This window comes from Urtica dioica, chromosome 10 (assembly GCF_054948205.1).
Source record: "Urtica dioica subsp. dioica isolate 48M chromosome 10, U.dioica_male_clone48M_v1_H2, whole genome shotgun sequence".
Classification (NCBI taxonomy): Eukaryota; Viridiplantae; Streptophyta; class Magnoliopsida; order Rosales; family Urticaceae; genus Urtica; species Urtica dioica.
In genome coordinates this window covers 4,762,797-4,830,125 of record NC_142765.1, presented here as the reverse complement: position 1 = coordinate 4,830,125, position 67,329 = coordinate 4,762,797, and the positions used below count along the sequence as shown (strand labels likewise).

The following is a 67,329-nucleotide window of genomic DNA, read 5'->3' as shown; positions in this document are numbered from 1 at the left end:
TCGACCTAGATCCATCACTCTATGTGTGTATTGTCAAAAACAATAACCTGTTAAAATGCTAAAGTATCCGTTGGTAATGAGAGGTTAGTTTTTCTTACAAATTAATATTATTAAATAAATTGGAGGTCACTTTAAATATGGTTTGATATACTTTTTGTTTCAGCTCTGGCCAATAAATTTTACCAGTTGTGGCAATTTATCTTGATTAGACCCTGTTTTGTTTTGCACGAGTAGTTCTTGAACTTTAAATATTTGTCACCCGTGGCACTTAGGCCTAACTTCTGTGAATTTTCGAAAAAATCTAAAGTACGAGGCCTCAATGACCTAATTTGTTTAAAGGTAAAATGATCAGCTCACGTAAAAAAATGACAACAAAACCATCTATATTCTGTTTTGAGTGAATTTTTCCGCTAATCATATACTTAGATCTCGTCTGAAAGATGTCTCAGTGAATGATTTACACACGATAGTAAATAAATAGTTTATTCAACATTTCTATGAATAGCGATAAACTTGTTACTATTAGTGACATATTTGTCACCAAACACTGTTAGATCTGTTTTTTTATATTATTTTTTTATTAAAGAATCCGAAAAAAATCTTTAGAAATATTATTAGTGTTCTCCAAACCCCCTTTACACACGTCATTAATCTACAAACCATAACTTAGCTGAATCTAAATTCTAGATGAAAAAGTCTCACTTGACCTAGTCCCTATAAAAAGGCACTTATCAAATAACAAAAAGTCTTAAGCCATGACCAAGTGAAATAATCTTAAAAAGTCCCTTTATAACTCAAGCTCTTGAATGAAAACATGTACTCTTGACTTGGGCAATAGACTTTTACTATTCTAGATACACAAGAGTTCACAGCCATGTCTTAGTTCATGGTGGTAATTTCGTCTTGTATTTTCTCGGCGACAAGCCCTTAATGTTTAAAACGACCAGGGATAGATAATAATAATAATAATAATAATTATAATAATAATAATTATAATAATAATAATAATTTAAAACGACCAGGGATAGATAATAATAATAATAATAATAATAATAATAATAATAGTACTTATATATAAATATATATAATAAGAAAGATAAATTACCTTTAAGTTCTTGGTATTATGTCTTACTATATTATGTAGAAGTACAAATGAGTTTTACCCTTTAACAATATTGAGTTTTAAATTTTTTGATAATTATAAAATTTGGATGAAACACATACACAAATAGACATATACATATATACATATATATATATATATCGCAATAGATGCATTACATAAGCGTGCTCTCTTCATCATATAAACCGATTATTCAAGTTTTAGCATGACGGCGGTAATGCTGCTAGTTTGACTATGGAATTACATGATGAAGAATTATAAACATATTATATGTGAAATAATTCTTATACACATTGTTTCAATACCTCAAGAATAAGATAACACACGCGCATATTGTTTGATAATTATTTTTATTTAGGTGAGATCTAAGGTGACGCATGATGCTCAGAAAATAAAAACAAGGAAAAACAATAATATTAATAATTTTCGTTGAACTAACATTTTATCGCAGACAAATTAGTAATGTGTTTACGTGATCCTCACGTAAATTCGATTAATTCTGTTGGACAACAATTATGTTTGAAAAAGTGTACTAAGTAGTGTGTTACATTTACGTATCGAAATTATGTTGATAAATCCTAAAAAAAATTAGTATTAGTATGCTAAATTTTGAGTACAACAGAGCTTTAATTTGATCAAGACATTCCGTGACATAAGTTAATAATGGCCAATTTTTTCAGAATATGGTTTCCTTTTCAACACGACTTCATAAATTTGGCAAGTGGCATTGGAATCACAAGATACGTCTTGATTCAAAAGACAGTTCAAATCAAAATCTCAATACATTATTATTTGCCAAATTAACTTTGTAATTTTTACATTTTCCAAAAATACTCAGGTAATGTGATATGTACATGACTTTTTTCATCCCAGCAATAGATGGAAGTCAGCTGCCTGGTGTCAAAATATATACAGAGAATAATGTGTTACAACTCTTAAAATTCAGAGCCACGGTAAAAAAAAAATATTAATAACACAAATAATCAACTCATAATTAATTATGCAATGCCCTTAATGTTGCGTTTTTGTGCTCTAATTTGACACATAATAACCAACTCATAGCCTTTGATATTTCATGACAAAAGAAAGCGTAACAACCTAAAAGTGATACATACAACTCCATTGAAAGTCCTAGCTAACTTGAATATATACATATATATGTGTGACTTTTTCTCTAGCCCTTACTGACTCAAACTCTTTTTTTTTTTTTTTTTTTTCTTTTACTTTTTTCTTTTCTTCCTCACATTGATCTATAACATCTCAATATAAACAAGTCAATAAAAAGAAAAAGATCTCAAAAGTTATGGTTATTGATCTTGAGCAAACGTGAAGGACTAAGATGCTTGTAACCTTTATTGCATCGCAATGGGCTGCAAAGAAACAAGCCATCTTGGAATTGGTCATCATGATCATCACAACTCTCCATCTCCGCGAGTACCTTGTAGAACAAGTCAACCTCGCACGGGAGAGAAATCGGGCCTTGGGTGTTGTAGCCGTACTCGCTCTCCGCGTCTTCTAGAAGCACCTGGAACAAAGGGTGGTTTGCGAACTCCGTTCTCACCACGAAGCGCCTCCTCTCGGGCCCCACGTAGACCGTGAAACACCCGTCTGGCGTCACCTGGCTCGCGCTCTTCTTCTTGTTCTTCATCTTCTTCGGCTCTTGATCGTCGTCTAATGACATTATTGACCTTGTGTTGGAATAAGAAGTGCTTGTCCCAATTGTGAAGCTCTTCTTCAAGTACTGCTTGAAAGAAGGGCTTCTTGTTGTGCTTGAAGAAGACTTGCTCTTTGAGAGACTCTTAATTGACTTTATGAAATCCTTCTTCAATTTTGCAAGCTTCACAACATCCATCTTTGATTTGGGTTTTGTCTTTTTCTTTTTTCTTTTTTTGTTGAACTTTTCTTGAAGAAACTAAGCAAACTGTGGAGAGAGATATAAGAGAGATTTTTGTTATAAGACTATATGAGAGAGAGGGAGGGAGATTATTTTAGCTCAAGAATCTAAGACTTTGAATGAATGATGAGGGTATATATAATATTTTTTGGGATAGATATGATTAGATATAGCTAGTTGATATACTTGCTAGATAGAACCGCAGTCACAATAGAAAGGTTTATGTATATATAAACAGACACTCAAACACCCCTGCTTGAAATTTAAAAATAACATTGACAAAGTGTAATGCAATGAAAGTGCATTTGTCAACGGATTCCTTATAGCTGATATATTTTGAATATGAATATTCATTCTCTTATTTATTTATTTATGTCTTTTGCTCAATGGAATTCTCACATGTGTGTAGACAAGAGAGGACCGAGCCACTTCTTTGTGTCTTCAAAATAAAATTAAGTGGAAAACAAGAAAAAAAAAGACAATTCAATATCAACTTGCATATCTTGTGTTCAGGTTTTCTTATGATTAATTAATGGGTTGGTTAATTAGGGAGTGAATGAGTGATGACGTACACAATGCCATCGTCACATTCATAAACTACGGCACATTAAGAAGAAAAAAAAAAACTCATCAAGTATGTATGTGAGGTTATGACACTATTTCATTATCAAATATACACATGCTTAATCACATTGGGAATTATAATCAATGTTTATGTTTATTTATCGTAATAAAAGACGTGTATATATATGCAATTCAAAGGTGATCATGTAGTTGGAAACAAATAGAAAACTACTAATAATAATTATGTACCCTAGTGATCGTAAGGTATCTCTACCACCAATATAATATATTTTAATAAAGGCGACACATGCATAAGAGTTTATTAGTTTTGTGCAACTAAAAGGAGAGAAATATGATATGGTTGGAAGTGGACGAATTTGTATGGAAACAACCCATGAATTATTATAGTACGTAGGATAAAGGCCACATTTTTTTGAAGTAGGAGTTGGTACTTGGTACTAATTACTTTGATTATAGTCTTGTCTCTTTGTTCAATTAATTTAATCCCACTTTTTATTTTTATTTTTCGCAAAAAAAACACAGGTGTAGATCATGGATCAAGGGAGGTAGGGCTCAGTGGGGGCTATAACCCGCCCTCAAGGCCGGCCTATATTTTTAGTAAAATATTTAGAGATATATTTTTATTTTTGTATAAATTTAATCTACTAAAATAAGTTTTGACACAAGCTCACACCATAAAACTAAAAATTGATACGAATGAATGAAGGCATTCAAATAAAATATTGTGTCTTTTGTTAAGTCTTATATATTATTTTAACGTAAAATATACAACACACAAATTCTTATATCTTATGGTTATTTTACTATGTATGGGCAATAAAAATACTCATCTTAAATTCTTAATGACACTTTACAAAGTTATACTAATTGTTATCTCTCATTAACATCGAAGTCGGAATATTTATATTTATTATTAAGTTTGATCTTAATTAAAATAAAATATCAATCTTAGTTTTATAAAATAAAAATATCAAAAACACCCTTGAAAAAATAAATTTTGAATATAAATTTAGTTTTTGTTTCATTAAAAATAATTTTTTTTATACCAATCAGGTTATTTTTAACATTTTTGTGTGGTGATAATCGATTAAACTAGTTAAAGATAGTCACGTTGAAATGCTCATGTTTGGCCCCCTGAATTAAGTTTCTGCCTTAGGGTCCCTGGTGTCAATAATGTATATAAGAAGAATATTTAAAATCCCTTTTAAATAAGAATAATATTAAAAAAATTCAATTTCATGCGACACAGTAATATATATATATATATATATATATATATATATATATATATATATGTGTGTGTGTGTGTGTGGTATAGAACTGATTTAATCCTTCTCTCAAAGTCGATAATAATGAGTTTTTTTTTTAATTAATCTTTTTTAAACTCAATCCCGTTGTAATATTTATACAATTTTCTTCTCATGCATGTATGTACCTGCGATTTGGCTCATTCAGCCCAGGATCTGATTGTGGTTTATGACTGAACAGCTTATTATTTAATCTAGAGCAAAAATTTAAATATTAATTAATCAAGCATAGCTCCATATTTTGCACAAGGGGCAAAATTTGTTTTTAATTAAGATTTCATCACCCCCTTGAAAAAGGGCAAAAAGAAAAGATAAAAAGGGTCACATTTGAAGAGGTCGTGGATATGTTTTTTTTATTTTTTTTTTATTTTTTAATAAGACTTCAAATTCAAGGTTTCTTTTCTTCCTTTCTTTCTTGTCTTAAATACACGCACATTGGCTGGCTAAATGATTATCATAATCCATTAACTTGAATTAATTGACCACAGAAACATCCTCATTTTCTTCTAGGTGGTATCACTATGTGTGTATATAACTGTTGTTTTCTTCTTTATTTTCGCTAGGAAAATGCGCAAAATAAGAAACGCCTATGAAGTTGAAGCTTCCCCACAAACGACAAAATTTCATCAGATTGATGTTAAATTAAAATTCCATAGGTCACTTGACAGAAACTTGTTGATATACTTAAATATTGGCTGCGGAAGAATTGAGATTTGGAGGGCTTGAAATAATATGTGTTTTCATGATCAGTTAATTAGTAATATAGTTGACTTTCTAGGTATAGTTTTTTTTTTTTTTTTTTTTTTTTTTTTTAAAGATCAGTCAAGATTGAATCTACGACTTCTATTTTCGATGTAGGTACCAAAACTTTCTAGGTGTAGTTGATAATTAGCTTTGCTATTAGATTAGCAACAATATGTTGTTAAAAATACAAGAACGACAACATTGCTAAAAATGATATTTAACAAAAAAAATGTTGGTTTTATTAAAAAAGAAAATTAGAAAAATAGTCAATTTAAATGTTTGACATTGCTAAATGGTCAACGTTTGATAAATCTTAACTAAATAGCCGTAAATAATGACGTGACCTAATATATGGAGGTGACTATTTATCTAAGATTTACGTATGTAAATACATATAAATGGCTATTTACCTAAGATTTACCAAACGTTAGCTATTTAGTAATGTCAAACGTTTAATTCGACTATTTTCCTAATGGACCCTTATTAAAATAACCCTTAAAAATTGGAGGCCAAATCAGTCATCAAAGCGTCAAAGAGGCGGATCAAACAGTCAAGTAGAAGAAAAATTGGAATTTAAATTACAATGAGCAATAATACGAGCTACTTTATTTCCTTCTCTTTTGATGAAGCTGAACTTGCAACTGAATTTTCTGCTGCCTCCACAATGTCGTCGATCAGGAAGCGCTCTTCAGTCGCCACCAAGTTTGGAGCTTGCAGGAGTTTTATCGCAGCTTTAGAGTCTGATTCAATCTCACAAGGGAATAGGCCCCATCCTTTTGCGAAGCAGACACCGTCACGAATAGCAGAAAGCTCTACTCCTAAAGCTGATGTTAAGAATGACAACGAGTACGAGTTTGAACGGATGCACTTAAATCGGTACTCGACCCGTTAGAAAAAAAAATACTTGTTGACCTGTACCCGTTAACTCGTTTTCTCAAACGGGTCGGGTAACAGGTAATACCTTTCGGGTAGCGAGTGTGAAACTTCAATACCTGTTACTCGTTAACCCGGTTCACAAATAAATAAAAACTAACAATTCAATAAATTTAAATATAAATTATAAACTATAATTTAGAGTCAAAATATAATTTAAAGAAGAAACACTAAAGCAAGTAAGAATTTATAGTTACAAAACAAACAATTTAGCAATAAAAATGTATCTAACTTAAAAAAAATAAAAATTATAACGGGCCGGGTTAATGAGTTAGCGGGTCGGGTAAATACTATACTGGTACCCGTACCCGTTTAAATGTTAACGGGTATTATCTGTTAACCGTTTCAAACGAGTATTACCCGCCCCATTTAGACCGGGTAACAGGCGTGTTAGGACTGAAACGGCTAAAAGAAGTGATGAAAACTCCTTCTATATCTCGTATACAACTCCTGATCCCAAAATCTCGCCGTTCTTGGTACCGCAACATCCACGTTGATCTTCCAAGGAACATCTTTAGGCGGAGACCATTTCATCTTGTCTAGTTTGTGTGGTCGTTGTTATGGCGGAGGATTGAACAACTCAAAATCCTCCAGCAAGGCGACAACTTTGGGGAATGTTTAATGGAAGTCACAATGGACACAATGAATATACTTATTTCTCCGGTTCAATACCTCCCACATCAAAATGACCAGTAGGACCGTGCTTCGAGGAATAAGCTCCGTTGCAGCTTCCATAAAACATCGAGAAAATGGCGAAGGTGATGAGCTTCTCTTAGGTCCGTGAAAGGAGAATTCGCCCAGGCCTTCTCCACTACCAGACACAACAGCAGAGTATGAGAAAAAGATTCAAACTGATAGCCATAAGCTTGGCAGCCAGACTCGTCGGTGATGTATCGCTTTGTCAGGTTCCCTCGAGTAGGGATAATGTCATGGCAAACTCTCCACAGAAAAACCTTCATTTTAGGCGGATTTTAAGGGACTAAATTAATTTCCACAACGCCGATGGGTGATGGTTGGAAGAGCTTGCCTTAGAAGAATACAATAATTTTTTTTTATCATAGTGCCAGAGAACTGTATCCTCTAGAATCTTCACTATTAACCACAAAACATCCTTCCAGACCGAGAATTGCTTTCCAATTAAAACAATGATGAGAATGCAACCTTGTTTTGAAAAGGAAGATGATATCAGGTGATTCGTCCTGAACAAGCTTTTAGAGATCTAGGAACGCAACAAGGCTGCCAATACCTTGAGCGTTCCAACATATGAGATTCATTATGATTGATGGGACTGGCTCCCCTCGACATGTCCTGCCGATCCCAGAAAGTGAGTACCATCCACCAAAGCTTGTACCTCCATAGGCTCATCTTATGCCATCTGGGAATTTGGATTAGTGTTAGCCTCATCTCCAGAGATTCCCGCGCAATGGATGGGCTCTTGTCTTCTTCCCTGGACTAAATTTTTTAATCAGAACCTCCCGGTCAGCCATAATTCATTCGTTACTGCTTTTCTTTTTTCAGTGTTAATTCTCCGCCGCTCCGAGCAATTTTCTCTGTTGGTTGAGTGTTGGCGATGAGTTGCTGATCTGAAGAAACTCCAACACGAGTTGTCGCATCTTTGAATGGTGGAACTTATTTAAGTTTAGATCGGTGGTCCCAATAGGGAGGGACTGTGGGCTTATAACTTATTTTGGCCCAATATAATTAAATATTTGGCTATAAATATTATGTACTATAGCCTTCTTAGAATGCACATAAGTCTTATGTGGCTCTCCTTGGATTTGAGAAGAATCCTCGTGCAACTTATCTCCTTGAATATGCCTCTGATTGGTATCGATCTTTGAAGCCTCATTATTGTGTTTTCCTGAGTTATTGGGCAAGTCATTATTCTTCATGATTCTCAAGGAACTCTTTCGCGAGACATCGATTCATTATTTCAAGGCGACATCGGGGAGGCTTCACTGTTGAAGCATGAAGGGCTATTATCTTTTGCTCAGAGCCAAGGACCCAGCGGGAATCGGAGAGTTCCATTGCAATCCTTGATCGAAAGAGGAGACGCTTCACATCCCAACTTATTGTGTCCTATAGGGCCGCAATTGAAGCAGGTGCATGAGGGGCAGTTTTTTGTATTTGAATGCTATCAAGTATGTCTTTCCAGCGACCGAGATGTATCGACCTGAGCAAATAGGCTTATTTAGATCGATTTCCACCTTGCATATGAAGAAGTCATTGAGAATCGAACAGAAACTTACCATCCCATGAGAAACCGATAAGATTCCCCGCCGTGGCCACCAACCGATGTGTATTCTTCTCATTCCTAGCCTGGAGTGGCACTCCATAGATTCTCACCCATAGTTTAACCGGCGAAAAAACACATTCCTCCCATCTTTTTGAGGCCGACTAATGCTCTAGCAACAGAAAACCTCAATTGAAGCACCACGGCCCATGTTCAACCATCCTTCTGCACGCGTCTGGAGAGGAAAATTATATCCCAACAAAAAAGGAGCCATCTTTTTGTCAAGGAGTTTAACTCTCCATCCTTTTCCGTTCCACCATAACTTGTTCAGGATGGAGAGTGCCAACTTTTGGCGCAATGATTTCACCCACCGCAACAGTAACAAGGTTCATCGTCGGTGAGTCATTGGCCTCCCCATCCCTACATGAGCCCCAGTCCTCGTCTCCCATGTTGAGGGCTTCGGTCAGATCCGTGAGGGAACTCGCGTCCATCGCCTCCATAGAGCAAGGGTTAGCGTTGGCGGACAATGAAGTGATATAAAGACTGGTTTGATCTTTTTGAAATCTTTCTAAGAAGATGAGTACTCTTTCCTTGGAAAAGCGACAAAGGTCGATGAAAGAGAATATGAAAAAAAGACCAAAGAGATAAAAGGAGAGAGACTAATTGATAAAGACAACTACAAGTTTCTCAAAGGAATGTTCAACCGAAGGAATGGCCCATCTAAAAGCTAGAGAGCCTTTCATTTGTTAAATACTTATTATAATTGAAACATTGAGTTTACCATACTAAAAATTTCAGTTCCTCTCTTTTCAACTCTTTCTATTAAACATAGTATACATTATTTTCAATCTTTCTAATTAAACATGGTATATATTATTTTCGATCTTTCTAAAAACGACATTATGTGATGAAAATTTAGTTTAAACAACAAAATTTGACTAGCCAAGGCTGAGGTCAAAATTAAATTGGGACTCGGACATGGTTGTCCATTTCTTTTTCAAATAATTAGAAAAATAGCCATCTTAAACGTTTGACCTTGCTAAATAGCTACCGTTTCGTAAATCTTAGGTAAATAACCATTGTCTTTTATTTACAGGCGCAATTTTACAAGAATACCCATATATATCATTCCCGCCCAAAATAGATTTTGTTTTGATTTTAAATTAAAAAAAAATTATCAATTAAATCGATAAAGATTGCGCAAATCGAAGAGCTCACTCGGAAGCCAAATCTCGTCGATCGTGAACACCGCCATTATGATCTTTATTTGAATTCTGTAAACTTATTATTTGAAAATAACTGTTAATATGTGTAAATAATTGTAAATTTTTTGTAAATATATATTAATATATATGTAAATTTGAACTACGATCATATGAGCACAAAATAATAAAAATAACTGTTGCGTTTATTTTTGGGCACTAATATGATTAAGCAATTCACGTAATTATGTAGAAAATTATCATTTGCTATATTTTTTGAAGTAATGACTCTTAAAACGATTAAGTCAACTAAATAATTAATTTTCAAATTTAAACACATAACACAGTTCAAATTTTAATGAATAATTGCCAAAAATATTCAAATAAAAACATAGAATAAATGTGTTAATATCTGTTAATATGTGTCAATAACTGTAAATGCTTGTAAATATCTGTTAATACGTATAAATGTGAACTACGATTTTAAAGAACATAAAATAAAAAAATAGTTGTTGCGTATATTTTGGGCATTGATATGTTATTAGGAATCCACGAAATAATGTAGAAATAACTGCTTGCTATTTTTTTGAAAATATAAGAGAGAATTTAAAATTCAAATTTTAAAAAAATTGCCTTACATAAAATGTCGAATTAATAATCAAAATTTCAATGAAAATTTAGAAATAAAAAGAAGGGACAAACCTGGAAAGCATAAATTTTATGATCAGACCACGTCATCTTTGTGGTTATTTGCCTAAAATTTAAGAAAAGAACATATTAAAAAATTTAAATTAATTTTTGTATTTCATTATTCACAAAACATGAAATTTCGAAATAACAAAACAATTTTTTTTTGTGTGTGTGGGTTTTTTTTTTCTTTAAATGTTCATATTTTACGAAGATATTTCCGTAAAATTTTCCTATTTGAAGATCACGATATAGTCATAAAATTAGAATTTCCAAACATTTTTTCTTCTTCCTAAAGTAGTATAGTTGTTGGGCGAGACATTATGATCATAAATAAAAAAATGTTATTTCTATTTTCATCGATGATCTTTTTCTTTCTTGGTTTTATGATGCAGAAACACTGATTATTCTTTTATTCGTAAGGATCAACCTTAATCCTGAGGTATTCATAGACTTCGAGGTTGTGTACCCGACCTTTAAAAGCATTTGATCACATCTACAAATTTGCCTAAACACTTATGCTTTTGGAGACTGAGATATGATCGATAAAGAAAGAGAAATGCCAACAGTGTAATCTGATTTTCGTAAAAAGAAAAAGAGAGTTAATGTTTGCTCACGTGATAGCTAAATCCAGAATCAAACGATTGCCAACACTTTTGCGTTGTGAGTAGTAAAGATATCTTTCGATGAGAAATCAATGAAACTCAACGCTCATATATAGCTATCAAGGTATAATGACAATATACTTCCTTCAAACTATGGACTGAACCCGGAGGGTAGATACTCATAGACGTCGAGGTAGTATACCCTACCTTTAGAAGCATTTGATCACATCTACAAATATGCTTAAAAACTTATGCTTTTGGAGACTGAGATATGATCGATAAATAAAGGAAAACGCCAACAATGTAATCTAACTCTCGTAAAAAAAAGAGTTAATGTCTGCTCACGTGATAGCTAAATCCAGAATCAAATGATTGCCAACACTTTTGCGTTGTGAGTCATAAAGATATCTTTCGATAGGGAATCAATGAACCTCAACTCTCATATATATAGCTGTCAAGGTATAATGACAATATACTTCCTTCAAGCTATGGACTGAACTCGGAGGGTAGGTGCTCATATACAGACTATATAAATGGACACTCTTTCACGATCGAGTAAATATGCAAAACCTCGGAATCAAATCTAGCCAAAATTTTTAAGTTTAATTGTGATTTTTGGAATATTAAATATAATGAATAAATTTATATTTCGTAGGTGAAATTTTTTTAAGTGTTAAGAACAAGTCTTATAATTTTTCTCTTGAAATTTCCTCACTTTTTTAGTATAAATAATAAATATACATATATAGTGTATATATATAGGCAGATAATAGAATAAGTGTAAAGTATATATATATATACATATATATATATACTAGTCTGAAACACGTGCTTCGCATGTGGTGTTTGTAGTTGTAATGCACGTGGTGTTTGTAATTGTAATCAGTAAATAATTAATATATGTATGATTTAATTTATCAAGTTTTTCTTCAAAGCATGAGGTTATAAATGAATACTAAGTTATGAAATATTTCAACAATACATAATACTTAAGGGAGTAAAATTTTTTAGAGACTCTCATAATCAGTACAAACATTTCAAGGAAATATATATTCAGTGGCATACTTAAAAAAAAAATTGACATAAGTAAATAAAAATCAGAGTAGTCGTAATAATAAATCCAGTTCTTAAGTTCTCAAACCTAGCATTTTATCATTCCCGTCCTTCGATTCCCAGACCAAGCACGTTAAATTTAATAATAACAATTCAAAATCGATTCCACAAACCTTATCGTTAATCATGAGAATCATCTACACCACGTGCTGGAACGTTCTCCAAGTACTGGTTGACCTCAAGAACCATAACACTATGCAAAGGCACAGGCTTCCTTTGTCCCTTTACGAACAAAGAAACCAACATTAGAGTCTAATAAAATTTAAATGATAAGGGAGAGTCATAGCATGTATATAACTTATCAGACAAATTGAAAAATAATAAATGAATAATTTACCTTTAATAAGATTCAGATGTTGCTTTACTGGAACTTGATTTCAAGGATGTGGGCAATCTTATGCCAATCTTGCCATTTATCTTTCTCACACCGTTGCTTCAACAAAGGATGGCATATGTGGATTGATAAAATAGAGAGAGAAGCGGGTCCTACAACCACCTGGTCATCATTAAAGATAAAGAGTGATTAACAGAATTAAAGATTGGAAAAATATATTTTACATTAAGATCAAATCATTAAATTGTTGAGAAATTTGATTGCTTTTCCCCACCTATGAATAGCATTCCAAGACCGTTCTTGCTCCAGATGATACAGTGATATTGCTGCTCTGAATGGCTGGGAATATATAGAGTGAACTCCTTGGCTACGAATTACGGCCTAAAATTTGTCTGAAGAGAGATCGAATCGGGGATGATTGAAGATGAGCCAGATTGTATGATAAAAAAAAGCTTTGTTTTGCAACAATGACGGGAAAGCATACCCATTCTCACGAATCTGTTTGTTCATAAAGAAAGCATACCGTGACCTTCTTGTCCGTGTGAGTTCAGTCTCGTCGCCGGAGTTAGGGTGAGAACGGTCTAATGACCGACGAGTTGCAGCAGAGTGATGAATCGGGTCACAGATTGAGTCCGCTGAGAGCACGGGTAGGAAAAAAAACGCGGGGAGAGACGCCAAATCAAAAAACCAAGAAGAATAAAAAAGCAGTTAATCAAGGGAAAACAGTCCAAAGTCGGTGTGGGTAAATCTGCAATTAGCAAGAGGAATTTTTCCAAAAAAAAAGTAAATCATCTCTAGATGGTTCAAGGCATCTTAAGGTTCAAGACAATCCACAAATCTTAAATACTCCAATAATCTATAAAGTACAAATGACTAATTTCCCAGCCACACGATTCAAAAATTCAGAGTTGATGGATCACTGAGACTCATGGCTAACCCCAATTTCATCAATCTAATCAACAAAGATTGTCTCAAATCCATGTCCAACGATGAAAACCTTCCTTGATGATCAACGATCTAAATAAGGTGTGGAAATTCATATATGTTATTTATCTAAATGGTACTCTATGTTATTGATCATACTTTCATAAATTGTTCCCAAATTTACAAAATTTAGATCCCCTTCTGCTGTTTAATTTCTTCTACGACATCCTCGAATATAAAAAGACCAATGCACTACTCGACTAAGTCTCTTACAGCATGTATTTGCAAAAAAGAAAAAGAAGAATAGTTATAGTAATAATAAAATAAAATAAAAACATTATCCAATCATCCGATCCAATGAAATGCACACAAATCAGAGAAAAACAACGTCACCAAACATTCACACATACTGATTTGTGCAAATCTACAATTATCCAAGAATCTATGTCAAACATTACAAAACTAAAGCACAGAATTCCCGTTATAGAAACAATCATCGTAAGAGAAAAAAGATTACTGAAACGAGTGAATTGTAACCCAGAAAAAGAATCAACCAAGGGCCAAAAGAAATTCATAAAAATCAATCACTGGTGAACCAAAATTCAATCATTGACCAAAAAGTTCTAACCTCGCACGTAATCTGATGAAATCAAATCTGGATCTAAATAAAAGTTGGTTGGAGAGACCAAAGCGCATCTGTAATGAAATCAAACAGAACATGAAAACGCAATTAAGAGATAGAGCTATTATATAAACTTCTAACAAAAAATCAATGCCTAGTTTGAGGAATCACGTTATATCGCAGTTAGTTATTCAATAAATAATAACAATGAGGAATAAGGCTCCGCACATGGCCTTCGTTTTTTCAACACAACGACGGATCTACAGATCTTTTTTATCCGAATTTTTGGTACGTGATGATATTTTTCCGGCATTTAATCATTAGGGAAATTATTTTGATAAAGATATGGGAGACAAATAAAAAATATTAAAAAAAAACTATTAATGCATAGAAAAAAATGGTCAAAACATTGATGTCTTATAGATTCAATAGCCTATCTAAGATAGCATATGAATATTACATATCTGGTAAGACTTGTTGAAGATAATCCAACTTAAATTATCTACCTGGTAACGCTTGTTAAACTCAAACTTCAATTCAGCAATAATGGGAAAAATAGCCAAAAGAAGTAATACGATACAAGTTAAATTGCCATATTTTAAGGCCGCATCTGAAAGTAGACATATGGGAAAATGGGAAATTCAGAATTTACAAGATATAATTTCTACGAGAAATAGGAACTACCATTACTCGGGAAAATCTATTTAAAAAACTGTACAACCTTATTTAATTGAAGCTAAAAAAAATGCAGACTTTCACAATGTTCAGCATTCAAAAATCAAAGTATATACCTATAGGCTAAATCATCGATGACCGTTTTACCAATGCACGTAGCTCCTCCATCAACGAGAGTGAAAACCACTGGACATGTTCCCGAAGCTGCTTCATGTGTTCTCACTCACTTTGGATGACCAAACCCAGTGACATACCCATCAATATCAAATCTGAAAAATTATAAATTTAGAAATTCTCAACCCAAATCAAAACATTTATCACAGCCCATATTTGAGCAAAACAAAGACGCATTTACATTCAATTAATATAGGGATTTAACACAATAAAAATTCAAAATCAAGAGGTTTGTAATGCAATACTCTCCCCATAAATTACAATAAACCATAATAAAACCAACACCAAAGACTTTAAATATTCGCCATCTCAGGGTAACCTTATTTTTACATGTCTAAGTCGTTTCAGCAATCCAAAAATATGAAACCTAAATCTTGTTCCCGTTTCATCTTCAGTACCCAAGGTATTTCAAGCGTCACACTAAGATTCCAACCGAAATTCATAAATTCCTCAAGCCTTTAACGAAATAATTAAATCAGTAAACACGAAAATTATAAAAATAAATCTTGACGAAAAGTTTAATCAGACAATTTTGAGAAACAGAGGGTTGATGAATTTTTTTTTAATCAATGAAAGTGGATTATGATAGTTACCAAGGCAATAGAAAAAATAAGAGTCAAAATAGATAAATTAGACAAATACATAATAGGCAAGGCAAGGCTAGGCTAAAAGAATGGCAGGGATTCGGAAGCTACAACTCAGATTTTCTCAGGAATTGGGGAAGAAAAAAAGACTAAACCGAAAATTGCAGTGAGACTGAGATAGAACATCAAACATTTTTCTTCACGCGGCAATGAGATATGCATATAAGATGCAAACAACTAAAAAAACCCCAATTTGAGTAATATAGCACAAATTCGTCCGTTTCCTTACAAATATTATCTTCCAATTCACTTAAAACACTTCCCAAAATCACTCGATACAAATCGAGAAGCCAGGAAACCCAAAAAACCACATACATTTTCAAAGACAAGGATAATAACAAAACGCTTAATTGAAGGGAAATTAAGATCGGCAACGAACCTAGAGGAGCGCGAATCTTGAACCTGCGGAGTCCGACCAGTAAATCTAATAATCGCGAGACGAGAACAGGAAACTGTAACGCGAAACACAGAGAAGTTTTAGGGATGCGGAGAACAGGAAACTGTAACGCGAGACGAGAGACTGAGATAGAGCGCGCGCGAAGTTTTAGGGAAGGAATAGGAATAGGAGTGACAGAGTGGGACTTTGTGATTCCGCTAATTACTCTTTAAAACCGTTTTCGATATAACTGATATCATGCACGCGAGTTTGAAAGGGCGCGTGAGATCTTGCGTGAGTGTAATAAAAATCCGGTTTGAAGATGATGTGTTGTGTTCTTATTGATTGAAAATGAAGTGTCATGATTTAATTGGACAATGAATAGGATGAATAGTCTATGAATAATAATTTTACATTCTGACTTATTATATTATATAGATATGTATACATATATATATATATATATATATATATATATATATATGTACGTGTGGAAGTTATGTTTCATCAATTCCACTTTCACGAATATCAAAAGAAAATAAAAGAGATATATTAGGAATATATATACTGATATGGACATATATGTAAATATAAAAAAATATTGATTTGAATCATATCTAAATATGGTCTCTTTCTAGATCTGGTTTCCTTCTAATAATATGAAGTCTCATTGTTTTTCTCCAGTTGTGATTAATTTTAGGTTTTATAAATACACCATTCAAAAGTAATAGAATAAAGAAGTTTACCACATAATATTCTTTCTAAGAATAATATTTCTCTCATTCAAACTCTCTTTGGATTTTTACAATTACAATATTTTTAGATATAAATAGCATCAATTGAGGTAGACTTTTTTCCTCTTTCTTTCTCTCTCTCTCTCTCTCTCTATATATATATATATATATATATATCTCCATATCTTTCCTCTTCTACGGGAATAAAACCGTAGACACCATATATCTTCATTCCTCTAAGTTTTGACTTTTCTAAGAAGCTAAGAATCTTTTTATTTTTCTTCATCTCTATCAAGGTTTCGAGTCAAGTAGAGCTTCTGATTCCTTTTTCAACCAAAAAGCTTTAATTACTTCCAAATCTTCAAGGTGGGAATAATTTCAGTGTAACACAGATTAGTTTATATTAAAAAAAATTACAAGTATGCAGTTTATCTATCTTTGTTTGATATGTTTAGTTCATTGTTCGTTACTTGATGTAAGGGTAATACGTGAAGCTTGTGGATGTTGTTATAGATAGTAACCTCGTCTCTTTTGTCGTGATTGAGTAATATAGATTTGTCGATGTTGATGATTTATATTTTTTTATACATTAATGTCATCTTTACAAAAAAGCCAATATGAACGTGAAAAGATAAAGATAAGTAATAGAGTCGTACCGCCTCGAGAGGTCTTTGAGAGAATTTCTCGGGCCGAGGCCGATGCGAGAATTCCTCAATAGTTCAAACTTCAAAAGATGCGGCAAGCTATACGAGTTTGCAGCTCTGTAGTTCAATCCCAAAGTGTACACTAAATTAGGAACGATTATCCTAGGGGCACCCCGATCTAAAATAAATTAGAAGATAAATCTAAAGTCACGCTAAAGTTTAAAAATACTAATACAAGGTCATGCATTGCATTTCTCTTTTTATTTTGTGGGCTTTATATTATTCTTATTGAGCGTAAGTTTCTTTAAAAAAAATTACGTATGTGTTGTAGGTAAATAACCTACAAAGAATTGAGCATGGTGGACTAGCGGTGTCAATAGCAAGATGGTTGAGTTGTAGTTGTCATTCATGAAATAAGTCTTTCGCTGTGAATCATTAAGAAATAAAGTTTTTAAGGTTTTTATTTTCCATTATTCAAAGTTATGAAGTTTCAAAAAGATTTTATAGTTTGTTGAAATTTATATTCTCGATCATGTCTTATTATTTTGCTACTGTGTTTGATTTTAAATTGATATTTCATATTTACAGTTTCGGTGAAGTACTTCTCGTAAATTCTTTGGAATGCAATCTTCATATTTCTTTCATGTTTCCTTTTAAATTGTTAATTTTTTAATCATTTTGCTATGAAATAAGTCTCCAAAATTTTCAAAAGTGTAAAAAGTAAGATAATTAAGTAAGACGGTCCGGAAAACTGGGGCGTCACAACATATTAGTTTGATAACTTCGAGAGTGCTGTCTTGGGATTTTAGTAGAATACCATAATGATTTGATGAAACAAAAGTGAAAGAGGAAACCTTGTATTTGCTCTAACTATTGTTAGTCACAACTTTAAGTAGTTAGATCTATAGTCAGCGAATCAGCATAGGTAAAATAAGTTAGAATATTTTTATTGTAAATATATATGTATACGAGGTCAATCGTGATTGAGTTCATAAACTGACTAAATCAATGGATGCTCATAAACATCGAGTAGAATATAAATCTACTAATAAGAAGAGTGAAATCTCGATTCATCTTGTGGAATATGCCCACAATCATGGTTTAACTGTTAGGAATATTGCTCACTGAAGATAATTAAATAAAAATGAATGATTACTGAATATAATAAAAAGTTGACCTTATTAGCATTATTGATTAGTGAGTTGTTTTTTTTTACATAAAATCAATAACAATTATCATCCATAGCCTCTGTATTAAGCTGAATTACATGTTGGATATCTAAGTTCGGGCGGTGAGCTAAAACATGGTCCGTGATTAATCTAAGTTTTGGTAATTGGATTGAAAATCACATATGTGGAACACTGGTGGAAGGCTGATCACTTAGTGGGAGCATTTTACACATTTGATGTGTGTACAACCTAGACAGACTTAGGTTCTTGATGTGTCTTTTAAGGAACCATTACAACACACCAACCGGGGTCGCTATGATGGTCACTGTGAGACTTGATCTAAATCCTGAAGTGATCATGAACTTCTAGGTTGTGTTACCAGGTTCTTTGACTCATTCGTGAATGGTTAGATACAAATGCCTAAATACTTGTGTCTTGGGAGCTCGGGATATGATCTAAGCGGAAAGTGTTTCAAATATATGAAATCCATCTTTCCTGAAAGAAGGTCAATGTTCACTCACCTAAGGGTTGATTTCAGAACCGATTGATTGAACGTAATTTCGTAGTAAGTGCGTACAAAAGAATCTTTCGTTGGGAAAGCAATGGTGCTTAGGGCTCATATGTATCAAGAAAAGTATAACATAATAATTGACTTTTCTCGTTACGAGTTGAACATGGATCATTGAGTTCATAAACTGACTAAATCAATGGACCTCATAAACATTGAGTAGAATATAATTCTACTAATAAGAAGAGTGTAGTCTCGGTTCATCTTGTGGTGTGTGACACCGAGATTGACGAATTGAATGAATAAGAGAATATAGAGATTCCGTCTATTCATACGGATTATGGGAGCTTCAGTTACTAAGTTCATAGTCCCCGATGTGGCCTTGATAAGATGAATAGAGATACTCGTAATAATTAGTTAACCGATTACAAATTCACTACTACAACTTGATTGCAATATCTTTCGCATTCGTAATAAAGTACTTTACGGATAAGATATTAATTGTTAAGCGGAATATCACTGATATTTGAATTAGTTTGTAAAAGAGCAATTTAAATCAGCCCACAAGACTCAATATAGCTTGTGGTAAGTGTGTACAATGAAGTACAATAGTATTGGATTTGTTTGATCAAAGCCCAATAAGATTGGAAATTTTCTCAAATTAGAAATAAATATAATATATTAAATATGATCTGATTTTTTGAGTATTTAATATAGTGATTATTTATGAGAGTATTATGCAGCTATTCTCTACTATTCTATTTATAAAATAGTATAATTTATTGTGAGAAACAAATAATATAATAATTATGTTATTGATTGAGAATATCACATAGATATTCTAATATGAGAAGTAAATAAATATTAGATATGATTTAAATATTTTTTTTATTAAAGTATCTTGAATATATTTGATTTGTTCTATTCATAGAATAAATATCTCATATTAAATAGAAGAAGATCAATTGAAATAAAGTACATGCGTATTCTATTTGAGGTAAGCTTGAACCTATAAATAGGGGCTTGATGTAGTGGAAAAATCGCCCATCATAGTGTCTTCCACTCTTGGAATTTGCATCCCTCCATCTCCTTCGTGTTGTCGAATTTTTCCTCTTTCTCGGAATTGAGAAATTCGTCCATACCATTTATCAAAGAAAGAAAGAATTATTCTGACATCTTGTCGGAATAATTAGCGAGTAAAGAGTTCGTCCACACCTTGGTGTTGTCGAATTTTTCCTCTCTCTCCTTGGTGTTGTCGAATTTACCTCTTTCTCGGAATTGAGAAATTCGTCCATACCATTTCTCAAAGAAAGAAAGAATTATTCTGACGCCTTATTGGAATAATTTGTGAGTAAAGAGTTTGCCCACACGTTGGTCTCTATCCTTCCGGAGATTACATCTTGGAAGATTATAGTATCGATCAACCTGAGCAACCGAAAAATCGACGATCTAAGAACGAAGAGCAATCGAGGAATCCGAGAAGTAATGATATCCAAAAGCTAGGAGCGCGGAGGATCTGTAGCTGAGCCTAAAAGTATGTCACTAAAATCCTCTTATGGTATTGTGTTTACTATGATTGCTCAAATATTAGATCTGTTGTTGAATGATTTTAGTATCCTGATAATTATTGTTGAAGTTAAAGATTAGCGATTGTTCGCGTTTTCTTCTATTTCGCATTTGTAAACATATTGTAGGGTTAAAAGATTGGTTAATCAATAAAAATTCTTGAAATGATCGTCCGTGTTCAATACATGTGAACCGTAACTAACCATTTGTGAAAGTAATTTATCCATCCACTGGTTTTGGAGCGTTTGTTCGTGTCTGATACCACACCAATTTTCGAATATGTAAAAAAAAATTACGAAAAAATTATTAATGGTTAAATAACTTTAAAAAATATCATTTAGATTTCAGTGGACTTATGGAGAGCATTCCCACAAAGTCCAAATGATCTATGTGGTATGGTATGTACCATATGGTACATTAAGTCTTAAATTTTGTTTGATTTAGCAAGTTAAGTTGGTATTTACCGAATTGAATAAAAATAAGATTTCAAGTTAAGTCTTATATTCTTTAAGTCTTATATTCTTCTTAGAATACTATATCTTATATTTATTATGATATCAAAATAAGATCAAATCAAATCAAATCAAATCAAATTAAATTAAGTGAATATTTGATTATATTTTATTTTATGCAATTGAAAAAGTATAAATAAAGTGCTAGGGTTAGATGAAAAATTGATCAAATTCAACTTGGATGTGCTAAGGCTCGAATTTTCTCTCTTTGACCATCATTCTTTTTGAAAAGAGAATTACTCCGAGCAAAAGAGTTGACTCATACATTCATTCTAGTTCATCTGCAGAACAATTTGAAGACTAAGGCGTCGATTGTCACACATAGTACGAAGAACACGAAAAACGTTCACATCTGAGATTTAAAATCGTCACGAGCAAGAGGGAGCGTAGGAGATTCGTAATTATTTTCTCGTATTTCTAATTAATTGTCATATAATCGTTTTAATATTACTTTTATTTCGCAGTCAAATCAAAAGTAGAGAATTTAAACCTTGGATTAATCGTATTTTTTTGAATGGTAAAAATGACTAATTCATCTAATTCGAAGTTGTTTCATGTTTTTACTAGATTTCATTCAGTAATATAGAAATCTCAACATATTTAACCATCTGAAACGTGAATTTTCGAACTTGTGTTTCGCAGTCTTGTGTAGCCCCGGTCATTAATCCAAACGTTGCTTCTCATAAGTAAATAGATTAGAAATATAAATATTTTTGAAAAGGAATATTTAAGAGACATTCGGTTCTTTTCCACATGCAAAAATCGGTTCCCAAAAGGAAAATTTCAAAATATTTTCGAGACATTTCGTAACGAAAATTGATAGCTCAACTTCAAGTCTTCAACGTATTGCCGGTTTCAGCAATGGCGACTCTGGTGAAGAAAGAACCCGAAGAGGCTTCATCGAGCCAAGTTAGGGCACGAAACGACGGCGAACAGTCGCAACAACACAAGGTTGAGTTTCCATCGGTAATCGATATCTGTAGCAGCAGCGACGATTCGGCTTCCGATTCCGATCCCGACCAAGACGATGCCGTTTCCGGCGGAGCGAGCAAGAAGCGGAAGCTGAGCGACGCCGGTGCCGAAGCTGTTTTGCCGCTCGGAGTTTTCGTTCCTCCGGCGCCGTTGATGACGGTTGCGCCGGTGACGCAAGGAAGCAAGCAGTTTTGGAAGGCCGGAGATTACGAAGGCGCTCCGTGTGGAAATTGGGAGCCTTCTTCAGGTAATGTCGATTGTTCTGTTTAATTGCCGATAATGTGTAGTGGAATTAGGAAAGAAAGTTCGATCATTGTTAATTATGTTTGTTGTTAGTTCACGAAAGAACTATAGATGCTTTTATTGGTTGATTCTTGAGAAAATTAATTCAGATTTTTATTGAGCAATGCTTATATTTTGGAAGAGAAGTTATGGTTGTAGTGAGTTTGGGATTGAAATAGTTGATGTTCAAGAGAGTTTATCAAGTGTTTTGACTCATGAAGTAAATTGGCAGTTGAAGAATTGATTTAGTAAGAAGTTATAGATTTTAATTACATTGCATGCTTGATTTCCAAGTAATGTTGAGGAACTGAGATAAGAAGCTAGAAAAGGAAATTTGCAGTTCAGAGTATTTCTAAGAGATAGTCATTGATAGATTCTTTGAACTTGGATGCTTAAAAATGAAATTGATTTTTACTAATTAATTTTTTTTTCCCTTTATGATATGTTTAGATTGCATCGAATCAAAGAATCTTTGAAGCAAAAAGAAAAAAGTAAAAAAAAAGAAAAGAAAAAAAGAATGAAAGAACGTACCTGACATTTGACCATGCTGGGTAGTTCTTAAAACTGACAGTACTGTAATGGTGTGTAGTTTGCCAATTATAGACATCTGTACTAATGAAAATCATCTGGTCTCCACATGAAATCAGCAGATTCACAATTTGAAGAGCTATATTGCGTGCTTTGCAGATTTAATATACATAGAATGAATTAATTTTTTTTTACCCTTAAATCAGGTTTCTTTGGCTACAGTTGGAGTATTTGACTGAGATTATGAGTCATAAAACTGTTGGCTTTATGTTTCTTTAGCTTTGTGGCTGTTGGCTTTGTTTTTCCCATGGCTTTCGCATTTATTTGTTTATTCCTTGTAAAGCTATATGAAATGAAACTTTAGCTTTCCTGAAGATGAAGTGTGTGCAAAATATACCATTTTTCTGGGGTGCTGCTTATATCTCATTGCCTATTTGGTGGTTTCCATTTAAAATTGTAGGTGGGATCGATCATGTTAGGGTTCATCCAAAGTTTCTCCATTCAAACGCAACCAGTCATAAATGGGCTCTTGGAGGCAAGTTAAATAATACGGAAATATGAAGTAGTCGGACTCGGATAAGATATGCCTCTTATGCTAATTTCTCGTTCGATTTATTTTATGCAGCTTTTGCTGAGCTACTGGACAACGCATTGGACGAGGTATTCATGAAATATGCACAGAGCTTTGTTGTACTAGTAGATCTCCATTTTTGGAGTTCTTGTAATGATACTAAAGTGTTTTTTGAAATCAGGTCTGCAACGGCGCTACGTTTGTTAATTTAGATATGGCTGTAAATAAGAAGGATGCAAGCAAAATGTTGCTGATTGAAGGTGGGTTTACCTGTGACTTAGAATCCTTGTTGCGTGCTTTATCTTCAAAATTATGCTTTTATCTTCACGGCTTTTGACGGATATTGTGTATTTCGATTTTATAATGCAGATGATGGTGGTGGGATGGATCCTGATAAGATGCGCCATTGCATGTCTCTTGGGTATTCTGCAAAAAGCAAAATGGCACACACCATTGGCCAATGTATACTTTTTTTTATGCCAAGCAGTTGTTATTTTATATCATAATTACTTTTCCCTCGCAGTTGATTAATTTATTTTTCTTATGGTATATGCAGATGGAAATGGTTTTAAAACTAGTACCATGAGGCTTGGAGCAGATGTTATTGTGTTTTCACGTTGTGAGGGACGGGATGGAAAAGGGTTTGTACTTATACAATATTCTTTTTTTAATTCACCGTTTACTTGTGAACTTAAGTTATTGTACCTTCATCCGTGGTCATGCTTACGATTTATTTTCCAGTACTAAAACTATTGTTTTCCACTCTTGCCTGATCTTGTAAATGAAAGCGTGATGGACTCAGATTATTACTTTTGCTAAATGAGTATGTGCGATCAAAATATGGATTAGTATAGCTAGACTTTCATCAGCGAACCTTATTTTGAGACGTTTTAAGTATCTTTGCTTGTCCGGTTTAATATTCAAGACTAATCTTGACATATCTATATTTTTTCAGCCCAACTCAGAGCATTGGACTACTATCCTATACATTTTTGAGGAGCACCGGGAAGGAAGATATTGTAGTTCCCATGGTAATGAAACTAATATATCATAGTTTCTGAATTGGCAATAACGCCGATTCTTGATTTCTTTAGAATTGGACATAACAGATTTTGGATTATGATTTCTGTTTACTGTTAAAAGATGTCTTTATTGATTATTATAATTGTATTTCTTGCATGATTTAAACCGTTAGCTTGACTATGAAAGTGGAGGAGGAGAATGGAGAAAGATAATTCGAACTTCTCTGGGTGATTGGAACAAAAACTTGGAAACTGTAGTTCAATGGTCTCCATTCGCCAGTGAAGCGGAGCTTCTTCTCCAGGTGATTGCAACTTTGATTTGTGATGAAGCATATTTTCTGTGGATTTGAAAAACGAACTAAGATTCTTGTTGTTGTCTAGTAATCCCAGTTCCTTGATCTCATTGTTTTATCTACTTGCAGTTTAGCATGATGAAAGATCATGGAACACGGATAATAATATACAATCTGTGGGAAGATGATCAGGGACTTTTGGAGCTTGATTTTGATAGTGATCCTGAGGTACAGTAGAACAACAATTCTCGTAGTTTAAATTTTTTTTTTTTTTTAACAATTATGCCTGGTTTATCATATTTCAGGATATTCAAATTAGAGGGGTCAATCGAGATGAGAAAAATATACAAATGGCTAAAAAGTACCCCAATTCTCGACACTTCTTGACTTACAGACACTCAATGAGGGTATATCAATTTATAATCCACTTTCCTTGTATTATTGCCCGATGCATCATCATCTAAATCTTATTATTCTATTTTACGTTCCTCATTCCAGAGTTATGCATCAATACTCTATCTGAGACTTCCTCCGGGCTTCCGAGTTATTCTTCGAGGAAAGGATGTTCAGCACCACAACATAGTTAATGATATGATGCATTCTGAGATGGTTAAATATAGACCACAACCTGGTGCTGACGGGATACCTAAAGACATAAGTGTACTCTTCTGCATTTTTTCTTTTATTTAAAAAAATTCCTTCGCATTTGGCGTGATTCTAATTTAACATTTCATTTTTATTCAGATGAGCGCTGAAGTTACCATTGGGTTTGTGAAAGATGCAAAATTTCATATCGATGTTCAAGGATTCAATGTTTATCATAAGAACCGGCTGATTAAGGTATGTTTATCTCTAATACCTCATTGTCAAGTGTAATGGTAGTGTGATTATTATTATTATTATTATTATTTTACGTACACTACCGAAACTTAATGGGACAACAAACCTTGCTTCATATTCATTTATAATTTTTACAGCCATTTTGGAGACTTTGGAATGCTGCTGGAAGTGATGGTCGTGGAGTTATAGGTGGTTTTTCGGATTCAACGCGCGTGGATTCCGATTATTAATTGAATATCAATTCCAGATGCTCATAATTTTCCTATGCAGGTGTATTGGAAGCCAACTTTGTTGAACCGGCCCATGATAAGCAGGGATTTGAGCGCACAACAGCTCTTGGAAGACTCGAGGCGCGATTGGTACAGATGCAAAAAAATTACTGGTTAGAAACCTTTCATCTTTTACCTTTTATTTCACTTCCAAGTGTCGTATGTTTCTTTTAACCGCCTGATTACTAATGTCTACTCTATATAGGAGATCTAAATGTCATCAAATTGGCTATGCTCCAAGACATAAAGTCACTAATGGTTCCGATAGAGGTATGGTTCTTCTAGCTTTGGATTTTGTATTTATTTTTTTTATTATTTTAATTTTTTTTTGGTGTCGGTGTTAACTGTCATGTCATGTCCTTGATATAATTTACATGTCCCGGAATTGTGTAGAAGCTTCTCCGGATTATCTTCCCTCGAGTTCAGCCAAGAAGAGTGGTACTAACACAAGCTACAAAACGCCCACCCCTATCTCAAGCAAAAGCCACGTGAACTCTCATCAGAAGCATCAAGGAGAGAGTTCGGAGAGATCTTCACCAGCAAGTGGATATGCACAGCGTGTGTCTAACGGATTTGGGAGCGGAATGAAGACGACCCCGGTATTCTTGAGGAAACCAAGTCCTGCACAGAACATTAGTGATGACGATGATGATGATGATGTTGATACTCCAACGCCCGCTAAACAAAAATTAAATGGAAGCAGTTTCAAGCCATGCCGTGAAACCAGCCGAAATTTCTCTTCGGGTTCGGAGAAAGAAGATGAGAGGTTAATTTCTTCAAACCAACCCTGGAAGTTTAAGCTACTTTATATATACACATCTTGATTTTGCTGTTTCGTTGTAGGTTGAAGAAATCGGAAGGACAATTATTGGCCGACTTGGTGCAAGAACTACAGGCTGAAAAAGACAAGTGCAAGTTGCTTGCAGCTCAAGTATGTACTCTTCTTTACTTTTCCGTTTAGAGGACTTGAAACTCATTTTTAGAGACCATACTTTGAGGACTCATCTACATATTTTTATTTAAAAATGGTCAATGATTTATTTTTGGGGTGTTCAAATTATTTAATCTATTGCTGTATTCTCATCAGCTTGACGAAGCGAACCAAAAGATCACGGAATTGAACGAGGAACAGGAAAAGCTCATAGAGATCATCTCCGAGGAAAGAGAACGACGAGACTCCGGGGAGTTAAATCTGAGAAACAAACTACAGGTATTAAATCATTCCAACGAACATAGTTCATTTCGGGCATGTTTTTATTCACTTTTTTTTTTAATTACAAAATTACTTTGTGTAGGAGGCTTCTACTACGATCGAGGAGTTGCGTGTGAAGATAAGGGCTTTGGAAAGATCAAAGTCATCTGTCAGAAGAGCATAATTGTCTTGTTTATAGACGTTTGACTCAGTAATTGGTATGAAACTCTTTGGAATCCCAGTTTTGAGAGATTGTTTAGGTTCAACAAAAAAATCGGGTGTTTGGGATTCCTAATCATTTAGACGGAATGCTGTGATCAGTTAGTTTCTCTGAGTACAATCACTATAAGAACCATTTTAATTTTTGGGTAGTCGACTAAAATAGTTACGTGCCATAAGATGTTTAAATAACTGAGAGGCTTAAATAGGGTTCTTTTGCCTTTTTATTTTATTTTATCAAGTATTGTTTTTACAAGAATGGATTGTTCATATCATATCATGTAAATCCCTACCCTCTCTATCTTATGTAAATGACTAGTGTGCTGTACTATCTTAACGTAACGAGTCTTATTTAGTTGGTTGATAAGAGTATATGAATTTTCTCTTATTGTTCCATTTCTTTTCTTTTTTCATTTATGACTTGATTTGATTTCACTTTCTAGAGCCAGAATTGATTAGCTGTTGTCGATGAGATAGATTTTGAGCCATAAAGAATGGCCAGTGAAGCTTCTGGTTTCACTGCAACATAAGAATTTATTTATTTACTAAAAGTTGTGTGAAGATAATGGCCATAAACAGTGTAACCAAAGTGAACTCTTAGGGAAAGTGCATTTACAACGAGTTTGTTCTTTCTTTGTCTGGTCTTTCTCACGAAGTTAGAGGAGGCCAGACAATACAAGTTGACTATATTATCAAATTTACCTAATTTCACTTAGAAATAATATTAAAAAAAAAAAACAACAACAACACTACGAATGTTGAAAGTGAAAAAGTATAATAAATGGATAATAAATAAATGTTAACTTTGAACCTGCAGAACAATTTGTGGGATACGTGGAAACATCCTAAAAGGGAAAAGACCCCAATTCAGTGAAGGAGACATATACCTTTGGAGGGAAAAGGAGTCAAGAAAGTATTGGAATTTGGAAAATACTTTATTTGTTATAAACTAGTAAAATGGACTTGAGAATTTAAACTCACAAAGAAATACAAATATAATTAATAAAAACAAATTTAATTGTGTGTAAGAAATTTTCTTTTTTAGGGGGATAAATACAATTTTAAAAATTGGCATGTCTCCACCTGCCTTCGCTTGGGAGTCCCACTGCCATTCTCAATTTACAACCTTTCATTAAAAATATATATATATATATATATATATATATATATATATATATATATATATATTCATAATTTCGCTAAACTTATTAATCGGAATTTAGGTTAAAATTAATTTTGAGTTTTGTAAATGACTAAGCCAATTCAAACCTAATAATTTCATTCTGTCATACGTTTCAAATTTTTTTGATTTATAGCCATTATGCTTATGTGTCACATTGTTTATACCATTTTTACCCTTATTAATTAGTTAATATAATTTATTTTGGAAATTAATAAAATCTAATTTATTATTCAAAATCCCTAATTAGTAGGATCTCAGTTATCTCTCTATCTCTCTCTCTCTCTCTCTATTTTTCATGTTCACCCTCTTTCTCTCTCTCTCGCTCTCTCTCTCTCTCCTCTCTCTCGTCACATTTTTTTAGCCATGGACAAATGTCAAAATAATAAAAACCGCAGTTAATAATCGTTAATAACTGTTAATAGGTTTCTGCTTTAACTAATAGTCGGTAATAACTGTTGTAAAACCTATTAACAGTTATTACCGACTATTAACTGCGAGATGCTATTTTTTTAACCTTTGTTATGGCTAAAAAATGTAATAGAGAGAGAGAGAGAGAGTATTTAGGTATAAATAAATTATTTTCATTTAATTTATTTTTGGTAAAGAATTAGGGGAAAAAATAAGGGTAATTATGTCTTGTTGCATCAAAGATTGGCTAATTATCAAATATTACTAAAACGTTGGCTATTTCACAATTTTAAGTTTTAAAAAGGCTAATAAGTTAGAGCGCCCATTAATTTTTTAGAGCTAGTTTTAACTGAGTAATTTTTGTTACAAAGTAACTACTTTTTCGTTATTTGACCAAAATGTTTATCTTTTTAGGTGGGAGATTTTTCATTGCGAATATTTTATTATATATTTTTGTTCTTATATTTCTTAGAACTTATATCATTATTTTTTATTTTACTGACATGAAGGAAGATAGTTTTTATGTTCTAGAAAAAAGAGAGAGTGAGACATACATATGTTAATTTACATAACGTATTGCTATTTATAAGCGCGACACATCAGCGTGTGGGTCTCGTCTAATACGAAGAAAGAGATATATGTTTTAAAAAGAAAAAAAAAAAGAGCGAGACATAAATATGTTACTTTATATAATATATTACCATTTATCAGTGCGACGCGTCAGCATACTCACACGTGTAAATCTCATCGGGACTAAGTATATTAGCGCATTGATATATTACTTCTGTAGTGTATGATTTTAGGTTTTTATGTGTAGGAGATCATCTCTTTATTTTGATTTTTTTTTTTCTTTTTTTAACTACTATGAATGACCAAAAATAAAGATACCATGTAATCATTTCGTCAATGATTAAAAAAACAAATACGAAAAGAAATCATTGTAAATCAAATGATGATAAATCACTTTCATCAATGATTCACACAGTATCCTAATTTCTAACACTTTCATCAAATGTTTCATACCGTATTTTAATTTCTAAATAGTAAAAATATCATTAATATTTTCGCATGCTAAGACATAAATACATCCACCTAGTTGATGATATAGTTCAAGCAAAGTCGGCTTTTCATATTGAAGATCCCGTGACTACATTTATATCTTATTTGGAAATATCCAACTAAATCATTTTATATTTTGTACACATGTCATACGTATCATACATATGTAGTATTAAGCTAAAATTAGAATGTCAATTCATGTATTAATACAAATCGAAGAAAGTTTGTGGAGAACATGATCCCAAAGCTTCACTATGGGATCTTCATAAATATTTAACTATGAATCTAAAAAATAAGTATGGCCTCAATCATGCCTTTTATAGCAAGTTTGAGTTGCGGTTAAGTTGCATCTTCCAATTTTACGAGTAAATAAAAAAAATTAAGATAATCGATTAACGGATAAATTGCATATTCTCTGATAAACTGACAACTATTTAGAAATAAATATAAGAAAATACATATATGTATGTTAAAAATAAACATCCAAATTTACAATTAATAATTTACAGTTCTTTACATTATCAAAATAAGAAATAATAAATAATAGTTGTTGATGTCATTTTCGAGTCTCAACAATCACGAAGAAAGCAAAATGAATATTATGTCTCAATAATAGTTGTTGATTTTTGATGGTCACGTTCTGAACTTGTAATAAATATCGTTTATTAGTTGTTTACATCGTCTCGTTGAAATAGGCTTTGGTGATCATTGAACTTTTATGGTCCAATGTCGAATTGTTTAATGAGGTCGAACTCTACCCCGCTATAGTAATGTGCTAATATTCAATCCTATAATAGTTCAATAGAAACTTATGTGAAAAGGTGATACAAAATGTTTAAGTGTTCACTTTTTGGAGTTAATAATATTATTATATATAAATAATGATAAAGATATGTATGAGTATGACTATATGTGTACCGCTTATCGGAAGTCGCGTGTAAAATATTTACTAATAGGTAAATACTAGTTACCGTGGGAATCACAATGCTTTATTTGCTTGATTTTAAAAAAATCAAAATATAGGTTTATTTAATTTTTAAATCTAAACGTTAATTGTTGTTTGGTAAAACGGTTTTGAGTTTGACATGTCTAGCCACATACTTTAATTAGTTTGATGTTTGTTGCAACTTATCACAGTAATTTTAGATTAATGTTTGTAGGAATAATTAAAAAATAAACACAATAAATGATAATTGATATCTTTTATATTATAAACATATTGAAGATAAAATGACAGGAATAATATTTTAAAAGTTCATTATTTTAGGATGTTTTAAATTCTTTTTTAAGAGTACAGTTTTTTATTTAAGCTGTAAACAATTTTTTTATAAATAAAATGGTAAATTATAAATAAAGCTTTTGACGCCCAAAAAAAACAAACAAATTTTAATTTTTTTTATAAACATAAAAAAAATTGTTTATAACTTGAAATTTTTTTTTTTTTTTGCGATAAAATAGAAAATATATTCCTTAGTTAATTAATATATATTCATTTTATATTTATTTTTATTGCGCAAATGCTTCTCAACAAATAATTTAGCAATTTTCTTAATAAATGTCGCTTTTGAAGGCTATTAATTACCAAAACATTTTGAAATCACTCGAGGAATGGATTTTTTATTTGGAACTCTAGCAAAGTAGTCATTTTGAAACTTTGTATTTTCAATATAGTTAACGTATAAAAACTTTTAAAGATATAGCCAATGTGATGACGTGTCAGTAGTTATTACTAATCAAAATTTCGTTTTTGGCCTTCACTAAGATATACCGTTCTTTTCTTCAAAATTTGAGATCAATTTTATACATTAAATTCAAATAATCAGTTTTTTTTTCCCATAATCATAGGCAATCGGCTAGTAATTGACTTTGAATTTAATATGCGATTTTTTTACGTGAAAACAATCTCTCTCTCTCTCTCTCTCTCTCTCTCTCTCTCTCTCCATTTTCGGATCCAAAAGAGCAAAACTTCCTTTGATGTGTGAATGAAACGTATGAACTTTTCCCAAAATCGTGTACCATCAACAAAAAACCCAGAAAAAATATGAAAAATAAGATGAAGACGAATAATGAATGAATATTAACAAATATTTACGATTATTTACCAAACAGAAACCCAAAAACTTTGGAATCCGATAAATTATAAACATATATTTACATTTATTAACTTAATGTGATTCATAAAAAAACACTAGAAAACCATCTAAACCCATAAAACAAATCTTCTTTCGATCTTTTTTTTTATTCTATTTTTTGTGTGGAGAAAAACGCTCATAATTTGATTTTTAATTGCAAATCAACATATATTCAATATACGTAATTGCTAAAAAACATGAAACAATCAAATAATTAATGAAAAATGATATCAAATAATCGGTTATTAAATCGCTTTTCTAGAAAAAAAAAAAAAACTGAATATAAAGGTGATACGTTTAAATTCACGTTGAAAGACACGATTGGAAACTATTTTTTGTCACGTCACTTTTTTGGTTACATATTTATGATTTTTTAAACTTTGGCTATTTCAAAAAAGTAATATTTGAGGTGGTCTAGTTCTTTACAATTATTATTTTTTTTTTTCTGTTGCTGTTTTTCTTTTCGCATTTGTCATTATTTTTATGTTTTACAAAATTTGTGTTACTTACCTTGGCTTTACGCAATTTAAATTCCACTTTTATTTCATGTTCCAATAATGAATGTGTAACTTCATAAAATCAAACGATTCGCTTTGGAGAAGCAAAGAGGATTTAATTAATATTGGCAAGTTACAAAGTAAAAAAAATAATGCTTGCACGTCTATCTAGAAAGAAAAAAAAAATGAAATCGTTCAAATGGTGGGTATTCTTAATTCCATCGGAAGATACTTATTTCTCCAAAAAAACAAAACAAAACAAAACAAAACCGGAAACCATAAACATCATTAGTTAAATACCCACACGTGCATATTAACAACACCTTAATTAATTAACTCACACAACAAAATCCACAAAATCGAAACATTCCCTTTTAACGCCAAAACCCAAAAACAAAACACACACAGAAAAAGGGAACGAGGAATTAAAAAAAAAAAAAAAAACTATATATACCCTCCCAAACACACCTTCGTCACCACGAAACACAGATCAAACATCAACCAAGACCAAACCCTTATTATTCTCTGCAAACAATTCCTAAGGTAAAAACAATCTCTCTACAGATATGGATATATACGTATACATAATCACTTACATATCATTGTAGCGAATTAAATGTGCTTTGCTCCGCTGTGTTTGGTGTTTGTTTCGTCAAATTTAGATATCCCGTGGTTAGTTTCTGGTTCTATTTTGAGTTTTTATTTTTGTTATTCTTATCCGTGTTTGTTATGATTCTCTGGTAGTGGTGGTGGTAAAACGAACGATCTCTGCTCTGAACCGTGAATTCCTTCTTTTTTTTTTTCTTTGGTGGTTCGTTTTGTTAGCGAAAGAAAAAATTGAGTCATCGTGTTGTGTTACATACAGTACTGATCACGTACAAACAGTCGTACTGTATATCCCTGATTTCTCTCTCTCTCTCTCTCTCCCTCACTTTTGTTTCTCTTATCGCTAAGCTTAAGCAGTAAATCTCGCTGCCATGACTTTCTTCGATCAAACATTTCTCTCTCTTCCCGTTTCGGAAATCGGTCTTCTTATTTATTCTTCGTTTTTCGCGATTCTCGAAATGAAGTGATTTATTTTTTTCTTTTTCATTCGAGAGCTGCTTCTTTGAGGAATTGTTGCGTTTTTCTGGTAAAATCATTATTTTATGCGTATGTTGATTTTTGCTTATTTTCGAAGATCTCTTTCTCGTCTCGTACAGATACAGTGAAGTGAGAGTCTAGAGACCTATAAACCCTAACTTTCTCAGATTTTTTCTTCTTTTTTATGATTTGGTTCTGTGAATCGACGGCTATTTTGTTCGTTGACTGATTGATTGATTAACTTATTATTTTTTCTATTTATCCTATTATTCCTATACAAATTCGATTATGGATATCTCTATCTATATATCTCTGAATATCTCTCTCTCTCTCTAGAATCAGGTCTAGCTCGCGCCGAGTCACACACTGCTTTACATCGAGCTCGCTCAGCAATGGAACTGAGTCGCCACCGAGTCGCGGTAGTTTTAACCATCGGAGCACTAACATTACTCTCGTATTTCTCAGGTAAAAAATTACTCCATGTCTCCTTTTTCATTCTCTTTATTTATTGATCACTATTATAAATAAATAAAAAGCAAAATCTCTTTTCATTTCTTTTTGTTTTTTTTTACAGGATTTAATAATGAAAGCAGTTCCTCAGTGGAGACGAACAACAACAACGACTTACACTCTGAAACTCACCGCAAGCTTCTTGGTTTTGGTACGAAACAGTTTCTATCTCTGAAATTTTTATTTATTTAAATAAAAACAAAAAAGAGAATTTTGAACTTGTTAAAATAATTTATTTCCAGCTGATAGTGTATTTTAATAGGCAGTATTATTACTTTTGTCGTTGCTATTTGTTTACTGTTGCTTTTATGCTGCGAGAGAATTGTATGGCTCGTTTGAGCGACCAACTTTATATTTTTGGCGTCCAATTGTTTGGTAATGAAGGTCTGCGTATTGTAATGTTCTTAGCTCGGACGTGTTGTACGGTTTTTCTTTTTGGTCAGATTTGCACGCCCATTTCTCGTTGCTGCTGAAATGTGGACCCCATATATTATTAAATCGAAATGCTATATCTATAAATATCCTCCTTTTGGTTTTAGGGTGATCTTGAATAGTGTTTTTGTATTGGCATTTTAGGTGGGTTTGCATTTAGTCACACGGTGCTCTTAATTAATGAGACATAATCTCATTAGCCTTTTTTGGGTTTCAAACAATGTTTTGGTTTTAAGCAAAAGGCTCGGCTCGTGGCCTTTTGAAAACAACAACAACAGAATTATTTTGTAATTAAATGAATTCCTAACCTTTCCCAATTTCAAACTCTTTATATTAAATGAATGATAGATAGTAAAAGCATAATCTAGAGATAATAGGGAATGGAAAGCAAAAAGCACACGGTGAGTCATGGCCTCGTATAGACTATTGCATTAATTATTTGTCGAGTCTCTCTCTCTCTCTCTCTCTCTCTCAGTGAATCGCATTCCAAAAGTGTGTTTTGTTTCTGTCCATAAACACCTCACTCTATTGGATGATAATATATATATATAGAATTATATATGCTGTCTTTTACAATACGAGTGACGTTTTTCTTTTATATAAATCTGGCTGCAAAAGTATCATTATATAATTTAATACCCACATTTCCCTTTTCACTGTTTAATCAGTCTATTACGATGATATGATGTGAAATTGACCAAAAATCATAGAAATCTCTAACCAAAATTCAAAACCCATAATTACTCCGTTTAAAACCAACATGTTCATGATGGTGATGAGCGGCAGGTAGTAAAAAAAAGAAAAAAATTAATAGAATAATTATAATTTTGATGATTTGATATTTAATTTCTCATTTGTTTAACAGTGGCAGAACCGGAGAGGATTCGTGGAGAGCACTCAGCGAAGTGTGCGAAAGGTGACGTCATGATAAACCAGGGTCCAACGGTGTCGTTTCAGAGGGGAATTCCGTCGTTCACGGTGGAGATAATGAACCTCTGTTTCACCGGCTGCGACATCTCCAACATCCACGTCAAGTGCGGCAAGTTCAGCTCCAACAACCTCGTCAACCCGAAGCTCTTCAGACGCATAAACTACGACGACTGTCTGGTCAACGACGGTCAACCCTTAAAGCACGGCCAGCTCATCCACTTCGTCTACACCACCAGCTTCCAATTCCCACTCTCCGTCTCTTCCGTTAGCTGTTAGACACTAATTCACAAGTTTTTTTTTTTTTTTTTTTTTTTACCAATTTACCATTCATATAAAGCACCCAAAGCAGGATTATTATCTCATTTTCTTCTGGGGTGGGTAAGTTTTTTTTTTTTTTTTTTTTTTTTTTTTTTTTTTAAATGATGGTTCTGCTTTTTTGCTTTATATTTTGGGGTCGATTGTATACGTCGTCGTTTGGGGTTGGGTTTTATACTTGTAAATCGGACTACAGTCGCTGCACTATAGTAAGTGTGTTATATCTTATATGGTTATTCTTTTTCTTTTTGCCTCTCTACGGATGCAAGTTTTGTTCTGCGAGTATTTTGCTCGTTCGTACTACTTAATAATATCTCTCAGCCATAGAGTTTGTCTTGTCTCCATTGTTGTGGTAAAGTTCAGAATGGTTTTTTTTTTTTTTTTTTTGGCTTATAAGATAAATAAAAAATATTTAAAATATGTTTTTATTATATTTAGCTATAAAAGGGTCAGCAAGGAAATAGGAACTGGATCTGACTAGAATCAGTAACAAGGTAATTTTTTTTTTTGGCTGAAATTAACAACGTAATTGACAAAAGGATGAAATGCCTTTCAAAGAGATATTTATTTATTTGTAACTTGGTATGAAATGAAAAAAAAAAAAAATTATATATGCAAGAATGATTGAAAATAGCTACTTGAAACTAATAGATTAATAAAATAACCAAAGTTTTATGTTTGCCACATTTTTTGTTTTACAACGTCATTAAAAAAATTGAAGTTATATATCAAATTTTAACCACTTCTAAAAAATTTATTCACAAGGTATAAAATTATTGAAACTTAATACTTCACATTTTTTAAATCTTTTTTACTATTTTTCTCATTTTAGACCGCAATGTCCAAATCTTAGAAAGTGGTGTCCTAAATATTTACTGATACCAAAAAGAAAAGGAAACAAGGGCTAATTATATAATTTTGTGAAATCAATATTTATAAAATGTTTGAAAATCGCACGTCTCACCTCCTTCACGTGCAACCATTGAGCGTGTAAACCACCTCCAAGATTCAAGGTGTAATTGCTCTTCAAAATGTAATTACGCTCTCCAAATCAAGAAATCAAGACCAAGATAGTGCAATCATCATTCAAGGCATTTAATGCGTACTCTAATTAAATCGTGTCACGTCAGAAACCAATAACAACAAGACACATGGCAATGAATGACAAGGCAACTTCCCATTCTCTTCAGCACACGATCACTTCAAATAATACTCAATTAATTCCGAAAATAACCATTAATGTGTATAATATTTAGTTTTTGAGAAAATGGCGGCATAAATCACCAAACTCTTACAGTAGTTGCAGTTCAGTACTCAATCTTTTTTTTTGACGGCATAAATCACCAAACTATGGATAGTGTTGCACCGTTACTCTATTTGACAGTAAGTTTTGACGGAACTCCACGCGTCAAAATCGTGGTAATTTCATTCAACCACCAGTACATTGACTCTTTTAGTGTATTTATTATCAATTTATTTTACCACCACCAACAAATCATTTATTATTTTGAATCATTTTCTCGAAATATTGGTTTGGGGCTCTTTCCTCTGAAAATCGCGATCCCGAATCATTCTTCAGCCATGGAAGAGACATGCGATTGCGGCGATCTGGTGGGTGCTAGGGCATCGTGGACCAGCTTGAATCCTGGACGGAGGTTTTATGCTTGCTGGAAGAAAAAGGTAAGCGTTTTTTTTTTTTGTTTCTTTGAAGTTTGTAAATTAGGATTTTAACTACTATGAACGTTCTCAGGAAGAAGGTGGGTGCTCATTTTTTCGATGGAAAGACCCAGAAATGTGTGCCCGGTCTAAACAAATTATTCCTGGTTTGATCAGGAACAAGAATTCGTTAGAAGTGGAGATTGCGGCACTTCGAAGTCAGATTTTCAAGCTTCAAGTTGCGCTGGTTGTAATTGTACTCGGTGTAGGAGTTATTTACTTGCTCTGATGTGTTTTAGGTTTGAGATCTCTTTAGGTTTTAGTTTTGTTTGTCAAAAACTGTTCTGATGTGTAATGTTTTGAGGATATGGCTCGTAATGTCTTGAGGCTATGCCTTACGTTTGTAATTGTAATTCCATACTTGGCAATGAAAACTTCTTGTGTTGAAATACCGACTCTTTGATTATGTGATTCAAATCAGGTTTGAGATCTCTTTAGGTTTTAGTTTTGTTTGTCAAAAACTGTTCTGATGTGTAATTCCAGACTTGGCAATGAAAACTGTAATGTTTTGAGGCTATGCCTTACAAAAATGTTCCAAAACAGGTTCAAATTACAGGTTCAATCCAGGGTCAAATTACCAAATTACAGGTTCAAATTACAGGTTAAAAAATGTTCCAAAACAGGTTCAAATTACAGGTTCAATCCAGGGTCAAATTACAGGTTCAAAACAGGTTCAAATTATAGGTTCAAAAATGTTCCAAAACAGGTTCAAATTACAGGTTCAATCCAGGGTCAAATTACAGGTTCAAAACAGGTTCAAAAATGTTCCAAAACAGGTTCAAATTACAGGTTCAAAACAGGTTCAAAACAGGTTGAATCCTCAGTTCATTCTCATTCATTCTTCATTCAAATTACATGGTCATATTACACGTCCAAAACAGGTTGAATCTTCAGTTCATTCTCCTGCATTCTTCATTCAAATGACATGGTCAACACAAGTCATAAAACATGTTACAGGTTCTGTTCCAAATTACACAAAAAAACCATCCAAATTACACAAAAAAACCTGTCAAATTACACACAAAAAACCTGTCAACTACACAACCTAAACATCTTCTGTTCTAAACACACAAAACGCTAAGGCCTAAACAACAATGTATCCGAGGTAATTTGGGATGAAGAAGCAGCTGTGTCCTTTGATTTTTGAAGCTGTTTAGTCCGTCTCTCTCTTCTTTTAATTGTCTCTGGGGTTGGGTTAGACTTGGCAGGTCTACCTCTTTTTTTCTTTGATGCTTGCATCTGTCAACAACCATAACAGAATCTGGTTAGAACATATAACTGCAACTAGATACATTAAATTTGAAAGACTAAATACCTGTTCAGAAGCGGGGTTAGAGCATTTGTTTCGATGATGTCCTTCTTGTCCACATCTGCTGCAGTGATTACGTTGACCCTTCCTTGACAGTTTTGTGGCATGATCTGGATAAGGAAAGCCAGGAGCTGGTTCATCATAGCTTTTAGTCCGCTTCTTCTTAGGTCGGCCAGGTAAAGTAATGTCAAGTGGTGGCAGAATCGGGTTCAATCCAGGTTCAGGCCATTTATCTGGACTTGTCATCGGTTCTATGACACCCTTATATGCAGCAACATAAGCCTCATGCTTATACCAGTCATCAACAAAATCAATGACGTCTAATCCAGACTCCCAAATACACGCTAAGGCATGTCCACATGGGAGACCTGTTAAGTTAAAACTCCTACATGTGCAAGATTTTGCTCTCAAATCCACCACAAATGTTTCAGAACCAAGAAACATTACCTGGTACCGTGCATTTCCAGCAAAAGTCGCTTGACAATACCTTGCCACATTCTTGAAACTCTCAAGCACTTTACTGATCCGGAAGCCAATTGGATGAATCCACCTCTGAGCCGCGGTCCTTTTTTTAGCAAATCTGGTCATGAGCCAGAATCTAATTTTCTCCAACAACGTGATAATTGGCTTGTCTCTTGCTGGTAGTATAGAGGAGTTAAAACTTTCACATAGATTGTTGAGAAGCGTATCGCATTTCACAGAGGTTCTGAAATGTGATCTACTCCACTGTCTCGGATCCTTCTGCAAAAGCCACTCATATGCCTTCACGTCTACATCTTTAAGCTCACTCATCCTCTGTTTGAACGAGGCCTCTGTAGTTGCTTTAGCACATGCCCATAACATTTGCTTCAACTCTAATCCACTGTGCTCCTTCTTGAAGTTATCGTGCAAATGTCTAACACAGAACCTGACTTCAGCACCAGGGAATACATCTGACACAGCTCTCTCTAAGCCTTTCTGTCTATCACTTATCACAGTGAAACCAGTAGAGTTCTGTACGCCCAAATCTTCAGTCAGAAGTTTCATGAACCAAGTCCAAGTCTCAGTGTTCTCCTTCTCAACTACTGCATACGCTATCGGGTACAGAGAATTGTTAGGATCTACACCCACAGCAGCCAATAAAATCCCTTTACAATAGCCTTTTAGAAAACAGCCATCAAATCCAAGCAAAGGTCTGCAACCTTTGTTGAATCCCTCTTTGCAAGCAGCCAAACAAATGTAGACCCGTTCAAACACTCTTTTGTCATTCACCAAACTTGTTTTCAGTAGAGCTGTGGACCCGGGATTTGTTGCCATCACCTGCTTGCAATAGTCTTCAAGTATTGCATATTGGTCTTTCACAGATCCTTCTAAGGCTAGTCTTGCCTTTTTCTTGGCTCGGTAGAACTTGTCTTTGCCCACGTTGGTGAACTTTACTGCACATGTTAGCTCTTTGAAGGTTTGATAATCAAGGTTTGGGTTCACCCTAAACTGATCAAAGAAGTGACGGGCTAGCCAAGAACTTGTAACGAGTTTATTATCGAAGACGATGCCACAATCGTGCTCATCAATCAGTGTGTTAATTCGAACAGACCGGTTATCAGATTTCTGGACCCTAGCATACAACAACCATTTACACCCTCTCCCTTTACATACGGCTCGAACCCTAGTTTGATCATTGCTTAAATACTTGAATTCCCTATCGACCTTGATGAACTCCTCTCGTAAAACACATCTCAGACGGCTAATCGAGGGGAAATACATACCTAACTTGAACTTGAAATTGGTTTGCTTCGATTGCGGGTTATACTCCCTCTTCCTTGGCTGGTTGTCGTCATCGCTGTGGATGCTTTCAAGGTCGCTCTCAGACCGAAACCCATCAGACTCTTCATTTTCACCGTCGACGTCGTTACACACTTCATTCACAGCCGACCACCATTGCTGAGGGTGATTCGCGTTCTGTGTATGTAGCTCCTCTGCTTCCTCTTCGTCATCACCGGTCACGTCACCGTACTCTTCCTCTTCGAATTCGAAATCTTCATCCATCTTTGATTCGTTCTTGATTCTTGGAGCTCGGCCTGTTTGGTGTAGGGATTTTGAGTTGTTTTTAGGCGGGATTTCGTTTAGGGATTTTGGGATTTATTTGTTTATTGTTTTGTTTTGTTATTTATTAGTTTTCTTTCATTATTTATTTTGGGATTTATTGTTTATTGTTTTGTTTCGCTATAATACCTCCGTTTAAAGGGCCACGTTAAATCTGAACCGTTGATTATTTTTATGGAGTAACGGTGCAACACTATCCATAGTTTGGTGATTTATGCCGTCAAAAAAAAAGATTGAGTACTGAACTGCAACTACTGTAAGAGTTTGGTGATTTATGCCGCCATTTTCACTTAGTTTTTTTATTTATTTATTTTAGTTTCCCCTTTTTTTTTCCACTAAAACACTATGAATTAGGGCTGAAACTGGATCGATTCGGTTCAGTTTCTTACATTTTTTATATCCGAATCCGAATATTCGGTTTTTAAAAATTCGGTCCAATATCCTGTCCAGTTTAGTCTAAAACCGAAATTCGGTTATCCGGTTTCTTAAATCAAATATCCGGTCCAATTTCCGTTTTTCAAAATTCGGTTATCCGATTCTTTAAATTTCGGATCCAATTTTATATCCGGTTTAAACAACCCGGCTATCCAGTTTTTAAAATACATATCTAGTTCTAAAATTATTACAATAATTTAAATACGAGTACAAAACGAGTCATATAAAGCTCTAAAATAATAATTCATAGTCTAAAAAATAAAAAATAAAAGTTAGGTAAAAAATGTTGTGAAATTGCTTTTTTTTTTAATCATGGTCTAGGTGGTTGTGAAAGACCTATGTTTAATTATTTTTAATTTAATTTTTTAAATAAAAAAAATTTGGTTATATAACCGATATCCAAATTTGTCTAAAATCAAATCCGATATCCGGTCCGGTGTTTGAAACCGGATCGGTTATCCGAATCCGAATTTCGGTTCTCTGACGTGGCTCCATATTTCGGTTACGGTTCGGTTTAGATATCGGTTTTATCCGATTTTCGGTTCGGTTTTGTACAGCCCTACTATGAATAAGAGGTTTTAGGCTTTGTTTTTGGACACCATATATTTTATTAAGAAAATTAGTTAAATAATATCAGTTTATTCTCTCATATTTTCTCTATAATTTTGTGATAATGAGTTGTGTTATTGACTAAGTTTCTAGTAAAGTTAAGGGTGATCTCAAATGTGTAAGTTTACCTAATCGACTATGATTTCACTTGTTGTGCTTTAACGTTTAATTTTATTTATGAATCAAACTTTTTCTTCACTCATAAAATTATACTCTTTTATTTTTCATATGAATTTAGTCATGCTTGATTTATGTGATTTTTAAAGAGTATTGATTTTATATAACAATTTATTTTTTGGCTTTTATTTTATTACAATTTTTTCGATTAGATATATTGTAAGTTTATGGACTGCTTATAAAATTGGTGAAAATAATATGAAAATAATATTATTTTATTAGCTAATTCTTTACTGCGTTATAATCACTTTGATACATCGTCGATTTAGCATAACTAATAGAATTTTATTCACGGTTTAAATTGAAATAATTTGTTCTTAAATAAATTGATGAGTTTTATAATTGATAAACGGAGCAATTGAGTAATCCGATGTTTTGTATTTTCCTCTTATTGATTTTATAAACATTTTAATATTAAAAACAATCTTTTTCATTTTTATATTTTCTTTACCGCTTAACGTTTAATTTTAGTTTTTATTTTCAAATTTTACTCTCAAGCTTTACAATATAAATAAGGGTAGTGTAGCAAAATAGCCAAAATGAAACTATGAAATTTGTTTTTAGCCTACATTTTACAACTTTTAGGGAAATAGCCAACAAGTTTATGTAGCAATGATTAAGGTCTGATTTGCCTTTATTTATTAGCAAATTCGTCATTTTCTCTCTCCTACTTTTTTCCTACACTTTTTTTTACATAAAAACTTCAAAAAAACCATATCTATCTCATTTGAACCCGAAATTGAATGATTCCAAATCCTACGGATTCGTGACGCTGAGATCTTCATCTATTGTGTTTGAAGAAAAATCATGTTTAATATCATAGATGTAGAAAAATTACGTTACTACCTTAAATATGAAAATAGCTGAAATTTTTTGAAATTATCAAAAAAATAAATGAAAACGTAAATATGATGCATTAAACATAATTTTTCATCAAACACAATGAGTCTATTTTTAAGATCTCGATGTCACGGATTTGTAGGATATGAAATCACTCAATTTCGAGTTCGTATGAGAAATATAAGAATTTTTGAAGTTTTGATGAAAAAAAAAGTTATTTGAAAAAAAATAGGAGAGAGAAAGCGACGAATCTGTTAATAAATAAGGGCAAATCAGACATTAATTATTGCCACATAAACGATTTGGATATATCCCTAAAAATTGTCAAACATAGACTAAATCCAAAATGACATATTTAAAGTAGCCTAGTTAAACTAGTTACAAATCTCTATAAATAATACGAACGTGCATTTATTTTCAACTAATGCTTATAGGGATGGCAATTTGACCCGTTACCCGTGTTCCGGCCCGTTACCCGATTTATTCGGGTCGGGTAATACCCGTTCTTTTTGGGTAAACGGGTAATACCCGTTAAGGTTTTAACGGGTCCGGGTACGGGTAACGGAATAGTCATCCCGTACTCGGTTACCCGGGACCCGACCCGTCAACTTTTAAATATTTAAAAAGATAATAAATTTTTATATGTTGCAATGAAGATGATGAATTTGCAATGAAGACTTCTTTTGTATTTTTTTATTTATTTATTTTGAATTTTAATGTTCTTTATATTGTAGTAGCACTTTAATATTTTTCACCTAAATTTTATTATTTTTAAACTTTATATTGTTGATGGATTTTTATTTTATAAACGGGTAAGCGGGTCTACCCGACCCGCTACCCTTTTTTTAAACCGGGTAAATGGATAACGGGTCCAATATTTTTAACCCGCTTATCCGACGGGTATCTTCGTTACCCGGCCCGTCTCAAAATCCGGGTAGACGAATCCGGATAACGAGTAAAAATTTATAACGGGTACGAATAACGGAATAGGTGTACCCGATTTTACCCGTATCCGTTGCCATCCCTAAATGCTTACGTAAACAAAAGTTTCCCACTAATTCACGGTATCCAAATATAATTTGGCCTCTAAAAATATTTTATATAAGTTATACATATAATAATAATTTACCCGACCCGAACCGATGTGGGTGAAAATGCGGTGTTGGATTGTCGTGTTGTGAAGTTAGGATTTAGAAAGAAAGGCACAAACCTAGGGTCGTCTTTGGAGACTCTAACTTTATCTTCTCTGACTTCCATAACACAGAGAGAGAGAGAGAGATAATGGCGAGCTCAAGTACTTCGATAGTGGGCGTCGGACTTTCATGTTCGACGGTGAAGCCATCTCGGAGACCCAGTTCCCGATCTTCCGTATCGTCTCGTCGTCTCTGCTGCGTCAGAATGGCCGTCTCGTTGGACCAGAAGCAGAAGAATTTCACCCTCAAAAAGTCCGAAGAGGCTTTCAACGCTGCCAAGGTATAACCAAAATTCACCAACCCTTTTCTCTTAATTTCTCTGCTTAGATAATCAAACCCTGTTAAGAGATTACCAATATTCAAAGGGGTCTGATTTATACAACTGATGAACCGAAAGACACAGACCATGACAATTGGAAGACAATGGGACATGGAAAATGTTCTATCTATTCATTTCTCCGTAATAACATTTGGTCATTGCAATTTCTGCTGTGTGCCTCATTGAAACGACCCTGTTGAATTTCTATGTATCTATACGCGTGTGTGTGTATATGTATATGTTATATGAAAATGTGATATGTTCAGGAGTTGATGCCCGGAGGTGTGAACTCGCCGGTGCGGGCGTTCAAATCAGTGGGAGGACAGCCAATCTTGATCGATTCTGTGAAGGGTTCGCACATGAAAGACATTGATGGAAACGATTATATCGACTATGTCGGCTCTTGGGGACCCGCTATCATTGGCCACGCCGACGATGAGGTTTGTCATCATTTTTCTGAGAATCCGTTTATAACAACAATAGTAACACAATGATCTTTGGTTATCCTCGGTCTCGGATATGTCGTCCTAGTTTCGTTGGAATATGAAGATCTTAGCAGACTTATGGTGTAATGCTTAGAGAATAGAAAGATTATATATCTTTCTTCAACTGATAAACACATTAGATCCATGACTCAAGCTCGTTTTCGTATATCTATTTTTGAAGAGCGAGTGTGATCCGTGATATTTTAATCATCAGGTACTCGCGGCCCTAGCGGAAACGATGAAGAAAGGGACGAGCTTCGGCGCCCCTTGTCTCCTCGAGAACGAGCTGGCGGAGATGGTGATCGACGGGGTCCCGAGCATCGAGATGGTCCGTTTCGTGAACTCGGGGACCGAGGCTTGCATGGGCGTCCTGCGCCTGACCCGGGCCTTCACCGGGAGGCCCAAGATCGTGAAGTTCGAGGGTTGCTACCACGGCCACGCCGACCCCTTTCTCGTCCAAGCGGGCTCTGGCGTGGCCACCCTCGGCCTCCCCGACTCCCCCGGAGTCCCCAAGGCCGCCACCTCAGACACCCTCACCGCTCCCTACAACGACTTGGCGGCCGTGGAGGAGCTTTTCCGGTCCAACAAGGGGGAGATCGCCGGAGTCATCCTCGAGCCGGTGGTGGGGAACTCGGGCTTCATCCAGCCCTCGCCGGAGTTCCTCGCCGGAATCCGGAAGCTCACGGAGGACGACGGGGCTCTGCTGATATTCGACGAGGTGATGACTGGGTTCCGCCTGGCGTACGGCGGGGCCCAAGAGAGGTTCGGGATGAGGCCCGACCTGACGACTCTGGGGAAGATCATCGGCGGCGGCCTCCCCGTGGGGGCGTACGGTGGTCGGAGGGAGATCATGGAGATGGTGGCTCCGGCGGGGCCCGTGTACCAAGCCGGGACCTTGAGCGGGAACCCTTTGGCCATGACCGCCGGAATCCACACGCTCAAGCGGCTCAAGAAGGCCGGGAGCTACGAGTATCTTGACGAGGTCACGGGCGAGCTCGTCAAGGGCTTATTGGAGGTCGCGAAGAGGACCGGCCACGCCATGTGCGGCGGCCACATCGGAGGGATGTTCGGCTTCTTCTTCACGGAGGGTCCGGTGCATAATTTCTCCGACGCCAAGAAGAGCGACGCCGAGAAGTTTGGCCGGTTTCACCGCGGGATGTTGGAGGAGGGCGTGTACTTGGCTCCGTCTCAGTTCGAGGCCGGGTTCACGAGCTTGGCTCACACCTCCGAGGATATCCAAAACACCATCGCCGCCGCCGAAAGAGTTTTGAGCAGGATTTAGTTTTTTTTTTTTTTTTTTTTTTTTTCAATAGATGTGTGCTTCTGAGTGATTTTGCTTTTATATTGTAGCCGGGAAATTTTCGGAATTGGACATCCTCGTTTTTCTGCGTAATTGTATGAATCGGAAATCATGTTGCGTGTTTAATAATAAGTAATGAAGAATGCAAGAGAAATTTAGTCCACTTCTATATATTACTTACAAAGTACAACAAACCCAAGGTGAATCCATTATAAGCACAAAACATGATGTCTTCAAATTTGAATGTGGATCTTTACAATAATGAGCTCTCTATACAGATTGCGTGGTTGAAACAGAACATTTAGGTTTATATCTATATAATAAGAAGAGATTGGGAGACACGGCAAACAGCAAGAAATAAAAAATGAAGGCAAACAAATGACGAGAGAATTTATGCAACACCGGTGGACGAAATAATCTGCAAAGAGCCATCAAGAACACTTGGCTTCTATGAACAAAATCATCACCAGCTTTCACTTGTACACATGAACAACACAGGACACTGATTTCAACACAAAAACACGGGTGAGCGATCGATCGGGGAAAATACACTTATTCTGTTGCCAAAGCTCGACTCTCTGAGACTAACCGCTTAATGCTTCACATAATCGAACAAGAGCACACCACTTTCCTCGGTGTATCATCGACCTTCTTCTCTGTTTTATTTGATTGAAAAAAGACCCATTATCAGTTTCAGAATTCGTATATAAAGCTTTGATCATTTAGCGAATGCCATTATATTTTCGTACCTGATTTGGTTTTCGCCGGTGAGGGCTGTACAACGACGTGCATTATTAGAACGCCAGCCCCGGCTGAGTCTCCAAAGGGCAATTTACACTGACCGACAGTCTTGTTGTTTTCCAAAATCTTCCCTGAGCTAATCAGTTTCACTTCATTCGCAGCCTTTGGTGTGATTGTTTTCCCTAAAGAGATAACCAACAAAAAGAATTAGATAAACAGCAACCAATAAGCACATTTACCAATTATACCACTTTTTGCCCAAGATAGTAAATCTCCCTGACTCTTGCTAATTCAAATTTATGCCCACTTTTGTTATTTTGTTATCCTTTCTTCTGAATCTCTTAATATAGATGTCATCCCAATAACAGTAAAAAGTTTTTCCTATTATCAGCTAAAACATGTAATCAGGTTTGTTTGACAACGAATCCAAATTCATTTCAAGAAAATCATCACATAACCGATTCACTAAAGCAATACTAAACAAAATTAGACTAAAAAACATACCAACACCGCCAAATTGACCAAAATTTAAAATCCAAGTATACCTTAAAAAAAAAACGTTGACCAAATCCCTAGAATTCCTAAAATCATCACAAAAATTAGCTTCTCAAACCTTTAGGCCAGTCGGTGACTACTCTTTGCTTAAGAACATCGACTGTTGAAGCCGATGAGTATCGAAACGGTCCGATATCGGAGCCATCGTAAAGCCGGAACTTGATATCAACCAAATCCTCCTCCGGCATCGGTAAATTGTCCAAGTTCCACAAAAACCGAAGCTTTTCTTCACTACTTGCCCGGACTCACGAACAAGCTCATCAATACACAGATCAAATAGTCTGAATTTTCGCACGAAAAAAGTTTAAAAAAAAAATTATAGAAAACATCATCAGTATATCCATATTCACGAATTCAACACAAAATTGAATCGAAAAGAGCTTGATATGGAGCTGAGAGATTGAAATCTGACCTTTTTAGCTGTAATTTGACCTTTCTCTGCAAATTTTCGGTCCGATGAATTCCGATCAAGCCTAAATTCACAAATAAAAAAGAAATGAAAAATATAGAAAATTATTTGACGAATTATACGAAATCAACAACGAGTTCGTAGATAATACATATAAAAAAGCGGGAACTTCGCTGGAACAATCACAATCGAAGGCTGAGCAGCACATAATTTCAAAATGAAAATCCATGGGAATTGAGAATCAGACCTTGGCGTGATTTGACGAACGAATCTCTCGCGTGTGCTTTCTCTCTCTAAAGTCGGTGCGATTGTTGGTGAACTGAGAGGAAAAGAGGGGTGAGAGAAAGAGAGAGAACTAAAAGTGTTAAGCGAAATGCCAAACCGCTTTAAAACGACGTCGTTTAGATGTCACGCCATGAGTGACGTCCTCGTCGTTGAAAATAGCACATATTTATTGAAGTTATGGAAGTGTTACATTCATGATGCGCTTCGTATTAGCTAAGCTGTTGAAATTCATGAGAAGTAATGAAAGGAAAAAATTTAAGTTATGAAAATATCTCAATTTGACTCATTAGTTTAAAAATATCCAAAATTAGATTTTTGTACTAGTTTCAGACGGAAATACATTTGTAAGACCATATAATCTCTTTTGACAAAAGTTCATTCACTATGGAAATCCGATAAAATCCGACCAAATCCGATCATTCCGATCAAATCCGACCACTCCGACCAAATTCGACAAAATCCGATGAAATCCGATAAAATTCGACCGAATCCGATGATATTCATAAAAAAATTCCAGAATTTTTAAGAACCCTAAAACCTATTTTTTTGTTCAAATCTCATTCAAATCAACCTAAAATCACTAATAAGCATTAAAATCATGTATCCTATCAATCCTACACTAATCAAACTATAAAAAAAACATAAAAATCTAACATTTTTTGTCATTTTGAGTTATGGCACTTTGAGAGCTTGACAACCACCAACGTCGGAATGAGACGGTCGGATTTGGAAGGTGGGCCGGTCGGATTTTGATGAAGAATGTCGGATTTTTCTTGTCTCGGTCGGATTTGGGTTTGTTCGGTCTGATTTGGGGAGAGAAAGATAGAGAAAGTGAGAAATTGACAGTGAAAGAGATGAAATGTGAGAGAGAAATAGGGTATATTTGAACTGAGGGTATTTTTGTCCGAAATTGGTACAAAAGTTCAATTTTAGATATTTCTTAACTAGTGGGTCTAATTGAGATATTTTCAATACTTAGAAAATGAAATTTCTCTAATGAAATGAATACGGCTTAATGAGCTTTTGATTCCTGGGCCAATCTGGGCTGAAGTAGCTTTCAAAGCCCAATAAGTACATTTGTTCGTGCTCATTTGAAACGGCCTCGAGAAACAAATAGTGGAAATTACTAGTGGTAGCCATTTTTTGTAATTTATTGCAAAGACAACATACTTGAAGTTTCATTACGAAAAGAGCTATTATTAAGTCGTAGACATACATTTTCTTTACCAAAAAAATTAGGTTTGAGATTGCAATATAGCCAAAATTTCGTAAATAGTCACAAATAAAACGTGTCATTTCTGATTTATCTTTTTATTGGAATAAAATGATAGAGTATTTACATCAATTTACGTGTGTAAATACAAAGACGTGACTATTTATTTAAAATTTACGAAACGTTGACTATATGACAATGTGAAACTGTAAATATGACTAAAAACCTAATGGACCATTTTTATAAGAAAAAATTAGCAAAATAGCCAACTCAAACCTTAGAAATTGCTAAATAGACAAGGTTTTGTAAATATTAAGTAAATAGTCACTCGGATGACGTGGCCCAATTACTTGTTTTTTTCTATTCCGAACCTTGCCCTTTTAAAATTTTAAATTCTGAAATTTTTGAATTTTGAATGGTTTTGTATTTCTGGAAGTTTTATTTTTGAACGAATTTGAGCGTGTGAACAGATACGAGGGAATTTCAAGAAGTTCCTTATTTGTAGCAACTATTTAAACGTGGCTGACTATTTGTTGATTGGTTTCCTTATGTATTTTTTCTGTATTCCTTTTTTTTTACCGTTCTAATTATTTCTTTACTTTTTTAATTTGATGGCCGAAAATCATTCACACGTATGAAAATATCACTGATCCTCAAGATGGCTGAGTTTTCTCTAAATGAATTAGGTGATGTATACTTCTCATTTTTTTTTTTAATTTTAGTCTATTCTCGCACCGGTTTACATAAAATTAATTTACTGTCGCTGTTATGTTGCAGTGAAGCTTTTTGAATAGCTGGAAAACCATAACCCATTGTCAGGTGGTGTAAATACAGAATGTAATCAAAATGATTTACAAACTGTTTTCGGTAGACGGCGTTATTATGAGCTTCTATTTTTTACGGCAACTATTTTCGTTCTCGTCATCGTGGTTGAGCCCTATTAACCCTGTTTTACAGTAAATACGTGATAATATTCCAATTTATTATAACAAATTCAGAACTAGACATATTATGCAGTAAATATATGTAAATATACAAACACACATCAAGCCATTTACAACCCGAACCTCCAAATCTCGTTTGAAATTTCTAGGGTTTATGGAAAAAAAATCTAGGATTATGAATAAGCTATATACGAATATTAACATCCATTTACAATACATGAATCTTTATCGACGAGGATGATGATTAACACAAAATAAATGTTTTAAAAAATCGAATAAAAAACCTAGGCTATCTTTCCACTTTTTGTGTAATTCTTTTTCTGAAATTAGTAAATACTTGTGAAACGATCAAGAACATCTACAAATCCATACCTGAGAGAATCGCTGCAGGTGAAATTGGAGGTTGGCGATGGTGGACTGGATTTCGTCGGAGGAGAGACAAAGATTTTTCTTTCTCTTTGAGAGCTTTTTTTTATTTTGACCGAGTAAATGGTCCACCGGTTAATGAAGAGGTTTAATAACCTGTAATCTCGAGAATAGAAATTTCCTGATTTTTTTTTTCATAATTAAATGGGTGAATTGGCGGGAACTTTTTTTGGGCATATTAGTAATCTTGGACGGGTAGTTAATTCCTGCTGACTATTTACTTAATATTTACAAAACCTTGACTATTTAGCAATTTCTAAGGTTTGAGTTGGCTATTTTGCTAAATTACCCTTTTTTTAATGATTTTTCTGGATGTTTACCATTTTTTAAATATTTGTGTACTATTGTGAGTCCAACTTAACTATATTTTTATTTACGGTTTATAATTTAATTTTTTTTATAAAAAAATTGTTTATCATTTAAAAAAATCTAAGCTTAATTTTAGCTCTAAATTTAATTTAATGTTTTCAAGTTTTCATCTATCTTTTGTTTGTTTTAATTTAACCCCCAACTTTTTACTAAAAAAAGAAAAAAAATGGGCATAAAATTCTACCACGATAGAAAAGAAAGAAAAAAAAAAAGAGGCCGTTAATGCCATTTTGGATATAAAAAAATAAATAAAATAAACAACACATAGTTGGAATAGGAGTTGAACTCGAGGGTTGTCAACTTCTTGACCTATCAATGATGGCCGAAGAAATAAAAATGAGGGTAATTTAGTTTTCTACCCTTAAAAATGGAAAGTGTATAGAGCCTATCCTACCCTTAAAGTTTTAATTTTAATTGAATAACACTTCAGAGAGCACTAAAACCTCATTCTCAAATATACCATTCTTTTATTTTATTTTATTAAAAAAAAAAACCACAACGCTCGTTTTTCGTTTTTGGACGTGAACCTCTCAACCATCCATTCACCATTCCGGCAACATTTCGGCGACGATGGCGACATTCCGGTGACGGGGTTGGACTGTTTTTGGATGACATTGACGATGGAGAAACTCAAATCCCAAACAAACTAGGGTTTGGTACGTTATGTAAGCAATCCATCAATGAAATTTTTATGTTTTAGGATTTGATACTTCTTTTTGTTGTTTTAGGGATATCCCAGCTCTGCATTTTCACTTATGAACTATTGGAGGTATAACATCGACCAACCCTGCTTCTTTAAGGATATCCCCCACTCACACTGTGATGGAACAAGGTATATTTTTTCCGAATACGCAAGCGACCATAAATCCACTGTGTAATACCCAAAGCTGTAATCACGCACATTCTCTAAGGTCTTCAAAGCTGCTAAAGCATGTGCACATGGAAGTCTATCGAGATCGAATACATGACAAGTACAACTTTTTCGCCCCAAATCTACAACCGCATCGTACGTCCCACCAATGACTGAGAACTCATACATGTCAATGGGTTTCGCCGTTATTTTTTGTGCCTTAGGGAATCTCCTACGCAGAATAGTCTTAACCTCTGGTGTGAAAGTAGTGTTGCAAGATGATGCTTCATTTTGATGCTTATAGAACCAATCAGTTGTCAATTCTTGAATGGCGTCAAGCATGGAAATCAGTGGGTATTCTCTAGCTTCCTTTAAAGCGTGATTTGAGATTTTGCTTGATATGCCACATACAATATCCATGTCGTGCATTCTTGTAAACTCCTCCTAGCGCGTTCATGTTGATTTGATTTCTGTCTGTAATGAAGACAACATCATCATCATCATCTCGTACAATCTCTTGAGGCTTTGTTAAGAACCATATCCATGCATTGTCATTCTTTGAGTCCACAACAGCCCAAGCAATGGGATAACAATGACGATCACCATTTTGTGCCGTAGCGACCAACAAAAAACCTCCAAATTTTGTTTTCAAGTGCGTCCCATCTATCGCAATAACTTTTCTCATGCATTTGTACCCTCTAGCCAACGCTTCGAATGGTAGAAAAGGATATTTGAACCCGTTTTTTGAAAGGGTAATTTAGTTTTCTAACCTTAAAAATGGAAAGTGTTTAGAGCCTACCCTACCCTTAAAAGTTTTAATTTTAACTGAATAGCACTTCAGAGAAAATTAATACCTCATTCTCAAATATACCTTTTTATTTTATTTTATTAAAAAAACCACAACGTTCGTTTTTCTTTTTTGGACGTGAACCCCCCCAAGCATTCACCATTTCGGCGACGATGGCGACATTTCGGGGACGAGGTCAGACTGTTTTTGGATGACATTGATGACAGAGAAACTCAAATCCCAAACAAACTAGGGCTTGGTACTTTATGTAAGCAATTCATCAATGAAATTTTTATGTTTTAGGATTTGATACTTCTTTTGTTGTTTTAGATAGAGAACTTTGTTAGATTTGATCCAGAAAAATATGTATCTTACTCAATGAAACCCAAGTTTCAATTTATTTTCGAATGTTGAAGATGAACGTCAAACTCTACTGGTACTGGGTAACTTGCAGTAGATCAATAGAGCAGTAAAGTTGATGTATGCAGTAGAGCGCTATAGTAGAGCAGTAGAACGCAGTACACCTATACAATAGATAGTAGTAAATATGATTTATATGCTAAATTTCTATATAAAATTTATCATTAGTATTCTAATTTTTTAATTATTATATTGTAGATAATGACGGAGACTACGATAACGGTTTATTACAATGGAAAGTGGAAAGAAGAAGAAGGCTTGCATCAATGGGTTAGCGAAAAGAATGATAAGCCCGTCGTCATCGTTATGAATACCGAGATCAAGTTAGCCAAATTAATTGAAAAATTGTGTCTGAAACTCAAAGTGGATAAAAGTAAGCTAGACTTGAAGCTAAGTTTGTTGGATTAGATATAGGGTTAAGAATAGTTTTATCGCTTCTAGCAAGCGGCGGAATATAAAAAATTTCTTTAAAACACGTAAAATGTTTTTACAACCTAGACAAAGTGCATGAACATATAATTTAAAATTTTAAAACTAAATTTAGTTTTTACTAGGTACCAACCTTGAATGGAGCTTGAACGTTGAGAAGTCTTCGAAAGGTTGAAACGTTCGTCTCCCGTGCATCACGCCTCTCCCACTAGTCTTCTTGAACCTATTGAGCAACCACGAAAGTTTCTACCACTAGAGTCTTTGAGTGTGGTTAGGATTTAGTGTATGGGCACTTTTAAACACGATGACTCAAGAACAAGTCTTGGAGCCAATGAGCTGAAACAAATGCTAGGTCTAATGAGGACCTAGGTGCCAAAATAAAAGAACAAGAAGGGTTAAAGAGAGAGAGAGAGAGAGAGAGAGAGAGAGAGAGAGAGAGAGAGAGAGAGAGAGAGAGAGAGAGAGAGAGAGCGAGAGAGAGAGAGAGAGAGATGGGCGGCCAAACAATCTATAGCGAGAAGCTCCCAATCTCTAAAATTGTATGTTGTGAATTGTGAATGAGGTGAGGTATTTATAGGAGGAGGATTACCTTCAAAAGGTAGTTTCCTCTTTTCTATAGAATATCACATATTCATGAGCAAATATTTTCTTCCTCTTTCCTAATCTCACACGTCCAAGCTTCCTTCTAGAAGACCTTGGATTTGTTTCTTCTTTTGTTTGCTCCCTCCTTGGTAGCCCAACATGTTTTCTTCTAGAGGAAATTTGTTTCTTCTGTTCCTTTTGGCAAGTATCTTCATACATCAATGCACAAAATAAACTTTATTTTCCTCTATTGTTTGGACGGTTTGCATGCATCTAGAAGGAGCTTCTAGATATTTCTTCATTTGTTTATGACAACATAAGAAAAACCCATTAAGAATTTTCAAGTAAAATTCCATGAAATGAAATTAATCCTCAAGACCCAATTACATTGAAATGGCCGTGTGGTTAAATTCCTTTCATCATATGACAATTTCAAAAAACTTATTTATTGACATTCATATCATCCCTTGTCCAAAAGGACAAAATTACCCTTTAGACAATTTTCGTAAAACTTGTCTAGTTCTTGTTTTGGCTTAGCTTCTAGTTTAACTAATCCTACTCCAATGACTTGTGGTAGTGACCTCGTGGATCCAAATGAACAAAGCTTGAGCTAGCATACTTGGGCTCAAAAGTTAACAAACCTTTTTCAAGTTCTAGCTTAATGTCAACTGACTCCACTAAAGAGTTGACACTGAAAATCTCTCGGTTCTAATGAATATATTTTATACTGAAGAATTCTACTTAATTGTAATGAGTGGGTCCATTGAATATTATCTGTGTTTACCCTTCATGAATATCATCAACTAGACGAGATTTATAAAATTACCATTTTACCCTTTTAGTTGTTATTTCCTCAACTCCTTTCTCGCTTGTGAATAAGTTAGAAACAATGGATTGACGATGAGCTAACAAGTCACATTGATTCATCCAAAAGAGTCATGACTCAATTTGGACACTAGCCAGTTCATTTATTCACATTCCAAGGAACAAAGCATGATGTGATATACGTTGCATTTCAACAATCTTGTACACGAATTCCATATCTATGAGATCTTCACAAAGTTACTCATGACATCTTCATAACTTAGTACTTCACCAATAGGTCTTGTCTATATCACATAGTGAATCTAGAACTCTGACTTTCTCAAATGAGAATACGTAAGCTATGAAATGACATGTCTCATTTCAGGATTGAGGTAAGCACGATGTAATTCATACGTAGTGACTTCGAGACATAAGAGGTTAAGTGGTTTGTTCTTATTCTGTCTCTAAAAGTGCACTGGTCAATTCAGTACCTTCAGAAGATACCTAGGAAGAACTATAGAGTCTCCAACTCTCAATGCCCCAAAAGGAACACAGGAAACAAATTTCCTCTAGAAGAAAACATGTTGGGCTGCCAAGGAGGGAGCAAACAAAAGAGGAAACAAATCCAAGGCCTTCTAGAAGGAAGCTTGGACGTGTGAGATCAGGAAAGAGGAAGCAAATATTTGCTCATGAATATGTGATATTCTATAGAAAAAAGGAAACTACCTTTTGAATGTAATACTCCTCCTATAAATACCCCACCTCATTCACAATTCACAACATACAATTTTAGAGATTGAAAACTTCTCTCTCTAGATTGTTTGGCCACCCCTCTCTCTCTCTCTCAAACCCTTCTTGTTCTTTTGTTTTGGCACCTAGGTCCTCATTAGACCTAGCATTTGTTTAAGCTCATTGGCTCCAAGACTTGTTCTTGAGTCATCGTGTTTAAAAGTGCCCACACACTAAATCCTAACCACACTCAAAGACTCCAGTGGTAAAAACTTTCGTGGTTGCTCAACATATTCAAGAAAACTAGTGGGAGATGCGTGCTGTGTGGGGAGACGAACGTTTCAACCTTCCAAAGGCTTCTCAATGTTCAAGCTCCATTCGAGGTTGGTACCGAGTAAAAACTAAATTTAGTTTTAAAATTTTAAATTATATGTTCATGCGCTTTGTCTAGGTTGTAAAAACGTTTTACGTGTTTTAAACAAATTTTTTATATTCCGCCGCTTGCTAGAAGCGATAAATCTTTTCCTAATCCTAGATCTATTCCAACACTACTCACCAGTGGAATAGTATATATTGATCAGTAGAGCAGATTGTGCTCCAGTCTACAGCTCGGTAGACTACTCTATTGAACTGTAGAGTAAACAACATTAATAGAATTATAGTTTTTATTCTACCCGACCACAGCCAAATTAAGAAAAATAATAATTATAACTTGTTTGCTACTATTCTTACGTTTTTTCAGATAAAAGATTTAGAATTATTGAAGCCAGTTCTGAAAGAGGACGATTATTTTCCGATGAAGATCACCATAAGAAGTAATTTTGAAGAGTATTGCAAACTTATCAAGAAAAGTTTGGTCAGGAATGAGTTTGAGATTCTCAAGAAGACGCAATTCGGCCATCTTCTCATTTTTCCTAAACAATACCAACACTCGAGTAAAATGATGTGGTACTTTGTTTTTCGTCAGATTCAGACAAAGAAGAAAAAGGAAATGTGGATGATGGTTAATTCAACACCAATAAGATTTTCAATGGAAGATTATCAAATGATTATGGGGCTCAACTTCACTCATGTTTCAGATATAAAGAAAATCAAAGGTAAAGCATCTCAGAATGTTCGCCTCGCGACCGAGTTTTTTGGTAGGACAAAAATCAACATTGATAATTTGGTTTGTGAACTCGAGAAAAAAACCCGCGAGAACCAAGAGTATTAACTACGACAAGGTTAAGACCGCTCTTCTTTTATTTTTGACTGCTGTCTTATTCAGGTATAAGAAAAAGACTCCGATTGAAGATTGGATCGTTGGGCTAGTTGATGATATCAAAGTGTTCGATCGATTCGATTAGGGTGTTGAATCGTACAAGTGCACATTGACGGCTCTTAGGAAGGACGTAAATGCAAAACTAGAAGAACATTCAAAAAATAAGATGAAGACATATACGTTTTTAGGATTCGTACATGTTTTTTAGGTATGATTTTCATGTACTATCAATATTAATAATGGTTCTACTGAGAATTTTAAATAATCTACTGATCGGTAGATCAATTAATCGTGGCCAGTAGAGCCACATTTAATTGATCTACTTACCAGTAGATCAGCTCTAATGGCCACAATTAATTGATCTACTGATCATTAGAGCTGATCTACTGATAAGTAGATCAATTAATTGTGGCTTTACTGACCATTAGGCTGATCTACTGGTAAATAGATCAATTAAATGTTGCTCTACTGACCATTAGAGCTGATCTACTAGCCAGTAGATCTATTAAACTTGGATGTACTGACCATTAGAGCTGATCTAATGGTCAGTATAGTAATATGAATTATTTTGAATGTTGTATTAAAATAAACTCTTTTTTTTGTAGATATGGATATGTGAGATGGTACCCGCAATAGCAAAGGAACACTCTGAGTTGATAAGTGAAAGTACGTATCCACGCATTATACGATGGAATACTAAGAAGTGGAATAAACAAAACTCTCATAAGTTGAGCGATATTTCCAACACTATTGCAAAAGAAGAGGTAAGTTTATATAATAATGTTCATATAACATGATTAATTAAAAATATTTTAAACCATAAAAAATTTATGATTTTTATATCTCATATACAATGTAGATCATACAAGGTTTGTTGCTTCCAACGAGAAAGGAGAAGAAGATATTACGTGGATCCACTAAATTGTTGGACGAAGATGACGAAATTCTTGATTCTTTGATGCTGAAATTTCGCTCGGTCGCATTAGTATACAGAAATACGATTGTTACTCCTCCACTTGATGTGCCTCACCACCAATACCGCAAACTAGTACGTCTCCGCCAAACGTATCATCTACACGTCTTCATATGAACGATGGTACGTCTCCGCCGATCGTATCATCTACACCTTTTCATGTGAACGATGTCTCGGTGTGCTCCTTAGTCAATTAAAAAGTTATTTTGACAAAAAATTTAGTGACTTAAAGAGTCATTTTGATGAAAGCTTGAGTCGATTGAAAAGCACACTTATTCACGAGATTCGATCCACGGAGTCTCGTAGTTGCGAATTTCAAGACCGTGACCGCAACTTCACAAGCAATGAAACATTTGGGGAAGATTATCATGATAATGAAGATCGCGGAGAGTATTACTTGACACCACCACGAGTTGTCGAGGAAGAGGAATGAAATACGCACGACGTCGGTGGACGGCCATTTAGAAACAAAAAGCGTTCCTTGTATATGCGAACTCCATATACGAGAAATATGAAGTTTCGTCGAAATCATGGCCTCAAGTTTGTTCCTTTACGTGAGGTATCGTATAGCAAGAATGCTTTGTTCGAGGAATTCATGAGAAAGTCGTATAGTGGAATTTCAATTGAGTGCGGTATAACGTGTTATAACAAAGAATTCTTCGAAGGTATCATTAAGGACGGTGCATGGTTTTCGAGCGAGGTATGTATTTAGAGTTTTTCATTTTTTTTGTATTTAAATATCTATTTTAGTTGATAATTCATAACTTTTTTTATCTCTCTTTATTATGAGGCAAATTGATGAAGCAATGTGCGTCATACGGAAGCGGCAAAATAAGTTCAATGACATCTTTGATCAAGATGTTGCATTTTTGGACGTCAATTTCACACAACTACTCATATTTGCCATGACGGACAAAGCTCAAGATGTGAATTACAAATGTGATGAAGGTTTGCAATCTTATTGGGTAGGTCAAGCACCTAAATTAGGTAAATCTTGAAAACAATGAAAGCATTATACACTTCATCTTGTGAATGGTAATCATTGGGTGGGGGTTAAAGTAGATTTACAAATGTGTGAGATATTTATTTTTTATTGCAACATGAAATTGTGTGATGAATTTAATGTTGGAGATTTTATGGAACCGCTTTGCACAATGATGCCAATCATGCTTAAGCAAAGTGGTATGTTTGATGAACTTGACAAAAAATTAAGAAGTCCGTGGCCGTGTAAGCGGGTGAAAGATTTGTCACAAAACAAGAAGTAAGTGCATAGATGCTATTTACAATGTCTATTTGTTAGGTAATCAACTTTGTGTTATTTTTTTAACTTTTGTTTTTTATGTAAACAGGGGAATGGATTGTGGAATACATGCAATCAAATATATCGAGTTTGATTCCGTCGGAGTAGGCTTTGAAGATATAAACGATGCTCATGTTCCACTATTTAAGAAGAAGACGACCGTTGATATTTTTGAAGGCAATTGGGACCCTTGACTTATATTTAATATACGTACTAGTTAATTATATTATGTGTCTTGATACTTATTATATATTATTAGAAATTAATATGATGAACAAGTCCTTGAGAAGGTATTTTGAAGGCATTAACGTTTTTATAGAAATGCAAGGTTCTACCGAGCGGTAGAGCTACTCTACTGGTCAGTAGTTTTAGTGGTTCTACTGAGCATTAGAGCTACTCTACTGGTTAATAGTTCAATATTACTAGTGGTTCTACTGAACATTAGAGCTACTCTAATGGTCAGTAGATCAATATTACTAGTGATTCTACCGAGCATTAGAGCTAATCTACTGGTCAGTAGATCAATATTACTAGTGGTTCCACTGAGCATTAGAGCTACTCTATTGGTCAGTAGATCAATATTAATATCACTACAATTTAAGAAAATGAAAGCAATAATGTATGGTAACAAACATCCATGGACATACGATAAATAAGTCAATTCAAAATAATACATATAAGCATCTTTTTTTTATCACTTCTTGCGTTTTTTTGTTGGTGTCGACCTAGCTTCTCCTCCATTCAAAGGGCATCTTGATATGTTATGTCCAAATTGATTGCATTTTGAGCATCTATTCTTCCGCTCTTCTCTCCCACTGAAGAAATTCTCTTTGTCTTATTCATGCCTTATGAACTATTGGAGGAATAACATCAACCGACTCTACTTCTTTAGGGATATCCCACTCGCATTGTGATGGAACCGGGTATATTTTTTTTAATACGCAAGCGACCATAAATCCACTGTGTAATACCCAGAGCTGTAATCGCGCACATTCTCTAAGGTCTTCAAAGCTGCTAAAGCATGTGCACATTGAAGTCTATCGAGATCGAATACACGACAAATACAACTTTTCGACCCAAATCTACAACCGCATTGTACGTCCCACCAATGACAAAGAACTCATATATGTCAATGGATTTTGCCGTCATTGTTTGGGACTTAATGAATCTCCTACGAAGAATAGTCTCAACCTCTGGTGTGAAAGTAATGTTGCACGATGACGCTTCATTTCGATGCTTGTAGAACCAATCCAATGTCAAATCTAGAATGGCGTCAAGCATGGAAATTAGTAGCTTCCTTTAAAGCGTGATTAATCGACTCACCTCCGCCCGTTGTCACAATATTATACCGATAACCTCCAAAATAAGCTCTAGACCAATGACTCACATCCATGTTTGTAGTTAAATATGTTACAAGTTGATTGTACTTGTTTTGAATCTCGTTCCATGACTCGTTGAATCGCGAAACTTGGTATGCTTCAGCTGCCCGTAGAAATAGATCGATGGCATCCGAGCAAAAATAACGTGATTTGAGATTTTGCTTGATATGCCACATACAATATCCATATCGTGCATTCTTGTAAACTCTTCCCAACGCGTTCTTGATGCTTTGATTTCTGTCTGTAATGAAGACGACATCGTCATCATCTCGTACGATCTCTTGAAGCTTTGTTAAGAACCATATCCATCCATTGTCATTCTCCGAGTCCACAACAGCCCAAGCAATAAGATAACAATGACGTTCGCCATCTTGTGCCGTAGCGACCAACAAACAACCTCCAAATTTTGTTTTCAAGTGCGTCCCATCTATCGCAATAACTTTTCGCATGCATTTGTACCCTCTGGCCAATGCTCCGAATGCTAGAAAAAGATATTTGAACCTGTTTTTTGAAATATATATAATTTAATAAACACATAATGTACTTTAAAATAAGGAGTTGTAAAAGATATGGATGCAAAATAACCTCGTGTATTCGTCCAACTCTAAATGCGTGATTGTGCCGGGATTAACCTTTTTCAACATGTACAAGTAAGATGGGAATAACTTATAGCTCTCTTCCGGTGAACCTCGCCTAAGATTATTGGCAAGTTGTTTTCCCATCCATGCTTTCCAATAGAAAATCTCAACCCCTTGCGAGTTCATCATGCCCATTATTCCCTTCGGTGTTGGTGTTTGCTTAATTTCTTGGAAGTTCTTTTTCACCACCTCTGCGACCATAGCAGCACTTGCTTGACGGTATTTCTTTTTCCGTTTATCCAAACTACAAGTATGAACGTTGTAATGTGTTTGAATACTGAAGAAGTTAGAGTTTTCCAACTTAACTGCTCGTAGATGCCAACTACAATGCTATTGATCAACACAATCAACCACGAACACTTTCTTACACGACTTTACTATCTTCATTTCAAAACAATTTTTAATCGCCGCGTCCAACAACATATTTTTCAATTCATCCTTACTTTTGAAGTGTTGACCTATTTCAAAGTTTGTACCATTAGTGAAGCTATATGGCTTATTAATTCTTATATCGATCGATTCAACGTCGGATTCAACAAAAAATTCCGACTCTCGAAACATTTCTGATGGTGATGTCGATAGTAAAGTAGACGTGCCTAACTCATGTTGTGGGAGACCTGATCCTCCTACTACTTTGGTGGTTTCATTTTCAATGTCTTCCATTGTAGGTGCAACCATAATTATTATTTTGTGTTAGAATACAATTAAAATAATAAGCATTAAGATTGTTCAGGGGTCAAATTAATACCTGTTTTCAAAGTGTTGTTCTGATTTTCTTCTAAATCATTACCATCTGCTTCACCTTCCTCAACTTGAGTTACATGATTAACTTAAAGTTTCTCTATGAATTCTACACGGAGTGAACTTCTACGGTTTCTTTTATCACGATCCATCAAGAAACCATATACATCATCGTCATCTTCTATGTAAATAGGATCGAACGCATCCCATGAAGTTGACATAAAACTTAGCTTAAAGTCTAGCTTACTTTTATCCACTTATTTGAGTTTCACACACAATTTTTCAATTAAGTCGGCTAACTTGACCTCGGTATTTATGACGATGATAACAGGCTTATCATTCTTTTCACTAACCCACTTATGCGAGCCGTCTTCTTCTTTCCACTATAATAAACCGTTATGGTAGTCCCCGTCATTATCTACAAAATGATAACTAAAAATTAGAATACTAATGATAAATTTAATATACAATATGAAAATAAAAAATTAGAATACTAATGATAAATTTAATATAGATTTACTATATAAATCTACTTTATTCTATTGATATAACTATGCCACTCTACTGCTCTACTGATCTAACTCTGAAACTCTACTGCTTAAATCAAACTCTACTGCTCTACTGATCTACCTCTGCAACACTACTGCTCTACTGATCTACCTCTGAAACTCTACTGCTTAAATCAAACTCTACTGATCTACTGCAAATTAACCAGTATCAGTACAGTTCGACGATCATCTTCAACATTCGAAAATATTTTCTAATCAAAGTTTCATTGAGTTAGATACATATTTTTCTGGTTCAAATCTAACACGACAAAATAAGTATCAAACTCGAAATATAAAAATTTCATGGATAAATTTACCTAAAACAAAGCCCTAGTTTGTTTAGAGCTCGAGTTTTTGCAACGTCAATACCGTTCAAGTACAGTCCGACCGTCGCCGGAACTCGCCGTCGCCGCCGGAATGTCAACTTCCGCCCGAATGAAGCTTTGATGGCTGGTGTGGTGAACGAGCCCAAGAACGAGAGCACCTTCTAAGGCTGTTTCTCCAGGCTGTTTTTTTTAATATTAATAAAAAAAGAAAAAGAGAAGGGTATATTTGAGTGATGAGGTATTATTTGTTTAAGAAAGGTATTCACTTAAAATTGAAACTTTTAAGGGCATGGAACAAAATGTGGTAATTTTGGTTCTTGCCCTTAAAAATTACCACATTTTGTTCCACGCCCTTAAAAGTTTCAATTTTAAGTAAATACATTTTTTAAACAAATAATACCTCATCTCTCAAATATACCCCTCTCTTTTTCTTTTTTTTTATTAATTTAAAAAAAAAACAACCTGGAGAAACAGCCTGAGAAGGTGCTCTCGTGCTTGGGCTCGTTCACCACACCAGCCATCAAAGCTTCATTCGGGCGGAAGTTGACATTCCGACGGTGATGACGAGTTCCGGCGACGGCGAGTTTTGGCAACGGTCGGACTGTACTTGAACAGTATTGACGTTGCATAAACTCAAGCTCTAAACAAACTAGGCCTTTGTTTTAGGTAAATTTATCCATGAAATTTTTATATTTCGAGTTTGATACTTATTTTGTTGTGTTATATTGAAAACTATGTAAGATTTGAACAAGAAAAATATGTATCTAACTCAATGAAACTTTGATTGGAAGGTATTTTCGAATGTTGAAGATGATCGTCGAACTGTACTGATACTGGTTAATTTGCAGTAGATCAGTAGAGCAGTAGAGTTTGATTTAAGCAGTAGAGTTTCAGAGGTAGATCAGTAGAGCAGTAGAGTTCCAGAGGTAGATCAGTAGAGCAATAGAGTTTGATTTAAGCAGTAGAGTTCCAGAGTTAGATCAGTAGAGCAGTAGAGTGACATAGTTATATCAATAGAACAAAGTAGAGTTATATAGTACATTTCTATATTAAATTTATCATTAGTATTCTAATTTTTTATTTTCATATTGTATATTAAATTTATCATTAGTATTCTAATTTTTAATTATCATTTTGTAGATAATGACGGGGACTACCATAACGGTTTATTACAATGGAAAGTGGAAAGAAGAAGACGGCTCGCATAAGTGGGTTAGTGAAAAGAATGATAAGCCTGTTATCATCGTCATAAATACCGAGGTCAAGTTAGCCGACTTAATTGAAAAATTGTGTGTGAAACTCAAATAAGTGGATAAAAGTAAGCTAGACTTTAAGCTAAGTTTTATGTCAACTTCATGGGATGCGTTCGATCCTATTTACATAGAAGATGACGATGATGTATATGGTTTCTTGATGGATCGTGATAAAAGAAACCGTAGAAGTTCACTCCGTGTAGAATTCATAGAGAAACTTTAAGTTAATCATGTAACTCAAGTTGAGGAAGGTGAAGCAGATGGTAATGATTTAGAAGAAAATCAGAACAACACTTTGAAAACAGGTATTAATTTGACCCCTGAACAATCTTAATGCTTATTATTTTAATTGTATTCTAACACAAAATAATAATTATGGTTGCACCTACAATGGAAGACATTGAAAATGAAACCACCAAAGTAGTAGGAGGATCAGGTCTCCCACAACATGAGTTAGGCACGTCTACTTTACTATCGACATCACCATCAGAAATGTTTCGAGAGTCGGAATTTTTTGTTGAATCCGACGTTGAATCGATCGATATAAGAATTAATAAGCCATATAGCTTCACTAATGGTACAAACTTTGAAATAGGTCAACACTTCAAAAGTAAGGATGAATTGAAAAATATGTTGTTGGACGCGGCGATTAAAAATTGTTTTGAAATGAAGATAGTAAAGTCGTGTAAGAAAGTGTTCGTGGTTGATTGTGTTGATCAATAGCATTGTAGTTGGCATCTACGAGCAGTTAAGTTGGAAAACTCTAACTTCTTCAGTATTCAAACACATTACAACGTTCATACTTGTAGTTTGGATAAACGGAAAAAGAAATACCGTCAAGCAAGTGCTGCTATGGTCGCAGAGGTGGTGAAAAAGAACTTCCAAGAAATTAAGCAAACACCAACACCGAAGGGAATAATGGGCATGATGAACTCCCAAGGGGTTGAGATTTCATATTGGAAAGCATGGAGAGGAAAACAACTTGCTAATAATCTTAGGCGAGGTTCACCGGAAGAGAGCTATAAGTTGCTCCCATCTTACTTGTAAATGTTGAAAAAAAGTTAATCCCGACACAATCATGCGATTGTCATTGTTATCCCATTGCTTGAGCTGTTGTGGACTCGGAGAATGACAATGCATGGATATGGTTATTAACAAAGCTTTAAGAGATTGTACGAGATGATGACGATGTTGTCTTCATTAAAGATAGAAATCAAAGCATCAAGAACACGCTGGGAAGAGTTTACAAGAATGCACGACATGGATATTGTATGTGACATATCAAGCAAAATCTCAAATCACGCTTTAAAGGAAGCTAGAGAGTACCCACTGATTTCCATGCTTGGCGCCATTCAAGAATTGACAACTGATTGATTCTATAAGCATCGAAATGAAGCATCATCTTGCAACACTACTTTCACACCAGAGGTTGAGACTATTCTACGTAGGAGATTCCCTAAGGCACAAAAAATAATGGCGAAACCCATTGACATGTATGAGTTCTCAGTCATTGGTGAGACGTACGATGCGGTTGTAGATTTGGGTCAATAAAGTTGTACTTGTCGTGTCTTTGATCTCGATAGACTTCCATGTGCACATGCTTTAGCAGCTTTGAAGACCTTAGAGAATGTGCGTGATTACAGCTCTAGGTATTACACAGTGGATTTATGGTCGCTTGCGTATTCGGAAAAATATACCCGGTTCCATCACATTGTGAGTGGGATATCCCTAAAGAAGCAGAGTTGGTTGATGTTATACCTCCAATAGTTCATAAGAGAAAAGGCATGAATAAGACAAAGAGAATTCATTCGGTGGGAGAGAAGATGTGGAAGTATAGATGTCCAAAATGCAATCAAATTGGAAAAAAACATATCTAGATGTCCTTTGAATGGAGGATAAGCTAGGTCGACACCAACAAAAAAGCGCAAGAAGCGATAAAAAAGTTGCTTATATGTATTATTTTAAATTGGCTTATTTATCGTATGTCCATGGATGTTTGTTTAGCATACATTATTGCTTTCATTTTCTTAGATTGCAGTGACATTAAATTGTGTTTTGTTATCTCTACTATCAATTACGCGTATCTACTGATGAGTAGAGTAACTCTGAGTGTTGGTAGAGTATTCAGCTCTAATGGTCAGTAGAGCAAATCTACTATGCTAGTAGAGCCATATAAACTTTAAAAAAATGTGAAAGAAAACTACTCGGCAACTCTACTGATGAGTAGAGAAACTCTAATTATCGGTAGAGTATTCAGCTCTAATGGTCATTAGAGCAAATCTACTCTCTTAGTAACCATATAAAACCTTAAAAAAAATGTGAAAAAACCTACTCGGTAACTCTACTGATGAGTAGAGAAACTCTAATTATCGGTAGAGTATTCAGCTTTACTGGTCATTAGAGCAAATCAACTCTCCTAGTAGAGCCATATAAAACTTTATAAAAATGTGAAAAAAAACTACTCAATAACTCTACTGATGAGTAGAGAAACACTAATGATCAGTAGAGTATTCAGCTCTAACGGTCATTAGAGTAATTCTACTCTACAGTAGAGTCATATAAAATTTAAAAAATGGTATAGATGAAACTAATTCTAATTAATTATTCATTAATTTTAATTAAAGATATCATACGACACATATTATAGATTAAGCTCATTAATTTTAAATTATTCATATGACTTTGTTATTCTACATGAAACTAACTAATTCTAATAAATTTGTCATTAATGTTATAAATGAAACTAATTTTAATTAATTGTTCACTAATTTTAATTAAATATATCATATGACACATATTATAGATGAAGCTTATTAATTTTAAATTATTAATATGACTTTGTTATTCTACATGAAAT

The 67,329-nt window shown here is 34.3% G+C and overlaps 6 protein-coding genes across 6 annotated transcripts; 3 read left to right on the top strand and 3 right to left on the bottom strand.

Annotated features, from left to right (window-relative positions):
* The first annotated feature begins 22,047 nt into the window (after window positions 1-22,047).
* LOC149383191 (protein MICRORCHIDIA 4-like) lies at window positions 22,048-27,892 on the top strand. The gene is made up of 19 exons (XM_089628983.1): window positions 22,048-22,527; window positions 23,551-23,625; window positions 23,716-23,750; window positions 23,843-23,921; window positions 24,031-24,123; window positions 24,218-24,302; window positions 24,617-24,692; window positions 24,857-24,985; window positions 25,106-25,204; window positions 25,282-25,383; window positions 25,475-25,636; window positions 25,721-25,816; window positions 25,954-26,005; window positions 26,087-26,198; window positions 26,291-26,355; window positions 26,479-26,851; window positions 26,929-27,016; window positions 27,173-27,295; window positions 27,381-27,892. Exons 1-19 carry the CDS (start codon window positions 22,170-22,172, stop codon window positions 27,459-27,461), a joined length of 2,283 nt encoding a protein of 760 aa, XP_089485109.1. The 5' UTR covers window positions 22,048-22,169; the 3' UTR covers window positions 27,462-27,892.
* Window positions 27,893-34,241: 6,349 nt separating this feature from the next.
* On the top strand, window positions 34,242-36,017 carry LOC149383190 (TPD1 protein homolog 1-like). Its single transcript, XM_089629458.1, has 3 exons — window positions 34,242-34,323; window positions 34,433-34,519; window positions 35,666-36,017. The coding sequence occupies exons 1-3, from the start codon at window positions 34,251-34,253 to the stop codon at window positions 36,004-36,006; spliced, it is 501 nt and encodes a 166-aa protein (XP_089485584.1). The 5' UTR covers window positions 34,242-34,250; the 3' UTR covers window positions 36,007-36,017.
* A 2,695-nt stretch (window positions 36,018-38,712) lies between these two features.
* Window positions 38,713-41,095, bottom strand: LOC149383189 (uncharacterized). The gene is made up of 2 exons (XM_089627706.1): window positions 39,077-41,095; window positions 38,713-38,721 (listed from the first exon to the last, which is right to left on the bottom strand). The coding sequence occupies exons 1-2, from the start codon at window positions 41,093-41,095 to the stop codon at window positions 38,713-38,715; spliced, it is 2,028 nt and encodes a 675-aa protein (XP_089483832.1).
* A 3,312-nt stretch (window positions 41,096-44,407) lies between these two features.
* Window positions 44,408-46,668, top strand: LOC149383188 (glutamate-1-semialdehyde 2,1-aminomutase 2, chloroplastic-like). The gene is made up of 3 exons (XM_089628385.1): window positions 44,408-44,686; window positions 44,992-45,165; window positions 45,425-46,668. Exons 1-3 carry the CDS (start codon window positions 44,495-44,497, stop codon window positions 46,490-46,492), a joined length of 1,434 nt encoding a protein of 477 aa, XP_089484511.1. The 5' UTR covers window positions 44,408-44,494; the 3' UTR covers window positions 46,493-46,668.
* A 221-nt stretch (window positions 46,669-46,889) lies between these two features.
* Window positions 46,890-48,594, bottom strand: ATGP4 (Ubiquitin family protein). The gene is made up of 6 exons (XM_089628386.1): window positions 48,463-48,594; window positions 48,219-48,279; window positions 47,865-48,087; window positions 47,260-47,433; window positions 47,100-47,166; window positions 46,890-47,012 (listed from the first exon to the last, which is right to left on the bottom strand). The coding sequence occupies exons 3-5, from the start codon at window positions 47,992-47,994 to the stop codon at window positions 47,111-47,113; spliced, it is 360 nt and encodes a 119-aa protein (XP_089484512.1). The 5' UTR covers window positions 47,995-48,087; window positions 48,219-48,279; window positions 48,463-48,594; the 3' UTR covers window positions 46,890-47,012; window positions 47,100-47,110.
* An 11,927-nt stretch (window positions 48,595-60,521) lies between these two features.
* Window positions 60,522-61,805, bottom strand: LOC149383186 (uncharacterized). The gene is made up of 3 exons (XM_089627705.1): window positions 61,552-61,805; window positions 61,145-61,467; window positions 60,522-60,598 (listed from the first exon to the last, which is right to left on the bottom strand). Exons 1-3 carry the CDS (start codon window positions 61,803-61,805, stop codon window positions 60,522-60,524), a joined length of 654 nt encoding a protein of 217 aa, XP_089483831.1.
* Between the last annotated feature and the right edge of the window lie 5,524 nt (window positions 61,806-67,329).

Bases quoted from the DNA above. Each gene is read 5' to 3' on its own strand.
- LOC149383189 (XM_089627706.1), bottom strand. From the start codon at position 41,095: ATGGATGAAGATTTCGAATTCGAAGAGGAAGAGTACGGTGACGTGACC.
- LOC149383188 (XM_089628385.1), top strand. From the start codon at position 44,495: ATGGCGAGCTCAAGTACTTCGATAGTGGGCGTCGGACTTTCATGTTCG. The intron at 44,687-44,991 runs GTATAACCAAAA...TGATATGTTCAG, and splicing joins AGGCTTTCAACGCTGCCAAG to GAGTTGATGCCCGGAGGTGT. The intron at 45,166-45,424 runs GTTTGTCATCAT...TTTAATCATCAG, and splicing joins TTGGCCACGCCGACGATGAG to GTACTCGCGGCCCTAGCGGA.
- LOC149383190 (XM_089629458.1), top strand. From the start codon at position 34,251: ATGGAACTGAGTCGCCACCGAGTCGCGGTAGTTTTAACCATCGGAGCA. The intron at 34,324-34,432 runs GTAAAAAATTAC...TTTTTTTTACAG, and splicing joins ATTACTCTCGTATTTCTCAG to GATTTAATAATGAAAGCAGT. The intron at 34,520-35,665 runs GTACGAAACAGT...TTTGTTTAACAG, and splicing joins CCGCAAGCTTCTTGGTTTTG to TGGCAGAACCGGAGAGGATT.
- ATGP4 (XM_089628386.1), bottom strand. From the start codon at position 47,994: ATGCCGGAGGAGGATTTGGTTGATATCAAGTTCCGGCTTTACGATGGC. The intron at 47,434-47,864 runs GTTTGAGAAGCT...TTATCTCTTTAG, and splicing joins AGTCACCGACTGGCCTAAAG to GGAAAACAATCACACCAAAG. The intron at 47,167-47,259 runs GTACGAAAATAT...CAAATAAAACAG, and splicing joins ACCGGCGAAAACCAAATCAG to AGAAGAAGGTCGATGATACA.
- LOC149383186 (XM_089627705.1), bottom strand. From the start codon at position 61,805: ATGGTCGCAGAGGTGGTGAAAAAGAACTTCCAAGAAATTAAGCAAACA. The intron at 61,468-61,551 runs GTTATTTTGCAT...TTCAAAAAACAG, and splicing joins GAGTTGGACGAATACACGAG to GTTCAAATATCTTTTTCTAG. The intron at 60,599-61,144 runs GTATGTGGCATA...ATGCTTTAGCAG, and splicing joins GAATGCACGATATGGATATT to CTTTGAAGACCTTAGAGAAT.
- LOC149383191 (XM_089628983.1), top strand. From the start codon at position 22,170: ATGGCGACTCTGGTGAAGAAAGAACCCGAAGAGGCTTCATCGAGCCAA. The intron at 23,626-23,715 runs GCAAGTTAAATA...TATTTTATGCAG, and splicing joins TCATAAATGGGCTCTTGGAG to CTTTTGCTGAGCTACTGGAC. The intron at 26,852-26,928 runs GTTAATTTCTTC...GTTTCGTTGTAG, and splicing joins TCGGAGAAAGAAGATGAGAG to GTTGAAGAAATCGGAAGGAC.